At 49.3% G+C, this 69,973-nt stretch overlaps 2 protein-coding genes and 1 long non-coding RNA gene across 5 annotated transcripts; 1 reads left to right on the forward strand and 2 right to left on the reverse strand.

Annotated features, from left to right (window-relative positions):
- Window positions 1-8,732: 8,732 nt before the first annotated feature.
- Window positions 8,733-31,533, reverse strand: Cacng6 (calcium voltage-gated channel auxiliary subunit gamma 6). 3 transcript variants are annotated; one of them, XM_037202229.1, is made up of 5 exons: window positions 31,253-31,533; window positions 22,472-22,894; window positions 17,476-17,550; window positions 15,091-15,228; window positions 8,733-9,678 (listed from the first exon to the last, which is right to left on the reverse strand). In XM_037202229.1, the coding sequence occupies exons 2-5, from the start codon at window positions 22,800-22,802 to the stop codon at window positions 9,443-9,445; spliced, it is 780 nt and encodes a 259-aa protein (XP_037058124.1). In that variant the 5' UTR covers window positions 22,803-22,894; window positions 31,253-31,533; the 3' UTR covers window positions 8,733-9,442. The 3 variants fall into 3 exon arrangements, with proteins under 3 accessions (XP_037058124.1, XP_028717972.1, XP_037058125.1); XM_028862139.2 differs by lacking the exon at window positions 31,253-31,533 and having other exon boundaries at window positions 22,472-23,913; XM_037202230.1 differs by lacking the exons at window positions 15,091-15,228; window positions 31,253-31,533 and having other exon boundaries at window positions 22,472-23,913.
- Window positions 24,118-27,688, forward strand: LOC119087311. The gene is made up of 3 exons (XR_005090734.1): window positions 24,118-24,400; window positions 25,205-25,282; window positions 27,125-27,688. It is a non-coding gene; the product is annotated as an uncharacterized LOC119087311 (long non-coding RNA).
- A 450-nt stretch (window positions 31,534-31,983) lies between the features above and the next one.
- Cacng8 (calcium voltage-gated channel auxiliary subunit gamma 8) lies at window positions 31,984-57,345 on the reverse strand. The gene is made up of 5 exons (XM_028862128.2): window positions 56,646-57,345; window positions 54,224-54,684; window positions 36,885-36,968; window positions 35,930-36,070; window positions 31,984-33,404 (listed from the first exon to the last, which is right to left on the reverse strand). Exons 1-5 carry the CDS (start codon window positions 56,684-56,686, stop codon window positions 32,647-32,649), a joined length of 1,485 nt encoding a protein of 494 aa, XP_028717961.1. The 5' UTR covers window positions 56,687-57,345; the 3' UTR covers window positions 31,984-32,646.
- Window positions 57,346-69,973: the final 12,628 nt, after the last annotated feature.

Raw genomic sequence — 69,973 nt, forward strand, 5'->3', positions numbered from 1 at the left:
TGGTTTTATTTTTCGAGACAGGGTTTCTCTGTGTAGCCCTGGCTGTACTGGAACTCGCTCTGTAGACCAGGCTGGCCTCGAACTCATAAAGATCCGCCTGCCTTTGCCTCCCGAGTGCTGGGATTAAAGGCGTGAGCCACCACTGCCTGGAAAGGTAATATTTATTAAGGGTATATTATATGAGAAGCTTCTATTAAAAACTTTACTTACTAACCCTGCCAACAACCTTAGAAAGTAGATAATACTATTACCTAGCTTTAAGGATAACTGCACACAGAAGAGGAAACTGAGGCAGAGAGATTCAAGAACTTGTCCAAAACCAGGAAGTGAAGAGGTAGCTCTCACATGGGGTGAGGGCGGCTCCTCTTTTTTCCTCAGCATTATCTCCACTGCTTCTCCTTTTTGCTTTATCAAGGCCTCTGCTTTTCAAATGCTAGACTTCCCTTTTCCAATTCCCCTGATGGAGACGATGCCCAAGCCCAGGCATGAGCTTGCATGTCACAGAGACATCTCACAGGCCCTTAGATTCAGACCCACCAGAACTAACAAGGGCATTGGTGACCCCACACACAGAGGAAAAGGATATTCAACAATGCACCTGCTTGCAAACTCGGAGGAACAGAGGACACAGACGCCAAGGCAAGAGACTTCCTCAGATGGCTCAGTGGGTAAGGCATTTGCTACCAAAACATGAGGACCCGAGTTCAATCCCCAGATCCCACATAAAAACAATGCTGGGCAATGTTAGGGCATGGTACTGTATGCTTTTATTCCGGAGTGCTGGAGAGGCATGGACAGATGGGTCCCTGGTAGCTCTCAGGCTAGCCTACCTTGCCAAATTGGCAAGTTCTAGGTAAAGGTAAGAGAAGCAATGCTGGTAGGTGGTGGCCAACACCTTTAATCCCAGCACTGGGGAAGCAGAGGCAGGCCGATCTCTATGAGTTTGAGGCCAACCTGGTCTACAGAGCAAGTTCCAGGACAGCCAGGACTACATGGAGAAACCCTGTCTCAAAAAATAAAAACAAACAAACAAGTAACAAGCAAACAAAAACCAGAGAGCCAGTGATTAAAGTGCTAGCCACACAGGGTGACGAGCTGTGTTCAGTCCCTGGAATCCATGAGAAAAGTGGGTGTGGTTCCATGCACTGGGAATCTCAGCCCTCCTACTATGAGGAAGAGGTAGGAACTGGAGTTAAGGATGGTTGTGAGCCACTATGTGGATGCTGGAAATCCAACTGGAGTCCTCTGCAAGAGCAACAAGTGCCCTAAGCCACGGAGCCAAGGCTCCAGCCCCTTCTTTATCATTTCAAAACATCTGTACTCAGCAATTTGAAACAATGAGTTTTAACCAATCATGGTCATGCAAGTTAATGCAGGGATACATTGTTGTCAGTCACAGTCACCTAAGAGAATACAAGTTAACCCTGGGTGTGCTGGTTAGCTGTTTTGTTAAGTTCTTATTGTATGTGCATGACATTTTGCCGGTGTGTATGTCTGTCAGCATGTGCATGCAGTAACCATGGAGGCTAGAAGAAGGCATTGGATCCCCTGGACCTGGAGTTACAGATGGTTGTGAGCCACCATGTGGGGGCTGGGAACAAAGCCCGGTTCTCTGGGTGAGCAGTTAGTGCTCTTAACCACTGAGCCATCTCTCCAGCCCCCAAGCTGGCTAGTTTGTTTTTATTGCCAACTTGACACAACCCTAGTGTCACTGAGGAAGAGAGAGCGTCCACTGAAGAATTGCCTTAGTCAGATTGGCCCGAGGCCATGTCTTCAAGGAAATGTGGATTGACACGCGGAGGGTTCAGCCCCCTGTGGGCAATGTCATCCTGCGCAGGTAGTTCCCGGGGTTCATAAGAAGGAAGCAGGCCAGTGAGTCAATCAGTAAGCTGCATTCTCCGTGATTCTGTTCCAGAGGCCTGCCTTGAGTTTCTCCCCTGACTTCCTTCAGTGATGGGCTGTGATTCAGAAGGGAAGCGGAAATAAACCCTTTCCTCCCCAAGCGGCTTTTGGTCACAATGTTTATCACAGCAACAGAAGGCAAACTTGGATGCAAGGATACATTGTTAACAACTATTGTTCTACAAATTACTGCTTGGTCACAGTGCTCCACAGCGTATGGGTCCTTTGTCTTTGGGGGGTGTCTTAGGTAGGGTTTTATCGCTGGGAAGAGACACCTTGACAACAGCATCTCTTATAAATGGAAACATTTCATTGGGGCTGGATTACAGTTTTAGAGGTTTAGTCCGAAACTGTCACGGTGGGGAAGCATGGCAGCGTGCAGGCAGACGTGGTGCTGTAGAAGGAGGTGAGAGTTCTACATCTTGATCCACAGGCAGCAGGAAAAAGATGGAGACACACTGAGACCTCAAAGCCTACCCTCTAGTGACACACTTTCTCCAACCAAGCCACACCTACTCCAACAAGGCCACAGTTCCTAATAGTGCTACTCTCTATGGACCTATGTGTGTGTGGTGGGGGGCGTTTTATTCGAACCAGCACAGGGGTCTCACCCTGCTCCATATCTGAGAAATCCATGTGCCCTTCCATTACTGTCAACCTGGAACAGAAGCCTACGCGGTCCCTGGCGCTATGAAGCAGGCAGGTACTGTCACTTGGATCTTGACTAGCTCCAGAAGGCCACATGTCAAAGGCTGAGTCGCCAACCTGTGGTGCTGCTGGGAGAGAGTGGAACCAACCTTTCGGGGGCAAGGCCTAGAGGAAAGAAGTGAAATCACTGGGGGCAGGTACTTTAGGGGATATGGACCCACCTCTTGGCTTCCTGGCCCCCGGGGTGGGCAGCCCTCCTCTACCACCGCAGCAAACCCAGAGTCACAGGGCCAGCTGAGCATGCGCTGCAACTTGAAACTGTGAGCCACAGTAAATCTGTCCTTTGAGGTTTTGTAAGGGTTTCATTTCTTCTTCCTCTATCTATCTACCTATTTACCTATCTACCTATCTATCTACTTATCTGTCTGTCTGTCTGTCTAATCTGTCATCTCTCTATCTAATCTGTCATCTATCTAATCTATCTATCTATCTATCTATCATCTATTTTTATGGTTGGACCTGGAACCCCAGGTCTTACACAAGCTAGGTAAGCACTCGACCACTGAGCCATGCTCCCAGTCCCTCACCGGTGAATCCTAGGCAAGCTCTGCTGAGCCGCACACACCCTCCTCCTGGTGTATTCTAATAAGCTCACTAAGCTGCATGTTTCCTGGCACAAGGTCTTGCTGTGCAGCCCTGGAAGGCCCTCTTGCCTCAGCCTCCCATGTTCTGGGGTGACAGGCACCCACCACCACATTCGCTTTAAATTGACCATCTGTTGCCAACCGTCTTTTTGCAGGGACAAAAAGCTGACCGTGTCAGGGGAGGCGCGGTCGGGGAGGGCTGGAGGAAGGCTGCAGGCCCCTGTGGTTGTCGTATCTCAGTGCAGTTCCTTCCTTGCCTTGACCCCAGGTCGGAAGGAGATCTGGGGGGGCCTGGGGAGACGGCTCAGCGGGTAAGAGAATGCTTGCTGTGACTTATCGATTCTCAGCATCCATTCAAAAGCCGGAGGAGGCTGTGAGTATGAAAGGAAAAATGTCAGCTCAGGTCCCCCAAGATGAAGCTCTGCCCCGGAGAGACAGAGGGCAGAGAAGAGAGAGGCAGAGATAAAGATAAAGAAGCCGAGAGGAAGAAGGGGAAGGGAACCAGGAAGTGAGCAGGGATATTTGTCCCAGAGGGACAAAAGGCTGCCTCTGGATAGAAAAGGGACAGACATGGCCCATAGGAAACAGCAGTTTATAAAGGTACAAGAGGAAGCCCTGTGTTAGGATGAGATGTTCATTTTAATTGGGTATATTCACTAGGTGAGCCAAAGAGGGCCTTTTGATTGCTATTTCAATACTTTGATAGCTGGATCTTGATAGCCTCAGGAGGAGGAAGTGGCCAAATAAGGGACTGAACCTTGGGGGCTAGCTTTAGGGAGGTACAGTTTCCAGCCAGTCAGAGGGAATGGAGGAGAAGGGCAAGGCCTGCCGGAGTCACATGCTTGAGTGAGCTAGAGTCCCTTCCGGGTACCTCTAACCCTAGTGTTGGGGAGCAGAGAAACAGGGAAATTTGGGGTGCTTGCTGGTCATTCAGTCTGGACAAAATGGTAAGTTTTCAGTTCGATGAGAGACCTTGTCTTACAAAGAATAAGGCAAGGAGTGAGAAGACACCGGATGTCATCCCCTGGCTCAGGAATTCGCTCTAGGTGGAGATTCCACCAGACAGAACCGTTTCTCCCAATCAGAGGCCCTTCCAGCCTGCTAAGCCCCGCTGCTACACAGCACTCTGGGATCCGTCCGAGCTGGCGTGGCACAAAATCAAAGATAAAGAGAAGTGGTTGGTGATCTTTCTTAGCACTTATCTCAGCTTATAATTACACGGCCATTAGCATGATGATGGGATTAATATCTGTTTCCACGGGCAGACTGTCAGCTCTTCAGGGGTCGGTCTTCACTCTCTACTGCATGCCAGGCCCGAAGTGCCGCTTGATAAACAATAATAACTGCAAAGACAGATGCAGCTATGATCTGGTGCCAGGAGGCCTCCAAGCAGCTTTGCAGGGATTATTACCGCATTTACTCCTTGAAGTGGCCCGGGGAAGCCAGTGCTGTGCTGAGCCTGTGAGCTATCCTCACGATGATGTCATGAAGGCACACACGGAAGGCAAGTTCCTCCAGCTACATGGAGGAGCCACACTTTCAAACAGACTTCTAACGTCCTTTCTTTTCAAGGCATTCGTTTGGCTGGTTGGTTTTTATTTTTTATTTGTTTGGAGATAGGGTCGCACTATGTAGCCTTGGCTGGTCTAGAACTGTGTAGACCAGGCTGGCCTCAAACACACTGAGATCCACTTGCCTCTGCTTCTCAAGCGCTGGGATTAAAGTATGCATCGCTACACCTGGCCTCCTTTTATTAAGGGTTTTATTTCTATTTTTTTTATTTATGTATATATGTGTACGTACGTGTGTGTGTGTGTGTGTGTGTGTGTGTGTGTGTGTGTGTGTGTGTGTGTGTGTGTTGAAACACCAGATCCCTGGACCTGGAGTTACCTGGAGCTGTTCAAATTGGGTTCTGGGAACTGAACTCTGTTGCTCTAAAAAGGCTTTTATTATTTTATGTATACGAGTGTTTTGCCTGCATGTATGAATGTACACCATATGGGTACCTGGCACCAGTAGTCAAAGAGATTGAATCCTCTCGAGCTGAAGTTACAGATGGTGGTGAGCCACCCCGTGGGGGCTGGGATTCAAACCCAGGTCCTCTGCAAGAGTAGCCAGTGCTCTTAAACGGCAAGCCACCCCTCCAGCTGAGCCGTCACGTTAGCCCAGGCTTTCGCCTTTTACAATAAGCACACAGAGTGACGGGTTTCCTCGTCACATACATTTCCACACACCGTTCCGGCTGGCCAACCCCGCCTGGCACGTCTGTGGGTTCTATGGAATCTCGATCCTCAGACTTGTGCCGCAAGTGCTTACCTGCGGGACTGTTTCTCCCGATTTTTCATGATCCGTTTGTGATGGACGTGTGATGGATTCCAGTCCCCAGCTAGTGTGAACAGGGATGAACAAGGATGTGCCGGGACACGGGGTCCTTCGGTTGTATGCCCAAGGTGGTGCAGCTGGGTGGTTATAACGGAAGTTCTAGTTTCAGATTTTGGAGGGACCTCCACGCTGACTGCCACAGTGTCTGCTCAGGGAATAAAGGTTCACCGTGCCCCACATCCTCACCAGCATGTTGTCATGTCACAGTCACCACACCCTGGCTGTCCAGCCTCAGCATCCTCTGCCTGTGGCTGCTCCAGCATGTTTTTGACAGAATGCCTCAATTAGCTTTAGTTTGGTGTTTCCCCCATAATGAGATTTGTATTGTAAGAATCATCACAACTACTTACAAGTGTGTAGAACTACAGCATAGGGGCTTTATTTGCCTCTCAGGGAGGCAAATACCTGAGGGAGTTTTCGGCTATTATTTCTGAGACAGGGTATCATAAATAGCCGTGGCTGTCCTGGAACTCACAGAGGTCTGCCTGCCTCTGTCTCCTGAGCGCTGGGATTAAAGGCCACCCTCATTAGCAAGCCTGAGTTTTGAGTGCATCATTCTGACTTCTCGTATAAGTCTGTGCTTCGTAGCAAACAGGCGTGTGGTGTGAAAGGCCAGGGTTGGGATTCTGCCTTCTCCACCTAGTAGCGGTATAGCTCTGAGAAAGGCCACACTTAAGGTCTGTGGCCGGTTGCATTTCTCCTGAGCCATCAACAGCGGCATCGCAGACTCGCACCGTAATATATAACACACCTGGACCAGCGCCCGGCACACAGTGGTATGTGAGCAGGGCGAGAGTGCTCTTCATAAGAGATGAAGGCGGTCTTCTCGCTGAGAGACTCCGGATCTGACACAAGGCCCTCAGTTCCTGGTGGCTTTGGGAACATTTTGCAAGAGGGAGAAGAAAGACTTTTAAGAGCCGGAGGAGGATGGAGAGGGGTGTTGTGCAATGCTGTGCTCTGGACATGACGTGGCACTCATAAACTCACAGCAGCTGCAGTCACCTGCTCAAGATCAAGGCAAAGAGATCACTCAGCATTCCAGCAGGAAGCACTAACTGGCCTCAGTGGGTTACCAGAGAGAGAGGAAGAGGGGCGGGATGTGAAAGTGTATGCTTATGTGTCGGGGTGCCTTGTGGGAGTGAGAGGGGAGAATTGGGGATAGATATGACTGAGATGCTGACACATGTTGAATTGTTAGACAATAAAAGATACTTTTATGAAAAAAAAAGTAAAAAAAATTTATGTCTCCTCTGTGTCCCCAACAAGATAATTGCCTTTCATGAATCTCATACTGCCCAAACTCTACCCATCATTAGTCAACGACACCTTCATATAGTATGTGCATGCACTTGTGTGTGGAGGGAGTCGCGTGCGTGCATGTGTGCGCGCGCGCGTTTTTGTGTGTGTGTGTGTGTGTGTGTGTGTGTGTGTGTGTGTGTGTGTGTGTGTGTGTAGGCCAGATATCAACCTCAGCATTATTATTCAGGTGCTTCCCTTATGAGTTTTATAGACAGCACCCCTCACGTGAGGCTCATGGAGAGGCCAGGCTACCTAAAGAGCAAGACCTGAGGAGCCTTCTGGCTCTGCTTCCCCAGCTTTGGACCGCCATGCCCAGGTGTGCACGTGGGTTCCAGAGATCAAACTCTGCTCCTCAGGCTTGCATGGCAAACACTGTACTGAGCCACTTCCCCAGCCCCACCTCCACGTTTAATTACGGTTTATTTGTGTGCACGTCATGGTATACATGTGGAGGCCAGAGGGAAACTTTCTGAGGCTGGTCCTCTCCTTCCACCACGTGGGTCCCGGGGATCGAACTCGGGTCCTCAGCCTTGGCAGCAAGCACCTTCACCCTCTGAGCAGGCTCGAAGCCCCTTCTCTCCGCGTTTCTCAGCTCCTCTCCTAGAAGCACCCACATTCTCCGGTGCCAAAGTCTGGATTCACCTGCTGGGGATGTTGTCACAAATCATTGCCAGGTGCTTGGACAACAAACCTGTCGCCTTATGGTTCTGGATGTTTTAAGTATAGAATGCAGGTTGAGCATCCTGCTTCCTTCCTTCCGAGGCTTGAGGCAGGAATTCACCAAGGGACTTACAGATGGCTGTCTTCTTCCTGTGTCCCTCCACGCTGCCTTCCCTCTGTGAATGCCCGTCTCTGTGTCCCCCGTCTCTCTCCTGAATTAAGAGCCCACCCTGGTGACCTTGCTTTGATGTGATTATCTCTGTAAAGCCCTGCTCTCCAGAACCACACCTATGACCCCAGCGCTGAGGCAGGAGGATCTCTGCAAGTTTGCAGCCAGCCTTGCCTAATTAGTGGGTTTTAGACCAGCCAGGAGTTTAAAGCAAGATCCTGTCTCAGAACAAGCAAACAATAAACGCAGCTTCAGAGCTGGACACAGTAGTGGATGCCTGAAATCCCAGTGCTCAGGAGACTGAGGCAGGAATAGTGAGGGTTTGAGGCCAGCTTGGCCCACACAGTGAGATTGCCTCAAATTTTAAAAATAAAATAAAATAGAAGGGGGACTACTTGGGAACAGGTAGGAGTGGGGGGTGAGGGGGATGATGAAGTGGTCAAAATATGTTTGTACAGAATGTCATATGAGGGGTTGGAGAGATGTCTCGGCAGTTAAGAGAACTTGTTGCTCTTGCAGACGACACAGGTTTGAGTCCCAGTCACATGATGGTCCACTTCCAGGAGTTCTGATACCCTCTTCTGACTTCTGATGGCACCAAGGACACACAGGGCGCACAGACATGCAGGCAAAATACTCACACAGAAAACAAAAATTAATAAATCTAAAAAACGTCATATGAAACCCAGCATTTTGTACAGTGAATATGTACACATGCATGCACGCAAGCACACGTGCACACGCGCGCGCACACACACGAATGAACGCACACGTTAAACTATAACCAAACAAGGTTGCACTGAGGGTCCCCAGTATGTGTACCTTTGTGAGGGACAAGATTCAGACTGTGGCCATGTCTGTGTTCTGGTCTGTTGCCTTTTCCAAGTTCTTGTCTGCGTGTGTGGGCATGTGAACAAGTGACTCCAGGACAGATAGGAGCATGTGGCCAGTGAATGGAGAGGACAGCGGCTCCCTGCCCCACCCTAGAACGCATGAGTTCCACACAGACAGGCTCCAAACCAAAGCTGTCACATCTCCAAACCTTTAATCGCAAATCAGATCACAGTGAAGTCAGACCCGGGCTCTTCCCTGTCCCACCAGGTAGTCGAAGGAGTCTCTCCCTCAAGTGAATCAGCATAGACTTGGACAAGGAAGGCCCCCCAAGTCCTTCTGGGACCCCTGCCCTCCCACCAGCTCATACCCTTCTCCCCATCGGCTCCCTAGAAGGTTCCCCAGGGAGCCCGAATTTGCACACAGCCTCTTCACATCCGGCCCCAAGCAACAAAAAAAAAGTGTGTGTGTGTGTCTGGGGGGGGGGTATGTCAGAGTTCAGCATCAGGCGTCTTCCTCCGTAGCCTCCACCTTATTTTTGAAACAGTGTCTCTCACTGAACCTGGACCTCATTAACTGGCTGGCCAGTGAGCCCCGGGGTTCCCCAGTCTCTGTCTTCCACCCCAGAGATTACAGACATGTCCCGCTGATTTGGCTTTGAAAGTGGGTTCTGGGGCCCAAACTTAAGCCCTCCTGCTTGCTCAGCAAGCACTTAACCTACCGAGCCATCCCCCACACCCCCAAAACTGCTATTGACAGAGAGAAGATGAGGGACCGAGACGCTTTTGTGAAATGGGCCCCCAGAGTGGGAAGAACAGTTTCTCTAAAAGAGAGCTGGAAAGTCTTGAGGAGAAAGCTGGAAACCGAGGCAGGCATGACAGATGCCCACAGAAAGCAGGCCAGGGCTCTAGGTGGTTGGGCCACGCTTGGGGCACAGTGACCCCCAGGGCCAGGAAGGCAGGGTGAGCAGCAGGAAACAGATGCCCCCCAGCAGCAGGATGAGGCCAGCGCCCACGCCACAGCCCAGGGACCAGGAATACTCATAGGTCAGGCGTGGAGCTGGGGGAGTCTCAGGGCTGGCTCCCTGAAGCAGGGCTCTAACGGAATGCCGGAACACCTCCAGGCTGACAAAGAGCAGCAGGCCTGTAGGGGAAACACAGAGTGAGACTCAGGCTCAGTGGTTAAGAGCACCCACTGGTCTTCCAGAAGACCACGGGTTCAATTCCCAGCAACCACATGGTAGTTCACAGCTGAAACTCCAAGATCTGATGCCCTCACACAGATATACATGCAGGCAAAACACAAATGCACATAAACACAAACAAATAAACAAGAATAGACAGTGAGACTCTCAGCCCTGGCAAAACACCAGTGTACATAAATAAGTAAGTAGAGAGATAGAGAAATAGAAGAGAGTGAGACTCTTAGCCCTGGGACTCCAGTTTGGGGTTAAGATTGTCACCCCTTTGTTCCTTTACCAACCAAGGATCCTCTTACGATTTCCCTCGGCCACCCAACAGTCATCCTCTTTCCACCAATGGGGAACAGGAAATATTACATCTATGCTTAACATGCAGACATTTTTCTTGCACTCTCTCTGCCTCTGTCTGTCTGTCTGTCTGTCTGTCTGTCTGTCTCCTCTGTGTGTGTGTGTGTGTGTATGCATGCCGGCCCATGTGTGTATGCATGAAGAGGTCAATGCAAGGTACCTTCCTCAATTACTTTCCACTTTTTTTGAGGCACTGGGGATTGACCCTAGGGCCTTGTACTTGCTACACCCCCCAGCTCCCGCTTTATTTTTTAAAACATTTTAAATTACATTTTGGGGAGTGCGTGTGTGCACCGTGCCACATACATGGAGGTCAGAAGACAACCTGTAGGGATCAATTCCCTCCTTCCACCGCCTGGGACTTGGGGAGTGAACTCAGGTCATCGGGTTTGCTGTCAAGTCCCTACGCCTGCTGAGCCACCTCGCAGGCCCTACGCCTTAGTTTTTGAGACAGGGCCTCTCACTGGCCCAGTGCTCACTCATTTAGCTCGACTCACTGGCCAGCAAGTTCTCCTGTCTCTGTCACCCTGCTAGGATTATAGACTCATAAAGTATAGAGTATAAAAGCTGCCTTGCATTTAGTGGGTTCTGGAGACTAATCTCAGGTCGCCATGCTTACAACAGCAAGCACTTTATTGACTGAACCATTTCCCCAGCCTCCCATTGCTTCATTTTGAGACAAGGTCTCCTATCGCCCAAGCTGCCCTGGAAGTCATTATGTATACCAGGCTGACTTTGAAGTTACAGAAATCCTTCTCCATTTGTTCAAATAGTGGGATTACAGGCATTTCCTACTATGCCTGGCTTAATCACTTTTATTTGGGTTGGGAGGATCTCTATAGTGCTGGCTGTCCTGAAGCTAGATATGTTGACCATGTTGGCTTGGAACTCACAGAAATCCTCCTGCCTCTGCCTCCCAAGTGCCAGGATTAAAGACATGTGCCACCACACCTGGCAAGCATTTTTATATGTTTGGTTATTTTGCATGCATTTTTGTCTATGCACTATGTTCACGAAGTGCCCACAGAGGTATCGGATCCCCTGGAACTGGAAATACTGATGGTTGTGAGGAATCGAACCTCAGTCCTCTGGAAAAGCAGCCAGTGCTCTTAACTGGTGAGACGTTGCTCTAGCTGCAATCATTATTGTTTCTAAAGGAATTGTTTGTTTCTTGGTTTGAGATAGTCTTGCTATGTAGCTCAGGCTGTTCTCTAACTCACGATTTTCTTGCCTTAACCTCCTGAGTGTTAGGGTTATAGGTATGCACCACAACACCTAGCTAGCTTTTTTTTTTTATGGAATTTTTCTCCAATCTTTTGAAAGTCACTTCAGAGAAATCCGTAGACACTCCTGCCAAACAAAGAACACAAACTAGATACCACTGACCTGGTGGTTGCCATACTGCACCTTCCAAAACAAATACAGGTGAAGGAAAGAAGATTTCAGAGAGTGATACACGGTAGGGAGAAAAGAAAATTAAAGGTGTATTTATGCGTGTGTGTGTGTGTGTGTGTGTGTGTGTGTGTGTGTGTACTATGTGAGTGCAATACCCATAAAGGCCAGAAGAGGGCAGCAAGCCTCTGGAGTTGGAGTTACATGCAGCTATGATCTGCCTAACATGAGTGCAACCAGACTTGGATCCTGTGGAAGAACACCAATTGCTCTTAACCACTGAGCCATCTCTCCAGCATCTCCAATTTTTTTTAAGTATGGAGAGTCAGGAATGGTTGTGCATGCCTATAATCCCAGTACTCCGGACTACTACAAGTTCAAGGCCAGCCCAGGCTACATAATAAATTCCAGGCTAGTCATGGATACAGGAAAACAAATGCTGGAAAGGATATGGAGAAAAGGGAACCCATGTTCACGTTTGGTGTGAGTTTAAAATACTGTACCTGCTATGGAAATCAGTGTTCCTGGGTGATATAAAAAAGCAGGCTGAGCAAGCCAAAAGGAGCAAGACAGTAAGCAGCATCCTGCCATGGCCTCGGCTTCAGTTCCTGTCTCCAAGTTCCTGCCCTGCTTCAGTTCCTGCTCTGACTTTCCTCATTGATGAATTGTTACTTGAAAGCATAAGATGAAATAACCTTTTACTCATCAAGCTCTTTTTGATGATGGTGTTTTATCACAGCTATAGAAACCAGAAAGGTAGTGGTGCACACCCTTAATCCCAGCACTCAGGAGGCAGAGGCAGGTGGATCCTGAGGACAGCCTGGTCTACAGAGTGAGTTCCGGGACAGCCAGGGCTGCACAGAGAAACCCTGTCTCCAAAAAAAAAAAAAAAAGAAAGAAAGGAGGAGGAGGAGGGGAGGGAGGGAGGGAGGGAGGGAGGGAGGAAGGAAGGGAGCAGAACAGAAACCCTAACTAGGACAGTATCTATCACTCCTTCCATCATTATCACCATCATCACTAACAATGCAATGACACCACCACCTTCACAGCCACCACATACACATTAACATCCACCACCATCATCTCTAGAGTCACCACCGATGTCACCACTATCATCAATCACAGCCTATCAACACCATGATCTCCATCCCTACCCTCGCCCCACCATAATCACCGACATCACTATCTGCACTTTGACTGTCATCACTACCATCTCTATCACCACCATCAGCACCATCACATCATAGTCACCATCATCATCATCATCATCATCATCATCATTACCATCAATTACATTATAATCACCATCATGACCACCTATCACCACCATCATCACCATCAATCCCATCATAATCACCATCAATCCCACCATCATCACCATCAATCCCATCATAATCATACAAGTACTCACAACCATACAAAGAATAAAGAAATGAACTTGTATGCTTAGCCATTTTTCTAATCATTGCATCTGGCTCAACAAGGAAACTCTGGATAATAGGCGGACTCTCCCGATGACACCACACCTAGCATCTTAGGATTGGCATAAAACACATGGTCTCCAGTTAAGTATTCATTCTATCATACCAGCTCTAAGCCTACAAAGACCCCACAGAAGCAAAAGTCCCAAAATTCAACAACAAAATTGGATGAAAAAGACGCCAAGAAAGCTTAGCATCAAGCCTTACCTCTGGGTGGCTACCTGCACAAGACCTGCACAAGACTGGTTATCCATTACAGAAAGGGGAGATGTAGGTAGGTAGTGGTTTCTGGCCAAGGGGAAATATATTCCTCAGTGGTGTTGTAGCCACTGGTAACTTGAGTTTGGTCAAGTAAATAACTTTCTGTCCATGCAGGCAACCCTAATTAAATGCAGTTGGGCACCAAAAAAAGCCATGAAAGTTGAAGGGTGACTTGGAAGGAAGGGGGTTAGCAGGGAGGATGCATGGGGTGGGGATGTGAACAAAGTATATACGTGTTTGTGTGTGCATGAGTGTAAAACTGTGAACAAGATTTTTTTTAAAAAAAAGTCCCACCTCTGCCATTAGATGTATGGCTATGAGAAGTCACTTGACTGTTCTGAATTTCAGTGCTCTTATCAACAAAGTGAAGACCAGTATAGCCTTTGGGGCTGGAGAGGTGGCTTGGTGATTTAAGAGCACTTGCTGCTCATGCAGAGAACCCAGGTTGGGTTGCCAGCACTCACATGGCAGCTCACAACCATCTGTAATTCCAGTTCCGATGGATCCAATGCCCTTGTCCGGACTCCTCAGGCAGCAGGTACACATATGGTGAACAGACACGCATGAAGACAAGCATTCATACATATACAATAAAAATAATTAAATAAAAATAATAGCAGCCTTTAGCTAGTCCACTCGCTGTAATACTTTGGGATAGATGTGAACTAAACTGAAGTCTTTGTTATTACTGAGGTATACATTCCACAAAATGTGGCATTTTTTTGTCTGGATCTTCACCTATAAGAACACAACACATCAGGCTGAGAGATGGCTCAGTAGTTAAGAGCACTGGCTGTTCTTCCAAAGGACCTGAGTTCAATTCTCAGCGCCCACATGGTGGTTCATAACCATCTGTAATGGGATCTGATTGCCTCTTCTGGTGTGCATGAAGACAGAGCACTCATACACATAAAAATAAATAAATAAACCATTTAAATAAAAAATAACACAACACAGTCTCTGCAGACACCAAGTCCAAAACTCAAAGACTGTTTGGAAACCTTCTTCATGGCTTGAGACTCTCTCATCTTCAGACCTGCTCAGCTGTTAAGCTCCTTTGACTTCTCAGCATGCAATACTGCTCAGGGACCTGCCTCCACCTCCAAGAATACAACAGTGTTGGAGATCCCAGGCCAAATCTAAAAGAGTTGCTTGGAGAGAATTCAATTGTCATGCAACAGCAGGGTTTAGAATGTTCCTAGCTTTTAGATTTTACATAAACTCCTGGCATGCAACAGTGCCTGGAGATCAGCCCCATCCCCTTGACATCAAACAACCGTTGGAGACCCCATGTCCAAACCCAAAATAGTATTTGGAGACATTCCACTCCTCTGCAGACAACAGGATTTGGAATTCTTCCATCTTTGAACCTACTACAGCCCTTGAACAGACCCATCCTCTGCTCCCAGCATCGAGTAGTAAGTAGAGATTCCATTTTCAATGTACTTGGCACTCCCAGCTCCAAATGCAAAACAGCAGTTAAATCTAAATAAACCTTGCCAGCAAGAGTCCTTGGAATTCTTCCATCTTTGAGCCTACTGGAGCTCTTGGGTTTCTCCTCACTCCCGGCATGCAGCTGTGCTTAGAGATTCTACTTCCCAGCATGCAACATTGTGTGGAATTCCCACTGCTCAGCACTCAAATGTGAGCGAGATGCTAACTTCCAGCATGCTGCCGTTGGTAGAGATCCAACTACCCAGCATGCAACAGTGTGTAGAGATCCACCTCTTAGCATGCAATAGGATATAGAGTTCCCACCTCCCAGCATGCAACAGTATGTGGAATCCAACCTCCCAGCATGCAGCAGTGTGTAGAGACCTCACTCACTTCCCAGCATGCAATGTCCTTGGCCTCCACACACTCAGCCCTCACCTGAGAGGCCAAAGCAGACAGCTCCCAAGCGGAGCAGGAACTCTGCACCTTTACTGAGCACCATGATGACACAGAGGCAGCCCAAGGCCATGGCTGTCAGGCTCAGCACGGCTATCACAGCAGCTGCCAGGTTTACCTCTGCAAGGAGGGGCCAAGGAAGAGGCAGAGAACATGGGACCAGGAGAATGGACAGCACTCCTCCACAAGAACCAGAACCAGAAGGATGGAGGACTTCCAAGTCCTCCTGAGAGCTTGTTACCCGCACTGTTGAGTGAACGGAGGCTTGGATGGATCAGTTAGTTAACTTGGCTCAGGTTATAGAACAAAAAGGGGACAAGACCAGGTCAGGGATACTAAAATGACCATCTGCAGCTTATCCTTTGGTCATCACTGGGTTAAGAGATGATGAAGAGGAGGGAATAGGGTATGGAGATATTTTATTTGTGCACTCTGATAAAGCTTATCTAGAGATCAGAGGGTAAAGCCAGCCACTATATTAAACACAGAAGTCAGGCAGTAGTAGTACACGCCTTTAATCCTAGCATTCAGGAGGCAGAGATTCATCCAGACCTCTGTGAGTTCAAGGCCACACCGGGAACGGAGCCAGGCGTGGTGGCACATGTCTTTAGTCCCAGTACTAGTTAACCATAGAGGTCTGAGGTCTGTACAGACAGACAGGAAGTGACAGAGCTGGGCAGAAAGAAGTGATGTAGCTGGGCAGAGAGAGGAAGTGAGATGGTAGAGCACAGAAAGGTATATAGGCATGAGTACACAGGAAGTAGCTCTCTCTGGAGGTTGAGGAGTTGGTAAGGTGAGGTTGGCTGTGGCTTATCCTATTCCTATGATCTTTCAGTTTTCACCCCAATATCTAACTCTGTTTTTTTTTTAATTAATTAAACAGTTTAGCAATTCATCTTACAATAAGGTGTAGGGGACAGTGATAAAGGTGATTCGTTATCTTGCAACCATCCAGGTTGTTATTTTCCACAACTACTTCCCAGTGGGAAAATTCTGGTAAAGTCCTATGATCCCTCTCAGTCTTCGGCTCTGGAAAATCCAGGTTAGAAGTCACATCAAGTGCCCAGTGTGGTGCTCAGCATGTAGTAGGTGGTCCATATGAATGCATCAGGTTATTTTAACATCTCAGAGGTGAGCAGTGACTTGGCCCAGCTCACATGAGAAAAGAATGGAGCAGGTAAGGGGCTCTGGTATTGACCAGGACTCACAAGTTTAGCTGCATTAAATTCTTATTTAAAGCCGGGTGGTGGTGGTGGTGGCGGCGGCGGCGGCGGCGGCGGCGGCGGCGGCGGCGGCGGCGCACGCCTTTAATCCCAGCACTCAGGAGGCAGAGCCAGGCGGATCTCTGTGAGTTCAAGGCCAGCCTGGGCTACAGAGTGAGTTCCAGGAATGGCACAAAGCTACACAGAGACACCCCGTCTCAAAAAAAAAAAAAAAAAAAAAAAAAAACAGTAAGAGACATGAAATGATGCCAGTTCCTCTGTGGAGACACTGGGCCATTGGAGTGATGTTCACAAAGCCGTATTTAGAGTAAAAAGGACAAAGTCCTCAGAGTTGCACCGTTCGGTAGAGTAGTAGCTATCAGACACACATTCTATTTTAAGTTCACTTAAGTTAAAATTAAAAACACATTTTCCCCATCACACCAGCCACCTTCTGAGTACTCAGCAGCTCCATGTGGCTTGAGGCCCTCACATGGACCAGTGTACACATGCAACATTTCCATTGTTCACATACATTTCTGTAGATTCGGGGGTTTTTTAGGATTGGGCTAGTACCCCTGTCCTTTTGTGGGAAATGGATAATAATACACTCAACCATTTCTGATTTGTTTTCTCACCTGGATGATGAAGCTAAAGTCCCAGCCTTGCAGGGTTGTAGCAAGAACTAGAGTTTGTGCTAACACACTTGGGTGTTGGGATTAGCATGTAAAGTATCTTTAACATGCTTAAAACGCTCAATACAGAGAGGAAGTATGGTTTGCCCAAGCCACACAGTACAGGCAGAGTTAGTGATCAGAGTGCTGGACACGCACGAGCGCGCGCGGTCTGGTGATCATTGTCCTCACTTTTTTTTGAGACAGGGTTTCTCTGTGTAACAGCCCTGGCTGTTCTGGAACTCACTCTGTAGACCAGACTGGCCTCAAACTCACAGAGATCCGCCTGCCTCTGCCTCCCCAAGTACTGGGATCAAAGGCATGCGCCACCACCACCTGGCTGTTGTTCCCATCCTTAATGCACCATCACCCTCCTAATATGGGGCAGCCACCGGAGCTGAGCCCATGCTGAGCACAGCACTGTCACTCACTGCTTCAGAGCGGCCATCCTAGCCCCAGCCCTCCCTGGTCACCATGTGAGATGTCCTCACCTTTCTTGGTGGTTCGCTGGAAGATGCGTGCATTCTCCCCCGTAGTGAAGAATTTGAAGTAGGTGCAGTTTGCTTCTGCAGGGTGCAGGAAGGAAAAAAGGGAGGTGATGACGTGAAGTTTTGTGTAAGTTCAAGGCTGGACACTACCCAGGCACTACAGGGAACTACAAGTAGAATATTAGTATGACTAACACAGAGCAGAGAAAAATCAGGGTGGCGATACGGTCCAGCAAATAAAGGTGCTTGTTGCTAAGCCTGATGACCTGAGTTCAGTCCCTGGAATCCACATGATAGAAGGAGAGAGCTGACTCCTGTGTGTCACACACACACACACACACACACACACACACACACACACACACACGGTTGGGGGAGGGCAATAAATAAATAAATAAGTGCACCAGGATAGAAAATGACACTGAGAGGTAAATAGCTCTTGCCACATCACTGACGTCCAGGGACTAAGGTTTTAACCCCAAGCCCTGCAGTCTAAGCCTTTGGCACAAGTGAGCCGTTAACCTCCCTGGACCCTCAGATTCTTCCTCTTTAAATGGCTGACAGTCTCTCTCCTGGCTCCTTCATGTGAGTCCTAGGAGCAAGTGGATTGGAAATGAGTTATCATTTCATTCAACAAAGGACACCAAGACGCAGGTACCAGGAGGCTAAGAGACTCGGGAAAGGTTCCCCTCTCCGATGCTGCATCCACAAAGGGCTCCCGCAGATTAGCAAGTGGGGGAGAGAAGTAACCCCATTGAAACATGGGCAAAGGATATGAATAGTTATTCACGGGAGGGCAGGTCTGGATAGCTCACAAGTACATCAAGAGAGACTCTGCTGCAGCGGGAGTCGGAGAAACGCGACGTGAACCAGCAGGGAGGTACCACTTCACATCAATTAGTTGGGCAAATATTGAAAGGGCAGTATGAAGCATGGAGGGGAATCCGAGGAAGCAGCTGGGAGTGTAAACTGGCACTTGTGACGGGCTCTGACGTGCTCAGAAAACGAAGCGCAGGTATAGAGCAGGCAATAACCGTTCAGACAAGTAAGGGCTGTGGGCACGGCTGAGGAACAATAAACGTGTGTCACTTGCAGCTGGGGAGATGGCTCAGGGGTTAAAAGCATATGCCACCCCTGCTGAGGACCTGAGTTAGGGTCCTGGTACCCACATCAGGCCACTTACAACAGCAACTCCAGTACAAGAGAATCCAATGCCCTCTTCTGGACTCTGTGGACCTTTCTGGGACTTCACACACAGGTAGGGTACACATCATCCCCACATATCACATAATTCAAAAGTAAAATAAATCACAATAATGTCACATAGAAGTCATCCTAGTCTACATAAGTACACACTTCGATGTTCTCAAGATGAATTAGCTTAAACATGCATTTTTCAGAACACATCTCTAAGTGATACATGTTTGTGTGTCTTTGCCCTATGATACAATAATTTCATTTCTAGATATCCCAAAAAGGAAAAAATACCACGTATAGGAATACAGATACGGTTGTTCTCTGTGGCATCATTTACTAAGGTGTAGTAGGAAATAACCTAGTGTCCATCTCTTGAGCAATGGACAGTTGAGACAGATGCTCTCATGGACATTGTTGTAACATAGAGTCTCCATGAAATACGAAAACATAAAGCAAGTAGGAGAAATCTGGAAATCACAGCGTTGAGCAAGAAGACTTACATTGAAAACAATATAAAAATTGCATGATACCATTTCTTCAAATCGAAACACACACATATAAAAACTCAAACTCTACATATATTTTCAAGTCAAAACATGTGTGCATGGATGCAACGTCAAACACGTAAGAAAGAATTTTCTTTGAGACAGGGTCTCCCTGTGTAGCCCTGGCTATCCTGGAATTTGCTATGTAGACCAGGCTGGCCTCAAATTCACAGAGATCTTCCCGCCTCTGCTTTGAGTGCTGGAACAAAAGGTATGTACCACCATGCGAGCTTGGGAAATAAATTTTAAAATAGGCAGATGTGGTGCCAGACTGGGCTACGTGATACCTTGTCTTCAAAAAGAAAAAAAAAATTAAGGCATAGCATGAGAAGGACCCTGTGAAAGCAATCGTTTTTATGTAAACATTTTATGTAAACATATGTAAAATTCACTCAATGTCACTGTTAATCTAAATATGAGGAAACAGAATGTTCTAACTTGCTAAGACAGGGTTTCATGTCTCCTAAGCTGACCTTGAACCTGCTGCAAAGCTAAGGACGGCCTTGAACTTCTGACCCTCCTGCCTCCACCTCCCAAGTGCTCGCACTATAGGCGTGTGGCATACCTGACTTATGTGGTGCTGGGGATCAAACTCAGGGTTTTGTGCACACTAGGCAAGCACACAATATGCCACTTAAACTACATCTACTTCTCGCGTGTCTTCTACACTCTGGCCTACTCTCTTATTCTACCTATGGGGAAACTGAGACCCGGAAGAAGAGAAGGGAGGATGCAGCATCACAAGGGTCAGAGAACATTGAAAAGGGAGCCAGACAATTTGGAGAAGTGAAAATGGAACCTTATCATTTGAAGGGAAGCTATGAAGGGACACGGAGATAAATCACGTCAAGTGAGGGTCTGGGGCCTGCCCGATTTCAGCTCAGGGAAGAAGGGCTTGCGGTTTCCAGGCTGGAGCAGCTCCAAGTATAAGCCTGTCATCCTACAGCACCAAGAGGCAAAGGGCACTTCCTGTGAAAGGAAGATGCTCTTTGTAGCCACGGGTAGAGGATACATTCTACACCCATGAGAGAATGCAGAGTCCTTCTGGGGCTGGGTGTGGTGTCTGGCACCCCATTCGGCTGCTGATAACAGGACTCTGTGTCCAGGTCCCACAGAGGATAGGTCAAACTCGCTTGGGAAGCAACAGAGTGAGTCACTCTCTGATTGAACAGGGACATAATGGCTTTCTTTTAATTTTTAAATGAAATTATTTCTTTGAGACAGTGGAGTCCAAGAAAGGTCCTCTGATGAGGCAGAATTGTGGGAGGTTGGGAATGGCCTTGTAAGAAAGGTGAAGTCCTCTTACTTTGTTTTGTTTTTGACAAAAGGTGTTACGCAGCCTAGGCTGGCCTACAGCTCACTATACAGCCAGGCTGGCTTTGAACTCCTGATCTTCCTGCTTCTGCCTCCTGAGTGCTGGTGTGTGCCGCCATGCTCGGTGGTGAAGTCCTTTCTGACAAGCAGAAGGACTAGCGAGAGATGTGAAGGACCTCATCACACACAGTGAAGACGACAGTCTTCTCTGCCAAAGAGTGAAGGCCTCGGAGACCTTTTAAGCCCTAGTGACACACAGTAAGGCATCGCTCTTAGGAACAGAGACATCCGAGAATCAAACCCAACAGAACCAGCCTGAGGCACAGACTAGGCATGGAAAGTTCTTGCTCCTTATTCTCCCGCTCCCCCTCCCTGTAGAACAAGTATGGTGGTAATCCAGTAATCCATCACTGCTCTGTGCTCCAGTCCCTCACTGGGGGATCCTAGGCAGATGGTCTACCACTGAGCCACACTCCCAGCTCCTTAATGTGAGATTCTAGGCAGGGGCTCTACCTCTGAGCCACACACCCAGCCCCCACTGGGGGACTCTAGGCAAATGTTCTGCCACTGAGACATGCCCCCCAGCTCTCCTTTTGCTTTTTAAGAGAGGATCTCACAAAGTTGCCCAGGCTGACTTTCAACTCCCTCGGTATCCCAGGCTGCCCTTGTGCTCTCAATCCTCCTGCCTCAGCTTCCTGAGTACCTATGATTACAGAAGTGCACCACCAGGCCCAGCTAGCATCCCACATTCATTTTCATTATCCCATTTTGCAAAGGTTTGGGATCATCTTGACTGAGGTGCCGAGCAGTGAGAAACACCAGAAAAGAACTGTTTAAGATAGCTGATTAGGACAGGCAAGTAGTTCAAGCCACAGACAGAGGCTTCCCACTTCAAAGGCTTAGGGCATCCTATGTGGGTTCCATATCACATCTGGAAAAGGAGGAGTTGAGAAATGAAAGGAAATCCATTCAGAGCCCAGAAGGGGTGAAAGGTATTCCTTGAGGAGTCCTAAGACTTGAGGAGCAGCATGGCAGAGATCTCTTCAAACAAATGATACCCAAAGCGGTTTTTGGTGGCTGTCAAATATTACCCTTGAGTCAAAAGAGGTAAAATAAACACCTATCCAGTTCCCAGGGGGTATAGAATGTCCCACTTGTCTAAGAAAAGGACATAGCATGTTCTGTCAGAGGGTGAGAGGTACAGGATAGCCCTCTGGCACAGCTGAGAGCAAAGGAACCATGATGGGGGAAATGAAGGGTGTGGAGTGTCTGTAGAGCAAGGGGGACAGGGTTGGACAATGTCCGCTCTGACCACGTAGAGGTGAGAGGGACTGGAAATAAACATCTCCCAGGAGAGTCAGTGTGCACCCGGAATTGTGAGAGGCACCTGGGAAGAACTTCATTCGATTGTATCCACAAAGAGCGAATCAGCACAGATTTTTTTACTTCCGGGTGGGCGTAGGGTGGTCTGTCTCCACATAGGCTCACAGAGTGGGAATGTGGGATGTCTCCAGGCTTCTAGTGAAGGGCACAGGCTGTCTGTGGGTGCATGCCTGTCTGACGGGGAATGCAGGCAGTTCTAGGGGATACGGGTTGGCGGGGGTGGGTACAGGCTGTTCTGAGGGTACCAGCTGGGTCTGGAGGCACAGGCTGTCTCTTGGGGTACAGGCTGGTCTGGGGCACAGGCCATAGCTAAAAGACAAACTTTAAGAAACACGTTTCTTTAGGAGATACGCTGCTTAAGGACACGAGCTATGTCTGAGCTTCCCTTACCCACCCCTTTCTCTCCAGTTTCTGTGAGCACAGGCTGATCTGGGCACAAATTCTTTCTCAGGGAAAAGACACACCCCCACTCCCCTTCCCGGAACAAGGTTTTCCCAGATATAAGCTTCTTTCTCCCCGACTGTGGGACACAGGCCTGGGTTCAGGGCACTGCCTCTCACCTCCTGGTAGCTCAGCCGGGCCACAGGTCTCCCTGCCCGCGGGCACGTCAGCCTGCCACAGTCGCTTGACGCACACCTTCCACAGCCCCATATGGGCAGCCTCACAGACGGCGCTGCCGTTGGTCTTGTACGTATTGAGCTCCACCCAGAACTCGGTGCCCACGGACAGCACAGCCAGCGTGGCACCCACCGTGGCCAGCAGCAACACCAGCTTGATCTTGCCCTCGCGCTCCGGAGTCAAGCCGAGGTTCTGCTGTCCCTGGGCACGACGCCGTCCCACAGCGGCTCGACGGCGATCCTCCTCTTGCATAAAGAAGTTAGACCACATCATCTTGACGATGGGGCGGGCAGAGCTCAGGCGAGCTTCGAGGAGTCAGACAGATCTGTGCAGGGGTCCTTGAGGGGCAGGGAACAGGGCCTGGACTTTTGAAAGAAGTTGGGGGGGGGTGCTCAATGTCAACTAGATTGGGAATGAGCAAAAGCTGAACCCCAAATGCAAGAGCGGAGGCCTCTGCCTCTCGGGAGAGGAAAAATAAACAAAAACAAAGAAACTGTATTCTTGACCTAAGGATGCCTGGTAGATTTAAACAGACACCACCTGGGCTTGTGCACCTGAATTTGGCACAGGTGAGGCCTAGAGGAAAAGCCAGGCTCCTGTGAGGTTCACCTACCCTGGGGAGCTCCAGGGGGAAGAACTGCCCAGTCTGATAGGCTCTCTCCAGTAAGTCTCAGAATTCTCCCAGAGAGGGGAGCTGAGGTGCTTCGTGTGTTTGAGAGAAATGCTCTAGGGTTGTTGGGGCTCCGAGTTTGAAAAGGGAGGAAATCCCGACACCTTTAGACTATACAAGAGTTAGAACTGGGGTTTCCCAGGGACGATTAGATACCCCTCCAAATATCTGAGAGGCAAAGAGGATCCTCCAATATTCACAGCAGATCCGGGTGCCCTACTGGAATTCCGGGGAAAGGGGCGGGGGGTGAGTCAGGAACTACTCCGAAAAGAGCCCAGGTCCCCACAGTGGCTGAGAATCACGGTGGGGTCCAGAAAAAGAGGTTGGGGGACTCTCTGGCGGCGCAGCAGAAAGACCTGGGGTCCTGACAGGGCTCAGACCAAGGCACTGTGGTTGGTCCACACTGTGGCTCAGAAAACCAGAGCAAAGTACCCTGGGGGGGCGGGGGAACACAGGACCTGGGAAGGGACACAGTGAGTCTGTCTCCAGTCACTCGGCTCCCCCTCCCCCGGGCTCCCAGGGCCGGCCCGGCCGGGATCGCTCCAGACTCAGCTCGGGGTCCCGCGCTCCCCTCGGTCTTCCCACCCGGGTCTCCCGGGCACGGGCCCCTCGCGCTCTCCTGCCTCCGCGCCGCGCCGGCCCCAGCTCCGCGATGCCTCCGAAGCGTCCGACTTTGCTCGCCTCCGCCCGCTCGGCCCTCCGGACCCGCTGCGCTCGCTCCCGGCCTCGCCCCATCCGCCCACCCCCTCACCCCACCGGCTATTTCGGGCTCGACCCGTAAATAACACCCGCACCTGTCGCGGGCGCCTGTTGCCATAGGGATCCCGGGTATTTTAAGGGGACAAGGGGCGGGGGAGGGAGGCCTCTAGGAAGGAGGGGCTGGGGGCCGGGTCTTCAACAGGCAGAGCCTAGAGAGATTTGTTTCCCCGAGGGTCCGGAGGCGGGGCTGCAAAGTCCAAACTCTGAAATCTGGAAGCCAGAGAGCCAGGGAAGGACAGAGAACTTGTGTTTCAGTCCTGAGCTGGCTGGCCTGGAGACTAGCGGGGTTGCTTGGCTCTAATGGCCAGAGGCTAGGGAGAAGGACTGGAGGTGGGGGTGGGGGGGACCCCTGAGCTGAGGGAGGAGCGCTTGAGGATGGGCTTCTGGGTTTGAAGGAGGAGGGCTTGGTCTGAACTCTGGAGTCTGAGGGAGGAGGACTTAGGTATGTACTCCTGAGTTTCAGGGAGAAGAGCTGGACTCCTAGGTATGAGGGAGGAGGTCTTCAGTACAGGCTTCTGGTCCTAAGGGCAGGAGGGCTGGCTGAGCTGAGCGGAGGCTTAGCTTCTGAGACTGCTGAGGGAGGAGGGCTTGCATTTAGTTGAGTGATGGGCTTCTGGGTTGGAGGGAGGAGGGCTTGGCCTGAACTCTTGAGTTTGAGGGAGGAGGCTGGGGCCTGCACTTTTAGGTCTGAGGGAGGAGGCTGGGGCTGGACTCCTGGTCTGAGGGAGGAGGGCTAGGGCTGGACTCCTGGGTCTGAGGGAGGAGGCTGGGGCCTGACCATTGAGTCTGGACTGGGGGGTGGAGGGTGGAGGAAGTGGGAGATGGGGTGGGCTCCAGGGTCTGAGGAAGGAGGACTAGGACCTATATCCCTAGAGGAGTTGTCTGAACCTGCTCTCTAGGCCCGATAGAGGCCATCGTGGCCAGAATCCTGGTTATCAATGGATAGAGCAATCGCAGTGCTAAGAGTCCTCCGTCCCCCAGAAGGTAGAAAAGGCAGACCTCAGGGAATTGGGGGGGTTGGGACGCATGAAGCAGAGCAACTATCCTCATTGGATTTATTAGACTGGGTGCCCCTGGGGGACCTTCCATGCAGTTTCAGCTCCCCCAGGGTCAGAGACCCAGACAGGGACAGCCATGTGGTATGGCAGCAGGGCCTGATCCTTAACCCCTCACCCCCTCTCTCAGCCCTTCGGTGGACCACCCAGAAAGGTGGGACCCACCTTTTACCAACTCCTTCCTTCCCCAGGTGGGCCTGGGGCCGGGACCAGGCCCCTGGAACACCATGCCACCTCTGCTGTCCCTGCTCTGGAATGTATCCTTGGAGGTGAGTGTGTGTGTCTGGCTCTCCCCTTAGACTGGCCCAACCAGTCATGGTCCTCTCCAGTATCCACTGCAAGGTCAGGTGTAGAAGCAGCCTTGGACGCTTCAACTGGCTGATATGAAGGAAGTATGGCTGAATGAATATCCTAGTGCGATGAGATGGCATATATACACCTCCCTCTCCAGACTAGGAAAGATGTGACCTGCCTCTCTTCAGTGTCCATCTGTCTCTGCTCTACCCGGCTTAGCTACCCGTCTCCCCATTCCATGACAAAGTGGCTCTATAATGACAGGGCCAGGCATCTCCAAGTCCCCAGAAAACATTCCTGAGCACTGAGTTGTGTTTTCATTTCTGAATGAATGAAGGCAGGAAACTTCACTGGCTCTCTCGGGGCTGGATGGCCTCCAAGCCCCACAATGTCGACAGCAGGAGCTGGAAAGTGGACAGCAAACAGCCTCATTCTGGAAGTCCTCCGAGCCTTTCTTCCCTGCCTGCTCCTGAACTGGTCTCCCACCCCACCCACCCTCCCCACCCCCACCCCCGCCCCTTCTCCTGAGCCCTGGGTCTCCCCATCTTTCTCAGTCCCATCTGCTGCAGTGACTCAGAATTCGGGGTGTATTTTCTGTCTTCTTGCCTGTACATTTTCCTTATTTTTAAATTTAAGAATATGACCTTTATTTCGGGGTGGTGTGTCCTGGTGCGTGTGTGGAGGTCGGAGAGTAGCTTGTGGGGCTCACTTCTTTCCCTCTACCATGTGGGGCCAGGGCGAGGCTTAAACTCATGTGGTCAGACTTGCCAGCAAGTGTGCTACCTGCTCAGCCGTCTCACTGGCCCTCTTTAATATGTTTTTTTATTGTTCTAAGAAAACATTCCCGCTCTGAAAGCTTAGGCAGGCCTTGAACTGTGTCAGTCCCCTGCCTCAGCCCCTTTGTGCCTGGATTATAGGCATGCACCACTACATCCAGCTCTGTATCATTTTTATTCCAAGATAATAATTGCTTGGATTCTATTTCCCTCTTCTTTCCCCTCCCCGCTCCACCTCCCCCAATGCTGGATCAAGGCTTTCATCTCTGAAATCAGACAGAAGTCATCTCTTACTGAGCTTGTACCACTGTCCATTTTACAAACCTTCTAGTCTTCCACATCTTTTTCCAGCTCTCAGCAGCACTGGGCACAGATGGCTGACTTCTTGCTTCATAAAACATTATGTACTTTCCACCCTTCCTTCTTTCCCTTCTTCCTTTTGTGCTAGGGATTCAACCAAGGGCAAGTGCTCGAGCCCTGAGCCAGACCCCCAGCCCCTCACTGGGGGATTCTAGGCAGGAGCTCCACCACTGAGTCATGCCCCAGCCCCTCACTGCGGGACTCTAGGCAGGGGCTCTACCACTGAGCCACACCCCCAGCCCCTCACTGGGGGATTCTAGGCAGGAGCTCCACCACTGAGTCAGCCCAGCCCTCACTGCGACTCTACCACTGAGTCACACCCCAGCCCCTCACTGGGGGATTCTAGGCAGGGGCTCTACCACTGAGCCACACCCCAGGCCCTCACTGGGGGATTCTAGGCAGGGGCTCTACCACTGAGCCACACCCCAGCCCCTCACTGGGGGATTCTAGGCAGGTGATCTACCCTTGAGCCACACTTCTTTTGCCCTGTGAGAGGGTCTGGTCTGCCTTTCTGTTTACCCCCCCCCCCCCCCCGTCACTTCCTCTCATAGAGATGACTTAGGTGTTCCCAAGTTTCTAGACCAGAGTCATGACTCTATCCACATTCCCTTTCCAAGTTATCCCATTCTGTGGCATTAAATGGCTTCTGTGTGCTGACATTACTAAAACTTGCATTCCCAGCCCTGACCTCTGCACCAATCTCATCTTTAACCAACTGGCTACCTGATACCCTGACTTGGATTTCCAGAGGCATCACCAGATGGGCACGTCCAAAAGAGAACCTCTGATTCCTCTCACCTAAAGCCTGTCCAATATACAGCGGTGCGACTTCAGCTCAGATTCCTCTCTTCTTTTCACCGTAGCTTCACGATGTCGCCCTGCCCCCAGGCCTAGCTCACCATCGCTGTGGACACACTCGGGAAAATTCCATGCCCATAGTGCTGACTTCCCCTTTTGATTTGGTTGTTGTTGTTGATAGAGTCCCACGTAGCTCAAGCTGGCCTTGAACTCCTGATCCTCCTACCTCCGTCTCCCAAAGGTTTACAGGCCTGAGCCACCATGCCTTTTATACAGGGGTGGGGATGCAACGAAGGGTCTCCTGCATACTGGGGAAGTGCTGAGCTACATCCTCAGGACCCCCAGTTTTGTTTGCAAGACAGAGTCTCATGGAGCCAACCTTGAACTCCTCCCGAGTGCAGTGCCGGAGTACAGGCATGCTCCCACCCCCACCCAGCCCTCCTTCTGACTGTGAAATCACTCCAGCACAGTAACAGGATTCTGTTATTGTTTTGTTTAAATGAAACTAGGACTCCCCCCCCTCCCCCACCCACAGGCCTGTGCTTAAAGCTCTCCAGGTGTTTCCCATCAGAGTGTTTTTGGGGGTGGGGGTGGGGGTGGGGGATGGAGGGGCAGGACTACCAGGACTCATCAGTCTTTTGTCCTGCGCTGTGGAATTTGTGTGCAACTTGTTCATCCCTGTTCACACCCACCATCTCAAACGGTGTATCTGTCACATTCGGTTACTGTATCCTCTGTAGCTTCGGTTGCGAAAGTCTCAATGTGCAGCTCACCATTCCTACTTCAGCTTCTGGGGAGCTGAGGTTTTTAGGTATGCACTAGCATTCCTAGCTCCTGCTTTTCTTTCTTTATTTAAAAAACATCTCATGTATCCCAGGCTAGCTCAAATTCCTTTTGTGGCCCCAAATGGCCTTGAACATCTGATCCCCCCCGCCTCCATCTCCCGACTCCTGGGTTTCCACATGTGCCGGCATCACCACACAGTTGATGAAGTACTGGGGATTGAACTCAGGACCCTGTGAATTCTCAACACACTTGCCACCCTCTGAGCCACACCCCCAGCCTCCTGCTTAGCCTTAATTAATGGACCTTAGTATTTACTGCTTGCCCCCCTCGGAGAGGTCCCAAAACAGCAGACCCTTGTCTACTCACCACTTGCTATAGTTTGAGTGTGAACTATCCAACAGGGGGTATTAAGAATTCGGTTTTAGATTGTTGGGCTTTGGGGAAGTGACTGGATCCTGAAGGCTTGGTCAATGGGTTAATCCCTTCGTGGGTACAAATGGTGGCTTTATCAGGAGGTAGTGGTGAAAGCAGAGGGTGGGACAAGTTAAGGAAGTTATTTGGTGTGCCTTAGGAGGCCATTCTTGTCTCTGCTGCCTGTCTACCATGGGGTAAGGGGTCTCTTCAGATGATCTAGGACAGATTGCTGGCTCCGCCTCATACCAGTGATTGACTCTAGCTTCTCACACATGCTAGGCTCTACCACTGAGCCACACCCCAGCTCCTCACTGAGGGATTCTAGGCAGGTGCTCTACCACTGAGCCGCACCCCAGCCCCTCACTGGGGGATTCTAGGCAGGGGCTCTACCACTGAGCCACATCTCAGCCCCTCACTGGGGGATTCTAGGCAGGGTCTCCACCACTGAGCCCCTCCCCCAGCCCCTCATTGGGGCTCTACCACTGGACTGCATCATCAACCTTCTCTTTGCTTTTTGTTTGGAAACAAGGTCTCACCAAGCTGGCCCTGAACTAACTCAGTATGTCAAGCAGGCGATCCTCCTTCCTCAGCTTCCTGAGGTCTACACCACCAGGGCTAGCATACAGAGTATTTCTCTTTTTCTAATTGAATGTGCATGTATGCATGTCCTGTGTGCATGAGAGGGGGGAGAGGGGGGAAAGAGAGGAGAGAACTCACATGCATTTGTCTGAGGCGGTATATCCATGAAGACCAGAAGAGGGTGTTGGATACCCTGGGTCTGGAGTTATAAGCCACTTGATGTGGATGCTGGGATCTGAACTCTGGTCCTCAGCTGACAGAGCTGTAAGCATTCTTAACCACTGAACCACCTCCCCAGCCCAGTATTCCTCTGATGTTGAAATAAAAGATAGGCAGTGTATGGCGGCACACCTTTAATCCTGGCACTCAGGAGCTAGAGGCAGGCCTCTGTGGGTTCCAGGCCAGCCTGATCTACAGTGATACCCTGTTCAAATAAAAATCAATTTCTTAAAAGATAGCCTGTTCATCTATGTCTGGTGGACTTCTTACCTGCCTCTGCCAGGATTTGGTTTTCTGTTCCTGTTTTTTGTCTTTGCAACTTCTTACCTTTGGTTGTCAAGCTTTCATGACCCTCCCTTCTCAGGATCTCCTTTTTTGTCTTTGCCATCTGTCTCCGCCCTCCCTCCTCACCTATCCCTCACTGCATGCCTTCTCCACCAACTCCCTACCTCCCTTGTGACCTTTGGACTACAGATCCCATCATGCCTCAGGACAGTTGTGTCCTCCACGTTTGTCTCTTTCACCTCACCTCTCACTATGCCCAGTCTCTTTACCAGTCACCCTCCCTACACCAGCACCGCACCTCCACCCCTAGTGCCACTCAATTTTATTCCTTTCCCCATTTCCCAGCATCCCTTCCTGAACTGCCCTCTCAGACTTCCTCCCAGGTCCCTGAGTCAGCCTCCCCACCTTTGAGTTCCATCTGAGCCCGGGAGCAAATTTCTGCCCACCTTCCCCCTCCCCCTTTTGGGGGGGGAAGTGTTGAACACGGGCTGGCCTCAGTCTCTCTATATAGCTGAGGATGTCTTTAATTTCTGATCCTCCAGCTTACACCTCCCAAATGCAGGAATTACAAGCACTCCTTACCATACCTAGTTTATATGATGCTGAGGATGGAACCCAGGGCGTCGTGAATGCTCTGAAGGACTCTCCCACTAAGCTACATTCCCAGCTCTTCCTTTACATTTTCTGGAGTCAGCTTCTTAGCCTGGGGGCAGCCTGGAATTTACAGTCCTCCTGCCCCTGCCTCAGAAGTACTAAAATGCCGGGTGTGTGCCATTCATGAGGACTCCCCGAAGCAGATTTCTCCTACCCAGGCCCTACGCTCCCTTCCTCAGTCTACCCCTCCTGTTCTCCCACACTGCCACTTATTGGTACCATTAATAACCACTTTCCCCTCATGCCCTCTGTGCCTGTTTTTCCTTCAGCTTGGAAACCCACTGAGGCAGGGCAAAAAGAAGAGCATGCTTAATCCCCAGCATCCCTACGTACAGGGCCAGTGTGCAGACCTCAGGGATTATTTGCTGAGCAAATGAAACCAGTGAGAACCTCCCTCTGCCTGCTGAGTGACGGCCAGTTCCCTCCGCTTGTGTCTACCCCAGAATCCCAACCCAGTTCAGTCCTGCTGTCCTTCTCTCTCAGTCTCCTTAGAAGCCCAGGACCCTCAGCCTGGAATTCCGGTCACTGTTAAGACTCTGGTGTGTAGGTCCTCCACTACCTCACCTCCCAGGTTTGCCACTGGACTTCGCCATCCCAGAGTCGTCCTTGTCCCGCCCTCGCCCCCACCTCCCGCACATCATGCTGTTTCGCTTCCGTGGGGTTCTTGCCCAAGTTGCCTTCATCTCCATCAGCACATATCAGACACCTGCTGGTCCTTTAAATGCAGACATCACATACTCTCGGATGTTCTGTTCCCCCTGCACATATGTGGCAGTGGGTCACTCTGTCCCGTGTTCTCGGGTGACCACCGTGACCCTGATATGGCACTCAATGGCCTTCCTGGATCGCATGTTTTTTACACTGAAAGCAGAACAGTGATCTGTCACCCCCTCCCAGATCTCAACTCACACAGCACAGAATGGTAGCAGCTCAGAGTTAGTAGGTGAGTGGTTGAATGAATGAATGGAAAATGACCCCAGCCTCCCTGGCCTCCTGAACATCAAACGCCGAGATCCAGCGTTTGTAGCAGAGTATTCTGCCTCCCACAAGGAGCCTTTGCCTCTTAACTCTTACCTCTGAGTCTTTGTGCTCCATTCCTGCTGAAAGCCACTTTATGGCCCTCGTGTTGCCCTTATAATAAGTCACTTAGGAGTCCTGAACCAGTTTGTCTGCAGACTCTGTCTTCGCTCAACCACAGCTGGCTCACTACCCTTCGGTCCACCCTGGAAGCTGCTTCCTGTCCCTGTTAAATTCTCTGCCTGGGTCACCTCACCCCAGGTCTGACTAGCTAGTGCCACTCTTTGTCAATATACTTGGCTGAGTTAATTACCCTAGCTTGGAGCACTCTGCAGCATCTCATATTCACCCCCACCCCACCCCACCCCACCCCACCCAAACCCGGGGTGTGCCTTTTGAAAACTACAGGAGTCTCATAGTCCAGGCTGGCCTCAGTCTCAGCACGCAGTCCGGGGTGGCCTTGAACACCCGACCCTCCAGCTTTCATCTTCCATTTCCCAAGGGCTGGAATTACAGGTGTGCACCACTACACCCAGTTGATGCAATGCTAGGGATGTAACCCAGGGCTTGTGTTATGAAAGCACTCTATGGACTGAGAGCTACAGCCCCAGCGGGCCTCTACATTTCTGCGTCTCGTTTTACTGGGTAGGTACATGATTCTGTGATTAACGGCCGTCTCATGTACAAGATGTAAACTCTGTGAGGACACCAGGGACCCTATTTTCTTCCCTCTTGAGTACAATGCCTAGCGGTTACGCGCGCGCGCACACACATAAAATTTCCAGGAATGGATGAATGGATGCGCCTGCGTTTATGTCCCCTCCTCCCTAGCACCGCCTTCTGTACCCATCACCTGGTACATAGTAGGTGCTTAATAAGCCCTTGTCGAAAGATGAATGAAAAAGTGAACTAAATGTCAGCGCGTCCCTCCCTTGGCCTTTGCCTTCTGCTGGCCTGTCTCTTTATACAGAACATGTGTATATATAGTTGTAGATGTAACTCTATATTCATGTGTTATGAGCCCCTCTCCAGGAGTTGGGCTGGGCTGGGCTGGGAGTCCCTCCCTTCCCTCCCCCCGCCCCGCCCCCACATGCACACAGCAAAACATTTAAAAAGAAAACATCTCAAAACTGCAAAAAACACCACGGCCCTCCCTCCCTCCCTTGAAATGCCCCCCACACAAAAATAAAACACAGCGCTCCCACGCCAGAGCCCCTTCTCCCGTCCCATACCCCTCCCCAAGGGTCCCTGCTTCGGAGCGTGACCGGGCTTCCCACGCCCGGGGGTAGAGGGTGCGGAGGGGCGCGGGGAGGGGCGAGAAGGCCCAGCGGTGTCCAGCGCGCTCGCGGGGATAGGGCTGGGGGGCACCCCGATCCGGCGGCCTCGTTGCACGCGCGCCCGCGCACGCGCCCCGGACGCGCCCCCCCGGCTCCCCGCGAGGGCGCGCGCCCCTACACAGGCGTGGTTTTCCTGTTGAGCGTGTTGGTGTTGGACGCGGCGGCCTCTTTGGACAGGGTCCCAGGCGCGGGCGCTGCAGGAGCGGGCGGCGCGGGCGCGGGCGCAGCGGGAGGTCCGGTGACCGTGACCGTGACGCCAGACGCCGCCTCCTTGGGGAAGGCGTTGTGCAGCGTGAGGAAACCGGCTGCGCCCCCGCGGTCCCGCTCGGCGCCCGCCCCGCCGCCCCCCGTGCCTCCGGCCGCCCCGCCGTAGGCGCCCACGCCGCCGCCGCCGCCTGCCCCGGCGCCCGCCAGCCCCGCGGCCACGCTGCCCTTGGACGGGTCGCGGCTGAGCGTGTACATGGAGATGTCCGTGGAGGCGAAGCCCGGGCCGCCGGGGCCGCCGGGAGACGCGTCCCGCGACGGCGACGCCTCGCTGGAGCCTCGGGAGCTGGAGCGGGAGCGGCGGCGGTAGCGGAAGCGGTAACTGGGCAGACGGAGGATGGCCGAGGGGCCGCTCCCGCCACTGCCGCCCGCGCCGCCGCCGGCCTTGAGCAGGTCCGAGCGAGATTGGCAGTGCGCCTCGCGGCTGCGCTCGATGTAGATGTTGACGGCCAGCACGCCGATCACCTCGGCCAGGATGAAGGACAGCCCGCCGAAGTAGAAGGACCAGCCGTACGAGTAGTGGTTTTTCTTCTCCTCGTCCCTCTTGGGGCCCGGCTCGCCCGCGTTGGCCGATATGTACACGATCACCCCGATGATGTTGCTCAGGCCTGGATGGAGACGGTCATGTGGGAGCCTCGAGGCCGCTGTCGCCAGGGCCTACGGTCCCCTGGCTGTCTTAAGACCCCTGGAATCTAAACCGTGTCCTCCCCTGGGCCAGGCTCCATCCCAGGAGCCTAAGCCCAGAGACCCATTAGGCTAAAAACTATTCTAGGAGTCTAAGCCGGGTTCCCAATTGGTTAAACTACACCTCAGGAGTCTTAAGTCCTGCCCACCTGGTCTGAGCCCCACTCCATTGGCCTAAACCCCACTCAGGAGTCTAAACCCGCCCTTGTTCCCACTGGGTTAAATTCTACTCCAGCAGTCTTAGCCCTGCTAGCTAAACTCCACCCAAGAACTTAAGCTCCACCCATACTGGACTAAATCCCACCCAAAGAGCCTAAGCCTCACTGCCACTGGTCAGAACTTCACCCCCAAGAAGTTTAAGTACCATTCCAGTGGGCTAACTCCACCTCAAGAATCTAAGCCCGCCTCCAGTAGTCAAAACTCCACCAGAGGAGTTCAAGCTCTGTTCCCATTGGCCTAAGCCGTCTTCAGGAATCTGAGTCCCACCGTCATTGGTCTAAACCCCTACTTCAGAAATCTAATCAAGCCCAGCTCCACAGGTCTTACCTACATGGGTCTAAATTGCACCCCTATGTGGCCAAGGCCTTGCCAACAAGAAGACTCAGACCTTACTTCGGAGAGTCCTGACAATGGCTGAGAATAAACCATTTCTGTCCTAATGATCTTGATTCCTCCGACATCTTAGGTTAATCACCCCCACGGAGTCCAGGTTCTGCCCCTTCTTATCTAGCCTCATGGCTCTAAACTCCGCCCTAGCACATCTAAGCCCAACACTGACTGGTCTCAAATCCACCTTTGGTGATGTAGTCCCAGGCTTGGTTTGCAGGTCCTGTCCAAAGTGTAAACCCGTGTTTTCCGAAGCTTCCTCCCTCTGCTCCTTTTTGCTGCTAAGGATGTAATCCCACTTTAAATCTCTAGGCTCCGCCCACTGCTGACCTAACCCTCCCTGCACTATAGAGCGCTGGCCTAGGTAATGAGTCTAGTCCGCCTTGGCAGCCTCACGTTTGCTCTTATTAGAATAAATCTCCCTTCTGCTCCCGGCCCAACCTCCAGTTTCTAATCCCCAGGCCCTCCGCCACACACCTCTCCCGACCTAACCAGCTCCTCCCTGGGCAGGTCTAGACCACCCCTCTCCACAACACATACTCTGCCTATTAAATATGTTAAACTTCCTTCTAGGATTGTAAGCCCTGCCCTTATTAATCCAGTCTCCACCGTGGTGTGTGTGTGTGGGGGGAGCTAAATCCTGTTACCCATTGGTCTAAACCATCCTGGGGATCTAAAGCAAGCCCCATTCCCACTGGCCTAAACTACATCCCTGTGTAGAAGAAGGGGGCTTTTTCTGCATTCTACCCCACTCTCCAGCCCTAATATTACCCTTAACAAGTGGGTCTGAGCTCTGCTCCTTAGGATTCATTATGCTGGTGTCTGCTACCCTAGGCCAGTTTTATTTGGGGTGGGGGATGTCTTTATTTTGATATTTTTTCACAAAGCCTAGGCAGTCCTCAAACTCTTCATGTAGCCAAGGATGACCTTGAACTTCTGATCCTCCTGGATTACAGGCAGGCATTACACATGGGGCTGTATGTGGCTGGGGATGGGATCCAGGGCTTTGTGCACACTATCGACCCAGTCACATGCACAACCCAAGGTCCTAGCTCTTGCGGTAACCAACCCACATTCTGGCCTTGGTCTAGCTTCTTTCTTGCATAACCTCTCTCCTTTTGAATTTCCAGAAAATGGCCTTCCTCCTCAAATAGGCAAAGCCTAGCCTTTCCCACCTTCAGTTTCATTTTTCCTAGGCCTAGAGCAGTAGTTCTCCATCTTCCTAATGCTGCAACCCTTTAATATAGTTTCTCATGCTGTGGTGACCCACCACCCCACCCCACCCACCACCCACCCCCTGCCATGCGGCGCCATAAAATTATTTTTACTGCTACTTTATAACTGTAATTTTGCTACTGTTATGAATCATAATGCAGGATATCTGATATATGACCCCTAAGAAAGCATCATTCAACCTCTCAAAGGGGTCTCTACTCACAGAGAGGCCTAAAGGTTTTTCTTAGGACCAGCCCCTTTTTAGTATCCACCCAGGTCAATGTCTTCTTCTTCAGTCCCTGTCTTCCTAAGGCCACCTCCCTATCGTTAGACTCCAAGTGTCTCAGGTCCCCGCCTACATCCCAGACGGCTCCCTTAGTTCTCTAGGACAGCTAGGGAAACTCCCCTCCTTGCCTCCCACTTTACCCACAGACACTAGTCTGTGCAAACTAAACCTAAACCTACCTTACCCAGCTGGAGGTGGTGCAGCAAGGGAGAAGCCTAGGAAAGCTCCGGTCCCCAGGGGGCGCTTGGGGCAGGCTGGCTCTTCAGTCGCATGCGCCCATGCACACGCAGACACCCACGCGCGTCCGTGGGTAGCCCGCCGCCCCTTCCCTCTGCCTCTCACCTGCTGCCACAAACAGGATCCCCGCGCCCAGGATGATGTTCCTTTTGGATTTGTAGACTCGGGAGGCAGCCACGCACACGCCCCCGAGCAGCAGCAGGATGGCGCTCAGGATCGGAAAGATGCTGGAGGCCCGGACCACTCCTGAGGGAACGGAAGAATAGAGGAGGAAGGAGAGGAGAGAGCGAGGGCGGTCAGGCGGGCCACTGCGCCCCGGGCCCACCGCGCCTCCTGCCTGCTTTCCCTCTTTGCTTAGTTAAATTTAGTTCACTAATTTTGCCTCTCTGGTTCTTTTCTTTTTTGTCTCATTTTCCCTCCTGTTTTTAAAGTTTCTTTCTTTGCGCCCCCCCCCCCCGCCATCTCCTCTCCCTTCTCTCTGCACCTATATCACGTTTCTCTTTCCCACTCTTTTTCTGTCTTCATCCCTCTCTTGCCTGTATCTCCATATTTCATCCCTCTCTCCCTCGCTGTGTGTACATCCTTCTCTATCTCCGCCCCCCCTTTTTTTTCTCCCTTTCCACTCGTTCTTTCCCACTCGTTCCTAAAACCTTGGACAACCAGATTCTGTTATTTCTGAGCTTGGTTAAAGCAGCCAATCATAATTAAGGCTTTGCTACGTTCTCGGGATAACAGCCCAATCGCAGCATGGGCTTCCCCAGCGGAGTAGTCAGTCCCGGCCACAGATTGCCGGACCAGAGCAGCAGCCAATCTACAACCCTTTACTATATAAAGTTGCCCGGCCATAGACATCGAACCGACCAATCATCACCCAGGATCCCCCGCTGGGCCTGCCCCTCTGGTCCTGAGCATCTGGACCTGGATTGGCTGGGAAACTAATACAGGAGTGAGGTCCAAGCTCCGCCCAGTCCCCCTCCTCCGCCCCTCTCCTTCCAAGTACTCGCACCATCCTTCCTCATCCCACCTGGATCCTCGGACACCCCACCCCACCCCCACGTACGGAGCAGGTACTCCGCGCTGTCGTGGTCGTAGTCCGTGTCCTCCGGGAAGTGGTTGATCTTCACGCAGACACCTCTTTTCAACCCTGGAGAAGGGGTGGGGACGGTGGGATCTTCAGAGGGTGGTACGGGCAACCCCAATATTTCTGAGAAGACCCTCCCCTACTCAGACGCACACCCCCAGACCCCAATTCCTATCCCCGCTCTCTCTGGGCTGATTAAGAGGTGGAAATCTTACTCCCCAACTGGTGTCAGGGCAAACTTTGCACCTCTCAGATCTGTTTCCCACCTGTATTAAGAATATTTTTTTAATGACCAGAAAGGAGGGCGGGGTAGGAAGAGGAAAAGGCAGGTGTGGTGGCACACGCCTGTAATCTCAGCACAACGCGGAAGTAGGAGCAGGAGGATGGGAGGATCGTGGTCACTCGACTACACGGAGAGTTCTGAGGCCAGCCTGGGATACTTAAGATCCTGCAGGGAGGGAAGGGGTGGAGAGAGAAGAGGAGATAGGAGGAAAGGGGAGGGAGAACGGAACTACCCTCAGAGGCTGACATCCTTCCAAGTATTCAATACTAGAGATTTTGCTCTCAATTCATGTGGCTTCCCATTTCCCCTTCAAGGAAGTCGTCGCCGCCATGTCGAGGCACCCTTGTACCTAATCTTGTTGAAAAGGCTGAAAATGCGTGGAAAAACCAGGGACTCCTAAAACACTGCAGTTCCTGAGAACCGTCCATCCGTGTTGCAGCCTCACCACTTCCTCTCTCCGACCCTCACCCTCCCACCCAGCTAGAACTTATCTATTTCATCCTTTGGAACAGGTTTTGTTTTACTGCCTGCGGTATATAGCCTGAGAAAACAAATGGCATAAATACATTCATTCTCAACTCCAACCTCCCTCCAACCTGCTGGGCTTTGCAGATGTAATAGTTGTTCTGCAGAAACAGTTCAGGGATACACACACACACACACACACACACACACACACACACACACACACACACACAAGATGGACCTTCCAGAGCTAACAGTTCCCTGGGCTGTCCCTTGTAGTGCATGCATCAGGTAGACTTTTTGATATTCTTTATCCTCTGCAAGCTGAGAGTTCCTAAAAGGTGGGGTGGGGAGATAACTAAGATATGACTTCTTGTATCCCTAACATTGCATGGCACAGAGCCTGGCTCCCAGGATGCCTCAAAGAAGGGATGGATGATGGGTGGATGGATGGATGGATGGATGGATGATGGAATGGATAATGAATGACTATAAAGACAGCAGAAAGAGGTTGGAACAAGTCAGGCATAGGAATGCAGGGGAAGAACTAGGAATAAAGCAGGGAAATGGAAAGAATGAGTCTGAGGCAGTGAGTAATGCTGTGAAGGCCCAAATGTGTAAGTGCTTCCTGTGTTGATGAAGACACTTGATGCACAGTGAAAGAGAGCTTTAGGGGCTGGAGAGGTGGCTCAGTGGGTAAAGCACTTGCTGAGCAAGCGTGAGTACCTGAATTCAAATCTCCAGTGCCACTTAAAAAACCAGACATGGGTGCTGGCGGTGGTGGCGCACGCCTTAAATCCCAGCACTCGGGAAGCAGAGGCAGGCAGATCTCTGTGAGTTCGAAGTCAGCCTGGGCTAAAGAGTGAGTTCAAGGAAAGTTGCCAAAGCTACACAGAGAAACCCTGTCTCAAGAAAGAAAGAAAGAAAGAAAGAAAGAGAGAGAGAGAGAGAGAGAGAGAGAGAGAGAGAGAGAGAGAGAGAAAGAAAGAAAGAAAGAAAGAAAGAAAGAAAGAAAGAAAGAAAGAAAGAAAGAAAGAAAGAAAGAAAGAAAGAAAGAAAACAGACATGGTCACATGCGTCTGTTACTCCAGTGCTGGGGGGAAGGGGTCAGACACAGGGGGATCACCAGGACTTGCTGCCTGCCAATCTAGCTTCAGGTTCGGTGAGAGATCCTGTATGGAGGAGGTAAGGCAGAGAGTGGATACAGCAGAACATCTGATGTCCTCTTCTGGCTTCTGTGTGCATGCGTGTGCATGTACACACACACACACACACACACACACACACACACACACACACACACATGCATACACCACACACACAAAAAGAAATAATGGAGCTTGCAAGGTGGCTTAGTGAGCAACCTAAGTTAGATCCCTGAGACTCATATCGCAAATAGAGAGGACATGTCTGTGCCTCCCCCATTACCTAATTAAATTAATTATAATTAAAAATAAGAAGATAAGGTTGGCATCATGTTCAGACCAAATGGTTGGTGCTAAGAATCCCATTTGGGGAGCAGAGAACCCAGGCTGAGTTCCCAAAACTTGAATCCCACCTAACAGTTATCCCTAACTCTAGTCCCAGGAGATCCAATGCCCTCTTCTGATTTCTGTGAGCACCAGGCATGTACACAGTGCACATGCATACACAGAAAATAAAAATAAGTATTTTTTTTAAATCCTACAGTTTTCTGTTGGACTGTACCATCCTTGTTCTGACACCTTGTTAACCTATGTACTAACTGTTTCTGTGCCTTCACATATAAAGATCCAAAGAATAAGATCTAATTCATTGTGTTGATGTGAAAAGAGGATCCAGATAAAGAGATTTAACACACTTGGCCTGGGACATAAGTGAATGTTCTGTTGACCTATTGTAACCTGTGCTGGTCAGTTTTGTGTCAATTTGGCACAAGCTGAAGTCATTTGGGAAGAGGGAACCTTAGTTGAGAAAGTGCTCCCACCAGATTTGCCTGTGGGAAATCCTGTGGTACATTTTCCTGACTAATGGTTGGTGTGGGATAGCCCAGTTCACTGTTGGTGGTGCCACCCCAGGGCTGGTTGTCCTGGGTGCTATAAGAAAACAGGCTAGCCGAATGGTGGTGGCACACGCCTTTAATCCCAGCACTCAGGAGGCAGAGGCAGGTGGATCTCTGTGAGTTCAAGGCCAGCCTGGTCTACAGAGTGAGTTCCAGGACTTTCAGGGCTAAACATAGTGATCCTGTCTCAAAAAAAAACAATAAACAAAACAAAAAAGAGGGGAAAAAAACAAGACAAGTTATGAGGAGCAAGCCAGTAAGTACCCCTCTTCCATGGTGTCTGTTTCAGTTCCTGCCTCCAGGTTCCTGCCTTGAGTTCCTGCCCTGACTTTCCCTTCATGGTGGACTGTAAGCTGTAGGATAAAATAAAACTTTTCCTCCCCGAGTTGCTTTTGGTCATGGTGTCTTATCACAGCAATAGAAACCCTGGACAGTATCCATTGCCCAGATGTGGAAGATAAGACACAGAAAGGCTCAGCAAATCAGCACTGATGGCTGAAGGAAGCAGAACCCACACCAAAGTGTTCGGACACTCACCACTGGAGTGCCAGCATCTGGCCTGTCCATCAATGCATTTCCATCTTCTCAAACACTGTCTTATCCATAGTAAATGCTTAATAAATACTTGCAATGAGGACTGGGTATGTAGCCCCAAACGATAGAGTGCTTGCCCAAGATGCACAAGGCCAGAGGTTCTACCCCAGCACAGCATAAACTGGGTATTGTGGTGTACACACGCCTGTAATCCTCGCACCAGGAAAGAGAGAGGCAGGAAATTCAGAAGTTCAAAGTTGTCCTTGGTTACATAGCAAGGTAGAGATTGGCCTGTGTTACAAGACAGGAAAAAGGTGGGGGGTGGGAGGAATGAATTTGTAATGAAAGACTGAGTGAAAGGGCCAAGATGAAAATAAAAAGGTGTTTGGGGGCCAGCAAGTAGGCTTGGTGGATAAAGGAGCTTGCCACCAAGACTGGTGATCTGAGTTCCATCCCCAAGTCTCCCGTGGTGGAAGGAGAAAAACAACTCCCAACGTTATCCTCTAAAATTCAGATGTTCACTATGGTGCACATTCTCAAAGGTGAGCACACAGGCATGCACACACACAATTGATAGATAGATAGATAGATAGATAGATAGATAGATAGATAGATATGTAATTCAAAAATTCTTTAAAAGATGTCAGAGACCAGAGAGATGGCTCAACAGTTAGAGCATGTCAGATTTTTGCATCCAACATCCACATCTAGTAGCTCACAACCACCTGTAACTCCAGTTGCAGGGGAATCTGACGCCCTCTTCTGGCCTCGGTGAGCACTGCACTCACATGCACATACACAAGACACACCTAAATTTAAAAAAACATATCCAAAACTGGGCGGTGCTGGCCCATCCCTTTAATCCCAGCACTTGGGAAACAGAGGCAAGCAGATCTCTGTGAATTCAAGGCCAGCCTGGTCTACAGAGAGAGTCCCAGGACAGCCAAGATGGTTACACAGAGAAACCCTGTCTTGTAAAACACACACACACAAACACAAAAAAAAAAAAAAAAAAAAAAAACATATACTCATTGTCACTAATCGTTAGGGAAACAGACAACTGTAATGAGGTACTGTCTTCTGGTTTTGGTTTGGTTTGGTTTGATGGAGAAAGGTCTCGCTGTGTAGCAGGGCTGGTCTCAAACTCGTCATCTCCTCTCCTCAGCCTCCTGAGTGCTGGGATGGTAAGTGTGCAGTGCCACGCTCAGCCCAAGAGACCATCTTGTCATCTGGGATGGCAGAGGGCAGAACATCAGATAACGAGTGCTGGCAAAATGTGGAGAAACTGGAAAACCGTGCGCACCATTGGCAGGAATAAAGTGTAGTGCAGCCACTGTGGGACACAGCATGGTGAAGAGGGTCCTCAAAGAGAGAGGACTCGGGGGTTAAGAGCACGTGCTGCTCTTACAAGTGACCTGAATTCAGTTCCCAACACCAACATGGCAGTTCACAACCGTCCCTAACTCCAATTCCAGTGGATCCCATGCCCTCTTCCCATGCCCTCTTCTGACGGCTGAGGGCACACATAATGCTACATGACCCAGCAACTCCACCTCTGGATTTCAACCTGAAAGAACTGAACACAGCAATGTAAAGGGGAATTAATGCACTCATGTTCTTAGCACAATTCATGTAATCTCAGCACCTAGGAGGTGGATGCAGGAAGATCAGGGATTCAGGGTCATCCTAGACTACATTTTGAGTCAAGGCCAGTCTGGACTACATAGTATCTTCTTAAAAAGTGAGAACAACCCAAATTCTCTTCTAAGATGAATGCACAAGACAAAGCAAATACGATGTATACAATGGAGTATTACTCAGCCCTTAAAAAGGAATTGTACTGATGATGAAGCTCAGTGCCTAGAGTATTGGTCTAGCACACCAGAGGACCTGGTTTTGATTCCCCAGAACCTCCTAAAGCAGGATGATGATGACACACAAGCCTGTCATCCTGGGAGGAGCACCATGAGTTCAAGGTCATCTCAGCCAGCTCCTGACTCATCTGCGCTACCCAAGACTGTTTTCAGATCCACTCCAAGCTGGGCATGGTGGTGCACACCTTCCTAGTACTCAGGGAGGTAGAAGTGGGAGGATCTGTACAAATGTGAGGCCATCCTCATCTACATAGTGAGTTCCAGGATAGCAAATTTCATTCTAAAAACAAAATCGTGACATGAATTAAACCATCACTGTGTATCGTTGGTATTTGCTAATTTAAAAAATAAAAGTTTTTAAATGGAATTATGAAACTCACTATAATATAGCTGAACTTCGAGGCCATGATGCTATGTGAAATAAGTCAGCAACACAGACAAAAACTGTATGATTTGGCTGTTGAGATGGCTCAACCTGTAAGCCACCAAGCCTTAGGATCTGAGTTCAATCCCTGGGACCCACAAGGTAAAAGGAGGAAAAAATGACTCCAGAAAGTTGTCCTCCTGCTTCGTGCCCATGCATTGGTACAGGCATACTCACCCACCCACATATACATAAACACTAAGAATAAATTTAAAGCCAGGCAGTGGTGGCACACACCTTTAACCCCAGTATTCAGGAGGCAGAGGCAGGTGGATCTCTGAGTTCGAGGCCAGCCTGGTCTACAGAATGAGTTCCAGGAAAGCCAAGACCATACAGAGAAACCTTTTCTCAAAAAAAAAAAAAAAAAAAAAAAAAAAAAAAAAAAAAAAATCATAAAAAAAGAAAAAGAGGAATAAATTTAAAGTGTAATAAAAATTTACTTGTGACACCTGGGGAAATCAAACTCACAAATACAGGAAGTAGAATAGTGGTGACCAAGGGGAGGGGGAGTGGAGAAAGGTTTGATGGATGTTTTTGCAAGGTTCTGAGGTGTTGTGGAGATCAGTTATAGAACAACGTGAATGCACTCAGCATTACTGAACTGTGTGCTTAACAGTGAGTACGATTGCACTAGGGATGTAACTCAGTGGGTAGAGCGCCAGTCTGGCGTACCAAAGGACTGGGGCTCGACTCCCCAGGAATCAGGAAGATGGGGCATTCAAGGTCATCCACAGCCTCAACCTGCTCCGGGCCCACCAGGCTGTGTGAGACCCTGTCTTGACGCAAGGCAAAGCAAAACATCACCGTAACGGAAAACGAGACCACTGCTCTCTCTGAACAGAGAGGATGCGCGATGTAAACCTGCCAGCCTGATTTGATGCCCAGAACCTGTATAAAAAGCCAGATGCAATGGCACACATTTGTAATCCCCACACTATGGTGAGATAGGAGATGGAAACAGGGAAACCGCCCACAAGTTCACTGGCCAGTTAGCCTAGACTATGCACTGTGGCAGAAACAAGAAAGACGCAGCATCAGTGAGGTAGGGAAGAACCAATTCCTGAAGCTTGCTCTCTGCCCTCCACACATGCATCACACATGCCTCCAGTATGGAAGCAAGCAAGAACACACACACACACACACACACACACACACACACACACACACACACACACAAGTAAGTAAACTTTTTTGAGATGGGGCCTCAACTGTGTAGCCCTGGTTTTCCTGGAACCCAATGTGTAGACAAGGCTGGTCTTGAACCCACAGAGATCTGCCTGCTTTTGCCTCCTGAGTGCTGGGATTAAAGGCACATACCACTACATCCTTAAATAAATATTTTTGAATTAGTAAGATGATAAATTTATAACATGTATACTTTGCCACTATTTAGAAAGAAGAAAAAAATGTCTTCTGAATGTAAATTCTCTCTTCCTCCCCCCCACTGTATGTGTGTGTGTGTGTGTGTGTGAAGGTCAGAGGTCAACTTTGGGTGTCTTCCTCAATCACTCGTCACCTCATTCTTTAAGACAGGGTCTCTCCCTGCACCTGGAACTCATCAATTCAGCTAGCTAACAAACCCTAGACCCTCCTATCTCTGCCTCCCCAGTGCTGGGATTATAGTCCTATGTCCATGGGTGCCAGGGATCTGAACCCAGGTCCCAGCGCATGTGTGGCAAGCACTTAAACAATTGAGCCATCTCGCCAGCCCCTAAATAATAAATCCTCTCCATCAGCACACCCACGGTGGTGTGATGGGTTAAGATGATGGTCTCAGGTTTCCACCTCAGAATGGCAAGGGTCATGTATGTCTGGTCACCAAAACACACTAAAAACGCTGGACACATAGTTCAGTTGGCAGGCTGCTCAGCTGACTTGGACAAAGCCCTGGGTTCCATCACCAGCACTGTATAAACCAAGCATGTTAACACACACCAGCACTCAGGAAGCACAGAAGAACCATCAAGAGCTCAACCCATCCTCTGCTACACACCAAGTTCCAGGCCAGCCTGGGATACTGCGGTGGTACTAATGATCGACTGGGCACCTAGGAGGCGAGCCTCTGGGCAAAGCTGCGAGAGGGTGTCTAGGTTAGGGTTAGCCTCCAAGAATATCTGTGAGGAATTTCTGAATTAAATTGATGTAGGAAGACCTATCTAATTGTCGGGGGACCACTAACTTCCTGAGCAAGGGATCCTGAACTATATAAAGTGGAGAAGGTAGGACAGCGAGATGGCTTGGCAGGTAAAGGTACCTTCTGTCAAGCCTGATGACCTGGTTTCGATACCAGGAATCCACGTGGTGGATGGAGAGAACTGATTCTGACCACAGGTCATCCTCTGACCTCCACACATGCTCCATGGTGTAAATTCCCCTCCACCCAAATGTAAATAAATAAACAGACAGACAGACATATGTAATTGGAAAGATGGCGCTGAACACTAGCATGCATGTGTTAATCCATTGCTTTCCGCTCTGACTTTGGCTGTGATGGGATTAGCGGCCTTCCTGCTTTAATGATGATGATGATGATGATGATGGACTGTAGCCAGGAATTGAGACAAACGAATAAACTTTGCACCCCTTAAGTTGATTTTGTTGAGTATTTTGTCACAGCAAATGGGAAACAAAACCAATATACACATGAGGTTCCGCCTCAAAACAGGGGGTGGTGGGATGGGTTGTGAACAAGGCGGCTTGGTGTAAAGGCACTTACCACCAAACCTATCGATATGAATTTGATACCCGGGTCTCACACGGTAGGAGAGAACTGGCTCCTACAAGTCGTCCTGACCCTCACACTCATGCAGGCACACACAAAGGCAAACAAGAGAAAAACTAAAGAATCTAACACACTGTCAGTAACAATGCCCTCTCGGCTAACCACGTACCTGTCACTGCTGAGCATTTGACAAGGGGTTGTTAACTTACTCAATACTCTGCACGGCCCTCTAAAGTATAGACAGGCTCACCGCTTTATAAACGAGGAAACAGAGGCACAGGGTGCTGAAGGAGCTGCCCACCCCACACAGATGCAGCATCCTGGGGAGAAGGTTCAATCAGCCAGGTTTTGGAGGTCACAGAGCTCGGGCTCTGAGCCAACTTCTCTGGACTCCCATCCCAGACCTGCCGAGTCCCAGCAAAGCAGCTCTTAGGAAACAGAATGCCCCTGAGCCTCAGTCTCCTCACTGAGAAATCAAGATGATACTGTGGCTTTATAGGGTTCTGGTGAGGTTCCAGAGAAGTGAAACACAGATCATGGGATGGTTACAGCATGTACCAATTTGTAGGACCTGAGCCCGGCAGGCAAGGAACTAGCACTTTTTAAAGATTTTTATTTATTTATTTGTTGGTTGGTTGGTTGGTTGGTTTTGGTAGGTGTTGGTTTTTGTTGTTGTTTGTTTGTTTGTTTGTTTGTTTGTTTGTTTTGGACAGGGTCTTTCTACAAAGCCCTGACTGTCTTCAAACTCACTGTGTAGACCAGGCTGTCTTCGAACTCACAGAGATCCACCTGCCTCTGTCTCTGTTTCTCAAGGTCTGGGATTAAAGGCGTTTGCCACCACACCCGGCCCAGATGTATTTTATTTTTAATTGGGGATTGGTAGGTATGTGCACATGAGTACCCCTGAAGGCCAGAATGTGCCCCTGAAGGCCAGAAGAGGGTTTTGGATCTCTCTTACACTGGAGTTACAGTCAGTCATGAGCCACCTGACAGGGATTCTGAGAACTGAACTCTGGTCTCCTGGAAGAGTAGCAAGTGCTCTTAACTGCTGAGCCATCTTTCGAACCCTGGGCTAGATAGGAGCTTTTTATGCACAGGGATGTCCCTGAGTCTCTACATCTCCTTCTTTGTGCCCAGGACCTGCCTAACACACAAGGATGTAATGGTTAAGGGGCAGCACATGGCCGTGGACAGGACACGTGAAAACAGTCCAGCACACTGCGTCCTTCACATCCCTCACACTGTGGGTGCCCCAGCCTGAGTCACTTTCCTTTCTCAGGCCTCCAGCTTGCTGTTCTGACAAACAGGAGCCATAATAATACCTTCCCTGTGGCACAATTGCAAAGACTCAATGAGATAATAAGGCAGGCAAAGTGCTGAACGCAGGGATTTGCAGAGTCAGCAGCAATAAATAGGGCCGTGGGTCCAGACTGTTGAATCCCCAGAGAGGATCTGGGAGTGTAGCTGGGAGTTCTCAGAAAGGGGCTGGAACACAGCTGTCCAGTGTGGGTACCACCACCCCAATGCAGCAATAGACGTGGGTTATGAGGGGGAAATCCACTGGACTTCATAAAAAGAGGATGTGAGAGGAGCAAGGAGAGGGAGGGGCAATGTTTCACATGGATTACATGGGATATTTTGGTCACACTTGCTTAAATATTAAGTTCACCTGTTTCGGGATTTTACTGCTGGGAATCGAGCCCAAGTGAAATACCAGGGAGCCCCACTAGCGGATTCTAGGCAAGCACCCTACCACAAAGCCCCACTCTGAGCCTCTCACTGGTAGATTCTAGGCAAGCGCTTTACCATTGAACCACACCACCAGGCCCCTCACTAGTGAATTCTAGGCAAGGGCTCTACCACTGAGCCACCCCACCCCACTCAGCCACCAACCCCTGACTGGTGGGTTCTATGCAGGCGATTTACTACTGGGCTTTGCCCTGAAGCCCTCACAGGGGTGGGAAGGTCTAGGCAGTTGCTCTCCACTGAGGCACACCCAGCACTACCTGTTCCTTTTTGTTGGTTCTAAGGCATCTATTAGAAAAAAATTAATTCTATATACCTATTATATTATGGTTCTGTTGGGCAGTGCTGACTGCTTAGGGAGGAAGGATTCTGGATTTAATCCCTTGAAATAAGAAGAAAACAGTAATAAGTAAACCATAGTACCTGGGTATGCAGCACCCGATAGCCTACTAAGCACTTCACTCATACCAAAGCAGACTCTCCCTAATCTTGTGAATAAGATATTATTATGGAGGGGCTGGAGAGATGGGTCAGTGGTCAAGAGCACTGGCTGCTCTTCCAGAGGTCCTGAGTTCAATTCCCAGCAACCACGCAGTGGCTCTCAACTATCTATAATAGGATCTGACTCCCTCTTCTGGCATGCAGGGATACATGCAGAGCACTCAAACATAAAATATAAATAATAAAAAAGATTTTTTAAAAGACATAACTATGATCTTCCTTTTGCAATAACGGAAATGAAACTGCGAAAGTTGAAATATACAAACGGCCCAAGGTCACACTGCTCTCAGTGGCAGACGAAAAGCAAGCCCCCTCTGTCTTATTTTAGAGTTTGTGCCTCAAGACAAAAATTCTATAACATTTCAGATACCACAAAGGAAGATGAGACTGAGTCCCAGAATTCCCAGTCCCGCTCAAGGTCCACCTTCTACACACTTGAATACCCAGTGGGCTGGAAACTGGTAATTTTGTTGCTTTGTTCTGGACCTAAATTTCAATCCAGCTGCTACAATGTGTTAACTGTGTGACTCTGGGCGAGACGCGGTGCTTCTCTGAGCCAATGCTTTCTCTAGGGGGTAACGACAGTAGCTCTTTAGCGGGGTTATTTGAGTGACACATGAATGGCAGGTACAGTAACAGTCAAGTCAGCCTTCACAAGCTAGCTCCATGACACACTAACCTCCTTTGGCTGACAGCATACCCACTTCCCCAGTTTAAACTCAACATCTGATCCTTTCTCATCTCTCCTGCCATGCATTTCTGCAGCTCCCTCATACTTTAACCCTTTGTGAGAGCTGGTTTTATTTGTCAGCTGGATACAACCTAGAGTCACCTGAGAGTCACAACGAGGGGTTGTTTGGTTAGATAAGGTTGGTGCTTGGGCATGTCTGTGGAGAATCGTCTTGATTGATTTAACTGAGGTGGCAAGATGTGCCCACTGTGGGTGGTTCCATTCCCTGGGCTTGAGGTCCTGGGTTGTATGAGAGAAAACTGAGCACTGCTATGCAAGCAAGCAGCATGCATGCATTCATTTCTCTCAGCTCTTTACTGTGGATGTAATGGGAAGAGCTATTAGATTTCCCCACAACAATCCACTGTATCCTAGTCCAAGTGTGGGAGAGCCGACCTTGAGGGTATGAAAAGCAGAACTGGCCCTGCCCCTTGCTCATCCCTGCAAGGGGTGAACCAGCCTGGTGTAATGCTGAAGAGCTCCCCCCGGTGGTAAGGAGCGGGTGGAGCTGGCAGGCTGACCAACCCTGCAACCACTCAGGCCCGGAACCAGGGTTATGAGTTGGCCCACCCCAACACCCAGCCCATCGATGATCTGTGGGAGCAAGTAAAGGGACTGGTCCTATAGATCCAAAGCTGCAGGATCTCCACAACACAGGACAACAACAGGATACACAAGAGGAGTCCCAGGGAGAGCCCAGGGTTGATGTGTAGCAGAAACCAGAGGCCTCCAAACAGACCAATCAGTCTTTGCAATGAACACTTGCATGTAAAGATAGGTGGACTAAAGGGTTTACTGTGTGACTCACTGCGTCACACTCCAGCTTCCATAACGAGATTTTTCCCTTTTTCTTTTCTTCCCTCCCCCCTCCCTTAAATTTTATTTTATTGTTGGGGGGAGGTTGCAAGGGCAAAGGGTGGATACAAAGGGATGGGGAAAGGAATGGAATGGAGATGCATGATGTGAAAGACACAAAGAATAAATAAAAAGAAAGTTTTTAAAAAAAGATGAAAAGGTCTCTTTTTCCTTTAAGTTATTTTTTGACAGAGTATTTTATCATAACAACAGAAATGAAATTAGAACACCTTTTGACTGTCTTTTTCCCCCCCTTTTGAGACAAGGTCTTGCTACGTAGTGTAGGCCCATCTGGAGCATGGATCCTCCCTTGGAGATCCTGCCCCCAAGTGCTAGGATCGTAGGAGGGGACCATCCGGCCTGGCTTCAAATGGTTTCTGTCTGATTTTTCTTGGGCAGTTTGAATGTCATTCTAAGGAACGCTACTTCCATTGAGACGGCCCCTCGCTAGAGGCTAGGCTGGCCAGCAAGTCCCAGCGATGCTCCTGTCTCCACCTTCCCAATGCTGGCATGACAAGCATTTGCCACCCTGTCTGGCTTTGTTATCTGGGTTCTGGGAATGGAACTCAGGTCCTTGTGTTTGCGAAGCAAGCGCTTTATGAACTCGGTCGTTTGCTGTATTTCTTCTTCTTCTCTTAGGTGACTCTGGTCCACTCATGCACTGATGGTCAACCCATTGGCATCTCCAGCCAGGCTGCTTCCCTGACCCCAGCCTCCCAGACCACATTTCTAACAGGCTGAAACAAGAGGAGGGAAGGACCACAAACAGACCAAACCTAACTGAGAAATGGCTTCTTCAGTTTGTAAAGGATGGAGAAAAGAAGAGTGGTTTCCTGGCATCTGAAAGCAGCATGAAATTCTGCCAGACTTTTGACACAGACCTTTTATTATATCTACTTGGGAGACTGAGGCGCGAGGATTGCAAGTTCAAGGCCAGCCTGGGAAACTTAGTCTCAAAATAAAAAGAAAGCTGAGGATATAGCTGAGGGATAAAGCACCTTCCTAGTGTGCATGAGGCCCTGGGTTCAATCTACTGGGTGAAAAGCTAGGTATGGTGATTCATACCTGTGGTCTCAGTACTTAGGCTGCTGAGGCAGGAGGACCACTGTGATTGAAGGCTAGCCTAAACTGCATTGCATAGTCCTGTCTCAAAAACAAAAAATGGTAAGCTAGGTGTGGGGACTCATGGTGGAATCCCAGCACTTAGGAGACAGAGACAAGAGGATCTTGTCTGGGCCAATGAAATGGCTCAACGGGTCAAGGTGCTTGCTGTCAGATCTGATGACCGGAGTTCTACCCTGGAACTCACATGGTAGGAAGAGAAGAGGAAATTAGCTGTCACGAGTTAGATGCTGACTTCAACCTATGTGGCCATGGTATGCATGTATCACACACACACACACACACACACACAACACACACACACACACTAAAATAATTAATTAATTAATTAAAAATAAAATTAAAAGAGACTGCATAGATTTCATATTTAAAAAACAAAGTCCAGCCTTGGCTACAAAGCAAGTTAGAAGCCAGCCCAGGCTATATGAGAACCTACCTCAAAAAGCCCAACCAAAACACACAGAAAGAAGAGACGGAGATGGAGGAGCGGGGAGAAGGAAGGAAGGAAAGAAGAAGGGGGCGAAAAGAGGAATAGCAAAGCCGAGGGCGTGAGACTCAAACGCCGGTGACCGTGAATGACGCTCAGCTGGACGGCAGCCACACTCAGGTGTAGCACGGGTGTTTTCACTAGCAGGGGCAACACCGACCATGTGCTCCACAAAAATCCTGAAACAATTACCGTTCTGCATGCCGTAAGTCCTTCACAAATGCCGCCTCTCCCATCACAGGTATTGTTTCCTGGCAAACATTCTAAATCTGAAAATGCTCACAATTGAGCCGGTGATATCCCTCCTTAATTATGAGAGAAATAAGAGAAAACATAGGAATTTGAACAAAATGCCCGCTCTTCCATCTCATGAGCAGATCTCCCTCATTGCCAAGGGCTCTGGTCAAAGCTTCATCATCACATGGGATTTCTCACCTGAGGTGTTGTATTTTTTTTTTTTTTTTAGTTCCCCAGGGGAATGTAGATAATGTATGGAGACAATTTACAATTTTGGTTGTCACAACTGTTGCGGGGTGGGCGGGACTAGACAGAGAATAGAGAAGCAGATCAACATCCTACGGTGCACAGCTCAGCCCCCGCCACACAGAATTCTCAGTTCCAAAATGTCACCAGGGCTGAGGTTCAGAAACCCCACCTCCAAGACACCCCTCATCATGTCTCTCTCTCTCTCAGATCCCACAGTTGCTCCGTCAGCAATGCCTTCCAATGGGGAACTTTGGAATATACTGTGAATTCAAACCACAGCTCCCACATTCTCCCTTTCCAGCCTTCCCTTAGCCATTTCTCAACGCAGCAGCAAGAGCCATCCTGTTAGAACTTAAGCCAACTCCCATGGCTTCCCTACTCCAGAGCAGTCAATGGCTCCCACCACCAAGCAAAAGCTGGATCTTCTGTGGGGTACACATGAATCTGTGGCATCAAGAGCCTGTTGTCTCCTGACCGTACATTCCCCTCTCTCCTTCCCTTGTGTCCCAGCCATGCTGGCCTCCCATTGGCAGCCAAACGCAGATTCATGATCACCTCAGGGCCTTTGCAGCTACTGTTTCCACAGCCCATACACCCATGTGTCTCCAACCTCACTTCTTTCAGGCCACCAACCAATGTCAACTGCTATGTGAAATGCCTCCCAGCCTTCTTGATTAACTCACATGTATAGCCCTGATATCTCCCTCTCTCCATTTCTGCTTTTTCTCTATTTATTTCCATTCATCTTTCTCTCTCCCTGCAGAGCAGAAGATATTTAGAGTCAGAGATTTGTATGTGTCTTGGCCCCTTATTGCTCTTGAGTCAACAAGGAGAACCTGGGGACCATGGAGATGGCTCAGTGGGCAGAGATGCTCGCTTCCAAGCCTGACAACCTAAATTCAGTTCCATGAACTTATGTGGTGGAGGGAGAGAAATGACTCCCACAAATTCTCCTCTGATATCTACCTGCACACTGTGATACACATTCAGCCCATTCTGACACATACACACAAAATTAAAAGGTACAGAGCCTGCTACACAGTTTAAAGCCAATAAAAAACTGATGGACAGATGGATAAATACATGGATAAACGAGTGAGAGAATGAATGGATGGATGGAATGGATGGATGGATGGATGGATGGATGGATGGATGCATGGATGCATGGATGGATGATGGATGGCACACATTGTCATGGAGGGTTCCTGTGCAAACTCCCATAGTTGGCTCTGTACTTCATGCCTGGTCAGACCAAAAGAGTGGACACGGGTGACATGTCCCCCTGGTAGGGGTGGGGAGTAACAGAGAAGAGGAAAGACATGGAATGACAGTGAGCAGAGGTGACTATGACAGCTGACTGACTTTGTAACCAGATCTGAAAAAGTGTCTGCTACTCATATCGGGCCAGCAGGGGTCAGTTCTGATCACCGGCCCTGGGGATCAGATCTTCTGTGATAGCTCGCTGGAAGCCAGAAGGCAGACCTTTAGGGAGCAGTCTCGCTGCTTTGAAATGTTGGTGACTGACTTTAGTTTCGCAGTGTGGAACATTCCACAGACTCATCTTCAAAGCCCACCCATTCTTCACTTGAGGTGAGTGATTCCACAGGAGAGAGGCGTCAGGGGCAACAGGGGAAAAAAGTGTAAAAACTTCGCTATTGGCGGTAAAGCAGGAGCTTCCAGGTTGCTGGTCTACTCCTCGATGCCACAGATGAGAGCGCAGAGGCTCGGAAAGGTGGAAGGATAGGGGTCACATGGTAAGGCACCCAGAGTCCTGCTTCCCAGCCCAACACCTCTACACGAATGAAAGACACACCCGAAATGTGCGTGAAAGAATTACTGGCATGGAGGGCGGGCTAGAGAAGGAGCTGAAGAGAAAGAGAGCGTGTGTCCTGGACAAGAGGGGCCGGGCAAGGAGTTATGTTTGAGCCTGAAAGTAGCACAGAGAAAACACTTGGAGGGAGAGTGGAGAGCAGCAAGGAGCCTGCTGAGGAAGGCATGGGCCATGAGGATGAGGTAGAACTGTCCAAAAGAGAACTAGAAAGACCGGAATGTGAGCTTGGGAGAAGTCCTGTGGGGGAGAGGAGCTAAGGGCTGCAGATGAGGAGAGGAAGACCTCCAAGAAGGAGGAGAGTGAGGAAGAGGGGACCAGGGGCGGTCAGAAGGCATAGCTCTGTTTCAGTTCTGGGAACCCACAGAGCCAACAGGAGAGCCAAGACACGGAGAAAGGGCAAGAATGGCCAGGGCTGGTGAGACAGCTCGTGGGTGAAGGTGCTTGCTGCCGGGTGGGACAACCTGAGTCCCCTCCCTGGGACCCACACAAAGGAAGGAGATTATTAACTCCTTCACGTTGCCTTTTGACTTCCATATTCACACTGGAACTTGTACACACTAGATAAACATAGGTGACAAACAGGCAGACAGACAGACAGACAGACAGACAGACAGATAGATAGATAGATAGATAGATAGATAGATAGATAGATAGGATAAGAAATATTTAAGGGAGCTGAAGAAGTGACTTAGCAGTGGAGAGTACTCCCTGCTCTTCCAAGAGACCAGAGTCCAGTTCCCAGCACCCATATCACGCAGCTTACAACTTTTTAATAACTTCTAGCTCCAGGGGATCAGAGGCCCTGTTCAGGCCCACATGGGTACTTGAACACATGCACTCAAGCAAAACACGGACACACACAAATACATATATGGTAATTCCACCTGGCTCACAAACATCTGTAACTCTAGTTCCAGAGCATCCGACACCCTCTTCTGACCTCAAAGGTCACCGAGCATGCACGTGGCACATAGTTGAAACTGCAGGCACAGCATCCACACACATCATCAAGTAACATATAAAATAAAAATAAAAAAGAGAAGGCCAGAAGAGGGTCGGGAGGGAGGACCGAGGAATGCGTGGAATCATAGCACCTCCAGCAGGGAAGCACACACCCCCAGAGACCTTGGGATGGAGACTCAGAACACACTAGCCGTCAATTTGCTGGAGGCACAGGCTTCAGCAAGGTGGCCAGCCAGGGCCTTCCTGCACCCTACCTTCCAAGCAGCATATCCGCCAGAGACCTGAGTGTGTGAGGCCCCCAGGGTCCTTCTTCTCCGAGGAGCCGCTGCCCCCACGGTGGGGCGGTCCGTCATCACCCGCGGTGAGGTTGGTGGTGTTGCAGATGAGCGCTCGTGTGTAGAGCCAGTAGTCAGTGCTGATGGCGATGGTCATGAGTCCAAAGGCTGCGAAGGCGCCCACGGTGGTCAGCAGTACCTGAACGCCCTTTTCGCACCACAAACCCCTCTCTTCATTCCAGCGTTTCAGTGACTCCAGTTTGACCACGGGCAGCCGGGGGGCCGTGGGCCACCACCGGGGCAGCGGAGGTGGGGCCGTGCCTGCGGCTGGGGGGGTCACAACACAGGCAGAAGCGGGGGCCTCGAGGGGCCAGAGGGGCCAGGGGGCAGCGAGCAGGCGGCTGCGGATGCGGAGGTCAGAGTGAAGCCATGGTCTCCAGCTGGTGGGGGCAAGAGAGAGGGAGTTAATTCTGTGAGACGGCCTCTTTTCTCCCAAAACGGCTTTCCTGCTAGATTCTACTGAAAGATTGTCCCTCATCAATCCATATACTCAGAGGTCAGGACCCAGCACCCTCCATTCCTCTGTTGTGATCACCATTGTCCTCTTGGGAAGCCAACTCTGGATTCAAACACCACTGTTATCTCCTCCTAAGAAGGCCCCTGCCTCTGCTCACTCCTTAGTTTCCCTGGCCCCGTTACCAGCCTTCTCACATACAGTAACACACACACACACACACACACACACACACACACACACACACACACACACACTATAGGACCACTGCTTAGGAAAAGCCTGTAGGTCTCCAATTTTGCCTCTGGTATCTCTCCAATTCAGGAGCCACAGTATCAGCTGGGGATGTAGCTGGTAGGAGCTGGCCTAACATGAATAAAGCCCTGGGTTTGATCCCAACCAGAATATAAATGGGACATGGTGGTGTATGTCTAGAATCCCAGGACTCAAGAGGTAAAGCTAGGAAGATCAATTCAAGGACATCCTTGGCTACATAGCAAGTTGAAGACCAGCCTAGACTACTGGACACCCCCATCTAAAGAAAAACAAACAAAAATTGCCCACTAATTCCACGTTTTGGTTTTTTTTATATCCTCCTTGACAGAATACCTCCCTCCCCAAAAGTTTCTGGTTTTGCACCTGGCATATCTCCTATAATTTCCTCTACTTAGGAAAAATAAATCCCCCAATCTCTCCAAAAAACAAACAAAAAACCTTCCCAAGTGAGCCTCACTATTCACAGGAGTCCTAAGACTTCCCCCATTTCCTCTAGCTAGGCCCCTGTGTCTCAGGATTGGCCTTACCACCTTGGACACATCTTTAAAGTGCGAGAGGATGAAATAAAAATTCTGATGCAGGACTCCTACCCGAGAAATCCCAATTTAATGGGGCTGAGCAGCAGTCAATCACCTGGGGTGTTTAAAAAGCTCCCTGGGGAGTTTCCAAATCCCCTAGGTTTTGGAAGACATATGGATGTCCTGTCTCTGTCATGTAGGCTCTCACAGTCCCTCCTGCACCCTCGTGCCTCATTCACCCACCGCCCTTCCAACCCCAGCGCCCTGCTATGTTTCTGACTCAAAGAAAACTCCGCACTCAGTCTTGCTTAAAAGTATTTGGAGCCTGGCCTCTGTTCTCCCTACAACTCACACAAACTCATCCTTCCGTTGCTTTCTCCCCTCCATTAAGAAAAATTTGCTCTGTGAGCTTCACAAGGTTTCCTACTACAGCCATGGCTTCCTCCAGACCCCGATTTCCTCCCATTCAGAAATGTTCTAATATCTAACCTGTCCAAAAATATGATCACCCTCCCCTGTTCTGCCCAGCATGCCTTGGCTCTTGCCCTCGGCACAGACAACTCACCACAGCCTCAGTAGTCTACACTGCAAGGGATCCCCTCAATTCTAGATCTTCTCGGGTGATTCTGAACCCACACTCTCTTCGACATATTAGAAGTTGTCATCCCCAACTTTCTTTTTAACATCATAGAGAATCCCCTTCTCTTTTGCCCACCTCCTCCACACACCACAGCTTCCAGCTTCTATTTCACGAAGGAAAATCCCCTCCGCAGGCCCAGCCGGCAGACTTCTCTGGAATATCCCCAGTCCTTTCCCATAACAGTTTCACCTGTGTAGGAACTTAGTCCCAATCATCTCCCAAACACACACACACACACACACACACACACACACACACACACCACAAAAAAAGAAAGAAAGCTACAGAACTACAACTCCGTTATGGATAACTCGTTCCCTGTCCATTCATTTCTATCTTCTATAAGATCCCGACCATCCGTGCCTCTTCCTGGCTGCCTCTTCCTGGCTGTGTTTCCCTCACCTGTTTCAACCTCTTCCTCTGACTTCTTTCCCAAATCCCCCCCACACACACCCCGTAAGAAGGAGTCCGGAAGCTCTGAGGATGAGAGGCATCAACTAGAAACCCCGGGTCCCAGTACAGGGTGACCTTGGCCTCCCAGTTTCCTCTCTGGCTCCACCGCCCCCACCAGCTGGCCCTGGACCGGGTCTGCTCCCAGGAGGGGCTGTAGAGAAAGGTTGTCTATGGGGGGTGTCTCCATGGCAACAGGGCCTAGTGCCCCACACGTGTGCTCCTGCCTACACACACACACACACACACACACACACACACACACACACACACACACAGCCCCTTCCTGGGCCCATTCCCAGCTTTCCCATTTTCAAGGCTGGCCCCTGACCGGGACTGAGTTTCCTTCCCTCCTTCTGCCTCTAGACATGACTGTACCCCTCACCACTACCACAGCAACCACCTCCACTGTTTTAACAAATTGCTGCTTCCACGGACATGAGCTCTGACCCCAACATGTACCTTCTTCCCAAGCCTCGTGGGCCCTACAACCTGGGATAGGAGGAAAAGGGACCAGGAGGGACTTTCTCCATCATAAAGATTTTAAGAGCTTTTCATTTTTGTCAATTTGAGAGACAATCTGTTTGGCTTTGGGGACTCTTCATTGAGTCCATCTGCAAAGGAGAAAGGAATAGAGGACCCCCCAATTCTAAATCTTCTGGATAGAAGAGGGTCACAGTCCTTCGTTTGAGAGACTGGATTTTTTTTTTTCCTCAGAATCAGGGGGATTCACGGAACCTTAAATCTACACCCACCCACCTCCGATTAATAAAAAGATCTCTCACCTCAGTTAATGATAGGTCAACTCTCCGATGCACTGGGGAGGGACGTCCAGCCCCTGCTGCCAGCACCCCTCCCCCCAGAAACACCTCTGGGCTTCCCAATTCTCGCTGCTCCCCCCTCCCCCAGCAGCAAGGGACCCAGGCGTCCGACCTGGTTGAGAGGGGATGGAGATGAGGAGGCGTATGAAGAATGGGGGTGTAGAGTGAGGGGGAGGGGAGCTGGGGGCTAGCTCGGAGCTTGGGCCGTCAGGATGAGAGGGTCGGGCTTTAAAAAAAAAAAAAAGGTGAGGAGACAATTTGGTTCTCGTGTCGCTGGGTAAAGTGCGGAGCTGGAAGAGAGAAGGAGGGAGGAGGGAGGGAGGGGGAGGGGAGCTGCTGAGGGATGGGGGAGCCTCCGAGAGGAGAGGGATGAGGGGGGGAAGGGAAGCGGTTGGGGAGCGGGGTCTGAGTGGCAGAAGGAAGCTGAGGAAGAAGAGAGATAGATCCAGAGAGGGAGGGAAACGGAGAGAGACAAGGAGATCGGAAAGAGAGAGAGAGACCCAGAGACTGAGAACAGAGGTGGGGGAGGGAAGAATTTGGGGGAGGCAGTGACTGGTAGCAGAAGGAAGTTGAGGAGACACACACAGAGAGAAATATCCAGAGAGAGAAGGAGACAGAAGCAGGAAGAGAGGCAGAGAGAGAACAGCAAGAGACGAGGGAGAAATAGAGGGGTAGGGGGAGGCTGGGGGAGGGTGTGGGGAGGACAGAAGAGGGGGTCCGGGTCTGGGCAACAGAAGGGGATACGAGTAAGAGATAGTCATCCAGAGAAGGGGGAGGAGAGACAGATGGGAAGAGAGAGACTGAGAGGATGGGAAGGGAAAGAAATAGAGGAAGGGGTGAGGAAGAAATTGGGGATGGGGGCCAGGGAGAGAGTGAGGAGGGAGAGAAAGACAGAGACACAGGCAGAGAGAGAGAGACAGAGACAGGGAGAGACAGAGAGATTGATTCTGGGAAAGGGGACCAGCTCAGATGCACTGAGGAAGGCAAAGACAGAGGGCACCTCTGCCCCCTCCCACCCGCACCCCCATGCCCCTGGTCCTTACCCCCACCCCCATTTCAAAGCCACCACCCCCACCCCCACCAGCCTCCATCTCTTCAGCATGGCTTGCCGCCGCCACCGCCTCTTCCTGTTGTCATAGCAACAGGATCCAGGCGCCCAGCCAAGGTTGGCAGCGGCGGCCGGAAATGAGGGGAGGGCCTTTTTAAAAAGACCCCAGGAATGCTCTCCCCTCTTTCCCCCCCAAAAAAAAAATCAAGGAAAGCTCAACTTCTCAGGGTCTTTTTTTCTCTTTCCCCAAGTAGCGGGGCCAAAGATTTCTTCTACATGAACTATAATTCATTTACAAGCATAGCAAGCATTTTGAGTTTTACCAACAATTTTCTTTTTCTTGGTATCCTCTGCTTCTACCGTAGTTTAACCCCGATGGAAAAGGAGGATGCCGTTCGGTTCCCATCAAGACAAGAATCGGGTTGGGGAGCAAAGCGGAGAGATAAATGTATCTAGGACGGTGCTGGAGAGCTAGGCAACAGTTGTGAACTTAGCTGTCACTTCTAGAGCTAACCAGTGAGTATGGGATGGGCCAATCTGAGGTAGAAAATAGATAATTATAACTTTGGCCTTGGTGCTGATTTTGGAGAACGCCATTTGCTTCTGGGTGACCTTGGGCCAAACAAACACTTCCTGTCCTAAACTCAGCCATTCTGAGGACCGAAGTTACCTTCAGGTAAAAGGAGAACAACCTGAAAAGTCGCTTTACACGTTTTTTAAGACTGGTGCAAATTAAGCTAAATGTGGTGGTGCACATCTGGGATCCCAGGGAGGTAGAGACAGGAGGATCAGGAGTTCAAGGTTGTCCTTGGCTGCATAGGGAGTCTGAGGTCAGCCTGAGCAGCATGGTAGGGGCGAACCACAAACATCTTAAGAGCTGGCCAAGGTTTGTTTCTGTCTTGAGCTAGATAGTTTACAAACCACTTTATCTCGTGAAATTCTGACAGAATCTTTGGGAAGTGGGCAAGCTAGGATTCTGAGATGTGAGGCCATCCGTTCAAGATCACGCAGGGGATACAGGCAGAGCTGGGATAAGGCAGCCTTTTTGTGGAGAGAGGCCAGCAATGGGTAAGTTTCAGAAACTTTTTTTTTAATGTGAGTGTGAGTGTGATGTGTATGTGCGTGAGGAAAGGTGTGTGCCAAGGCTTGCATGAGAAGGTCAGAGGGCAACTTGCAAGAGTTGATTCTCTCCTTCCACCCTATGGGTCCTGAACACGAAACTAAGGCGGTCAGGCTGGCTTGGCAAGTGCTTAGATGGGCCAAACCATCTCCACCCTGGGGGCTAACAGAGGACAACCTATGTTCCCTTCTATGTCGTTTACCTGATGTATTTTGTATCTCTGAGTACCCAGTTTCTCAAAAATTCCACTAGTCTTTTTTCTTTCTTCTGTTTTTGTCTTGTTTGGTTGTTTCTCTTCAGTTTTTTGAGACAGCGTCTCAGTTTGTAGGACAGGCTGGCCTGGGACTCACTCTATAGCCTAGACTGGGCTCAAACTCCAGGCAATCCTCCTGTTTCAGTTTCGACAGGTATCATCAGGACACCAGCTTTCCTTGGTGCTGCTTTAGATATCTCAGTTCATTTCATTCCCACCATGCCCCCTGAGGGACTGAAGTTCTGAAAAATATCCTTACACTCCTGGTTTAGAAGCAAATAAAAATAACCCCTCAGGGAAAGAAGGGACCTGGAATCTACTTGTCAGTTCTGGGCATATTTTTTTCAGCATCTTTTGCCAAGGAGAAGGATAAAACAGATGCAACAATGACAACCAATATAAATTGAACGTTTAATTTGCAGGCTCAGTACTTTGCAGGCATTGGCTCAGTCTTTTCAAGAAGCAATTCAGAGGTTACCCCCATTCTGTTTTATTTCATTATTTTTTTTATTTCATTATTTATTTGTTTGCCTGGTTTTGCATGTGTATACATTTGTGTGTGTGTGTGTGTGTGTGTGTGTGTGTGTGTGTGTGTGTGTGTAACAGAGATCAATGTTGGATATCTTCCTCAATTTCTCTCCATCATATTTTTTGAGGCAGGGTCTCTCACTGGCTTGGAGCTTGAGAATTCTGTTAGACTGGCTGGCCAGCAGACCCCCGGCATCTTCCTGTCTCCTCCTCCCTAGAACTGAAATTATAGGCATACCCTGCCACACTTGGGAATCTGAACTCGGGTCCTCATACTTTTGCTGCAAGCTTTTTTCTGGCTGTGACACCTCCACAACTTCCAGTTATTTCATTTTTCTTTTTAAGACAGGTTCTTATGTGTCCTAGGCTGGTCAGAAATTCACTCTGCAGCCAAAGATGACCTTGAACTTGTCTTTATCTCCTGAACTTTGGGATTATGGGTGTACAACACCATACCTAGTTTTTTTGTTTTGTTTTGGTTTGGTTTGGTTTTTCGAGACAGGGTTTCTCTGTGTAGTTTTGGTGCCTGTTCTGGATCTCGCTCTGTAGACCAGGCTGACCTCGAACTCACAGAGCAGCCTGCCTCTGCTTCCTGAGTGCTGGGATTAAAGGCATGTGCCACCACCGCCTAGCTCCATACCCAATTTTTAATTGTTTAATTTATTATATTTTATTTATTTTCTGTGTGATTTCAGGGGGTGGGAGGAATATGCATGGCATGATGTTTATGTGCACACCAGAAGACAGACAATAGACATTGGTTCTCTCCACCAGTAGATCCCAGCAATTGAACTTAGATATCAGGCCAGATGGCAAGCATCTTTTACCCAATGAGTCATATAGCCAGTCCTTTTTTTTTGTTGTTGTTGTTGTTGAGAAAAGGTCTTATTATGTAGACCAAATGAGCTTTAAACTTATGTCAGCCTTCCATTCTAGGTCTCCCAAGTACTGGGATTACAGTCATGTATCACCATATCTAGCTTAGCTCCCATTTTATAGATGTAAAGACTGAGGGTGAGAAAGAGAAGCACATTCCATAGCTTGAGCATGATGTCAGCTGACATCAAAGTTGGATTTCAGATAATGAAAAATAAAGCCAAGGTTTCCCAGCCTTGGTACGAATGACATCCAGATCAGGTGCTGCTTCATTATGGGGTGAATTGTACCTTGTGGGAGACTGAGCAGTAACCCTTGCTGGCACCCACTGAAAGCCAGGATCTGCACCCTCTCTCCAGTTATGACAACCAAAGTCTTCAGACACTGTCCCAAGTCCCTTGAGAGACAAAAATCACCCACAATAGAGACACACTAGCATAAAATAATTAGCCACTGGGGCCTAATTACCAACTTTATTTTTATTTTAAATTAAAATCAATCTCCTACACAAATCAATATTGCTAGTAACTACTTCTTAAAGGAAAAAAAAAACAAATAGTACATGAGGGATTTTAAGAAAAATAATTCAGCCAATTGTATCCCAAATTCTGTTCCTTATGGAAAGGGCTGTTAGTGGGATTTTGTTGCTGTTGTTGCTTTAGAGTTATGTGTTTTATTATACATATCAGTGTTTGGCTTGCATTGATGTATGTGCACCACATGTGTGCCTCATGCGGGAAGAGGTCAGAAGAGGAAGTCTGACCACCTGGAATTGGAGGTACAGATGATTGTGAGTCACTATGTGGGTGCCGGGAATTGAACCTGGATTTTCTGCAGGAGTCACAATCACTCTAAACCACTGAGCCATCTCCATGGTCTGTGTGTGTGTGTGTGTGTGTGTGTGTGTGTGTGTGTGTGTGTGTGTTTGTACACGCATGCACTCACTCATGAAACACATGCCATTGCAAGTGTGGATGTCAAAAGAGGGCATCAGATGTTGTCCATCACTATCTATTCCTTTGAAGCAGGGTCTCTCCCTGTACCTGGACATGGGGCTTACCTCTTCTCCGGAAGCAAGCAAGCTTTAGAGACCCTCCCCCTCCAGTCTCTACCCATCTTGAAGCTGAGGTAACAGAAGTTTACAAGACACCCAACTTGTTGAGTAGGAGCTGAACTATGATGGTCATGTTTGTTCAGGGAGCATTCTTAAGTACAGAGCCAACTCTCTGACCTTGTAAATGTTTTAAACTATGTCTTCTCTTGGGGCCTGGTGTGGTAGCACTCACCTTTCATCTCAGCACCCAAGAGGCAGAAGCAGAAAGGACATGTGTGAGGTCCAGGCCAGCCAAGAGTACATAGTGAGACCCTGTTTCGAAGGGGAAAAAAAAAAGTATTTCTTTTCTGACTTTTCTTGACATTTCTAAATAATAATTATCTTTGAATATGTCTACATGATGTATTATCTATTGTCTTTTGTTTCTCTGATAGAAAATGATTTTACTCACATGGAACTCACTTTTTTCTCCCTTCCTTCACGTATAAATAGTTTTACATTGCTGGTTAATTTTTATATTTAAATGATACATAATTAGAATACTTATTGTTCTGGTGACTAAAGAGAACACATTTCATATTTATTTACTTTAATCTGCTTATGTATTTAAAGAAGCTGGTTTTTTTTTTTTTGGTTTGGTTTGGTTTTCAAAGATGGTCTCACATAGCCTAGGCTTCCCTTGATCATTCTCTGTAGGCAAGGCTAGTCTTGAACTTGTGATTCTCTTGCCTCCGCCTCTCAAATGTTGGGATTACCAGTGTACACTACCATACCTGGTTTATACAATGCTGTGGACTGAATTCACCATTTTGTGCACACACTATACAAATACCCTACCTACTAAGCCCCATCCCCTGTCCCTCTAATATCCTTTAAAAAGCACACGATCAGGGCCAGAGAGACGGGTTCCCAGGTAGACACATTTGCCATGAAAGCCTGACGGCCTCAGTTCAACTCTCAGAAGCCACATGAAAAGCCAGATGTTGTGCACGGCTCATATCTGTAATCCCAGCACCCCTGAGGTGAAACAGGAGAATTTCTCAGAAGTTTGGAGACCAGCTGGAATAGACAAGCAAAGAGACCCTGCCTCGACAAGGTGGGTGAGCCATCAAAATGGCTCAGCTTGTAAAAGCTTTTGCTGTACAAGCTAACAACCTGAGTTCAAGTCCTAGGACCCACAGTAAAGGGAAAGAAACAACTCAGAGCTGTCCCCTGACCCCCACATGCACACCCACATTCAGACACACATAAAAAAAGACTAATAAATTTACAGGGGAAAAAATAGAAGAGAACTGACTCTCAAAAATGTGTTATTTAACCTCTACATGCACGCTGAGGTACATGTGTACCTGCACACACACACACACACACACACACACACATTGTGCTATAGAGAGAGCCATGATACAGAGAATTTTGATTGGCAGCAAGAAAACAAGCAACTTCTTCTGGTTACAGGGCAGTGAATTCTGTACAGCTTTCAGGAGTTTGGTGATCTCTCCCAGCCCAAGCTCCAGATAAGAACAAGCCAATCCATGGTCTCAGGTCTGAGAGACCCTGGCCGGATCACCATGTCTTGCTGGACCCTGATCTGCAGCAGCTGTGGGGTTCTCGGTGTGTGTTGTTTGAAGCTCTAGGCCTCCTGCTCTTGGACGGATGACTAATGCACCCTGTCAAGCCTCACACTGGGAAGGTCACACAAGCTGTTCTGTCACTGTCACTTCAGTGCTTCCTTGAAGCCTTCTGTTCCAACAGCCGGGCCACATGTAGGTCTATCTGGCCTCCTGGGAAGATGCCCTTTTCTTTCCGGTCCCTTCCTCCTGCCCTGCTCTTCCTTAGACGGCCACCAGCCCACACTACTAGCCCTCACACATCTTCTCCTTACTCACCTCCCCAAAGACTGTGCAGCACCACTGCTGGCCCTGTCCTTCTTCCTCTTAAATTTCTCCATGGCTCCCTGTCATCCTCAGGAGAATACGCAGGCCCCTTAACTGAGCCTTCATGGCAAAAACATCAGCCTCAAGGCAGGACATCCTCTCTGCTGTATCCTTAGGATGCAGTCGCTCTCCTACCCTGCTCAGCCGACAAGGCTTCCTTCCGTCCACACTTTTTGATGTTGTTTAATTTTTCAAGCAGGAATTGATTAATGGCATGTGTGCTGCGTGTGCATGTCCTGTTGCAAGGGTGGAGGTCAGAGGACAACGTTCAGGAGTCAGTGTTCTCCACCACGTGGGTTCCAAGGAGCAAACTCAGATAGGCAGTTTTGGTGGTAAGTGCCTTTTCACACTGGGCCATCTCATCGGCCTTCCATCACTCTTTTAAAAATGATTATTTTTTTTAAATGATATGGAGGTGTGTCTGGAGGTGGTGTATGTGCACTTGCTTCTGGGTGCGGTTTCCTGTAGAGGCCAGAAGGTGGCCTTTGATCTCCTGGAGCTGGAGCTAAACCTGGAGGTTGAACCAAACTCAGGAAGCACAGAAAGCGCTCATAACCAGTGAATTGTCTCTCTATCCTCTTTTCCATCCACTCTTAAAAGATTAAACCTCAATGGGGCATGGTGGTACATGCCTTTAATCCCATCACTTAGTGGGCAGAGGCAGGTGGATCTCTGTGTTCAAGGCCAACCTGGTCTACAGAACTAGTTCTGGGGTGGCCAGGGCTGCACAGAGAAACTCTTGTCTCAAAAAAATCAAAACAAAACAAAGAAAGAAAGATTCACTGCTAGGTGGTGGTGATGCAAGCTTTTAGTCCTAGCACTCAGGAGGCAGAGGCAGGCGGATCTTGGGGAGTTCAAGGCCAGCCTGGTCTACAAAGCAAGATCCAGAACAGGCACCAAAACTATATAGAGAAACCCTGACTTGAAAAAAAAAAAAAAAAAAAAAAGATTCACCCTTATCCTTGCTGTGATGGTACACACCTTTATGTATACTATTCTTTTAGTCATATATATATACATTTGTGTTTTTGATGGTTCAGTCTTACTGGAGTTGCAGACATGTGAGTGCATGGGGTGCTGGAATTGAACGGGTCTCTGAAGATCAGCACTCTTATCTGAGATTCTCCAGCCGATGGTAAACTTTAGTCCAGATTGTTGGAGGCATGTGTATGAGGAATTTAAAGTTAGCTGCATAGCAAATTTAAAGTCAGCCTGGGCCATATAAGCCCATGGTGTCTCAGAAAGAAACAGGAGTTGGAGAAACTTCTCAATGGTTAACAGCACTTATGGTACCAGCATAGTGGTTCACGCCTTTAATCCCAGCACTGGAGAGACATAGACAGGTGGACCTCGGGGAATTCCAGGTCTACAGAGCAAGTTTGAGGACAGCCAGGGCTACAGAGAAACCGTGCCCTGGGGGGAAAAAAGAAAGAAAAAAAAGAGCACTTATTGCTTTAGTGATGGACATGGATCCAATTCCCAGCACCCACATGGTGTTTCACAACCATCTGTAATTCCAGTTCTAAGAGATTTGGTGCTGTCTTCTGACCTCCGTGACCACAAAGCACAGACAGATGTGGTACACAGATATACATACATGTAGGCAAAATACTCATACATAAAATAATTAAGTCTAACTTTCATTTTTTATATATAACTTATTTTATTTCATGTGCATTGGTGTAAAGGTGTCAGATCCCCTGGAATTGGAATTACAGACAGGTATGAGCTGTCATGTGGGTGCTGGGAATTGAACCTGGGTCCTCTGAAAGGGCAGCCAGTGCTCTTGAACACTGAGCCATCTCCCCAGCCTCCTCACTTTAGAATTTTAAACCAACAAGAACTGGTGAGATGGCTTAGCCAGTAGAAGCAATTGTCACCTGATGATACAATGCTGGAAACCTGAATTGGACCCCCAGAACCCATGGAAAGGTGGAAGGAGAAAACTGAGTCCATAAAGTTGTCCTTTGACCTTCAAATATGTGCTTTGGCACATGCATCCCCCTCACACACACACACACACATCTCTCTCTCACACACACAATAATAATAAGTAGTTCAGACGGGCAGTGGTGGCGCACGCCTTTAATCCCAGCACTTGGGAGGCAGAGACAGGCGGATCTTTGTGAGTTCGAGGCCAGCCTGGTCTACAGAGTGAGATCTAGGAAAGGCACAAAGCTACACAGAGAAACCCTGTCTCAAAAAAAAAAACAACAAAAAAAAAAAAATAATAATAATAATAACAACAACAATAATAATAAGTAGTAGTAGTTCAATTGATTAGAGTACTGGTCTAGCATGGATGCAGCCCTGGGTTCAGTTCCCAACACTGCATAAAATTGGGTGTGGTAGTGACTGCCTGAAATCCCAGGAGTCTAGAGACAGTCAGGAGGGTCAAGAATTCAAGGTCGTTCTTGACTCCATATGAGTTCAAGACCAGTCCGGGCTGCATGAGTCCTTGTCTTAAGAAGAAAATGAGGTCTAGTGAGATAGCTTAGCAGAGGAATATTCTTACTGCCAAGCCTGACAACCTACGTTCAGTCCCCAAGGATGCACACAGTGGAAGTAGAGAACTGACTCTTACAAGTTGTCCTCTGACCTCCACAGCCATGCTGTGGCACATGCACCTCCCCAAAAATCTGTGAATAAGACGGGTGGCGGTGGTGACGCACATCTTTAATCCCAGCCCTCAGGAGGCAAGAGGCAGGCGGATCTCTGTGAGTTCGAGGCCAGCCTGGTCTACGGAGTGAGTTCCAGGACAGGCAAGGCTACACAGAGAAACCCTGTCTCAAAAAACCCAATAATAATAATAATAATAAATTATGAATACATAAATATATCTTTTAATATAAAAAAGAGATTCACCTTCAATGCTCTTCCTCCCAGGAAGCCTTCCTGACCACTGCAGCCTGTATCCAGGCTGTTGGTTTCCAACTTGCCCTGTACTGCCTCCATCAGCACCCAGGTACCCCACCTAGTGGTTGGTGTGTGGAGTCCATCCTGCCTGTCGGTGCAGGAGCTGATCAAAGACCGGAATAGGTCTGACTCACGTCGGGCCCACCCCCACAGGCAGTCGATGGGAGGCCTCTGTCCAGGGCTCCTGGCTGGGTGGGGAAGGGAAGGGATGGATGGAGTCTGAGAGTGAGTGGGTCTGTCCTCTGTAGTCCCTACCCGGAAGCATCAGTTCTATCCCCCCTCACCCCAAGCCTCCGGGCCCTTGCATCCTCTCCAGGTGTTTGTCATCAGGCACAGCTGGGGCCTTTGTGTTTCTGGAGAGGAACAGAGAGTGTCGGCTCCGCTCTCCTTCCCACCGCTTCGCATCGGGGAAAGGATGATAATCAGCGCTTCGAGAATGTCCTCATTTGGGGTGAAGTGGAAATGTCCCAGCTCTGGGGAGTCAGGTGGTCTGTGTCTCACAGGCTGTTTTTCCTGGTCTCCGCCCAAGGCACCTAGAGCCAGTGCCTCATCTTCTACCCACTGGGCCTCTTGATCCGTATCAGGGAAAGGTCTCCCGAGTGCGCCCCCTCTGAATGGGGCATTCTACAACCGAGTTTCCAAACAGCATACCCGGAGAGTCTTGGGAGAGCTGTGACGATCAATGTTCACAAAGCTCCTGAAATTATGTACAGAATTTTGTGAGTATATGTATTCCCCCAATGTACCGGAGGTTTGTAGCTTTTATCTGATTCTCAGAGGGATCTCTAATGTCTGCATTAATTAAAAAAAAAAAAAGCAGAGGTTGGGGATGTGTGGCTCAGTTGGTAGAAAGTGGCTGCCTAGCATGGATGAAGCCCTGGGTTCAATCCCCAGCACAGCATAAACCAGGCAATGGAGGTGCCCCCTCAACCATAATCCTAGTACTTTGTGGGTAAATGCAGGAGTGTTAGAAGTTCAAGGTCACCTTTCCAATACGAAGTGAGTTGGGGCTAGTTTAGGCTGTGTGAGTCCTGTTTAAAAAAAAAAGATAGATAGAAGATAGATAGATAGATAGATAGATGATAAATAGATAGATGATAGATAGATAGATAGACAGACAGATGGACAGATGAGGTAGGTAGATTGAAGAACAAATGATAGATATGGCAATAGGAAAGAATGGAAAAGACAGAGGGACAATATAGGTGAATAGGTAATGCCTGGAGCAGTAACTGGAACTTCACTACAATCAGATCTTAGACCAGAAGAATCTTTGCTATGGATGGTGGGCAATGCCTACCCACACCTTTGCAGAATCCTTACAGATGCCAGTCTGCCCTCTTAACTTGTACAGAAATCACTTATTTTTTTTACCCTGGAGGCAAAATCATCCCAGGTGAGAGCCACTAGCCTAAAAGAAGAAACTGCTAATGGTCACGTCATCTGGGGATGAGGTTGAAACTAAAAGAATAAAAATAGGAAAGTCGTTTTGTTTATCTTACTTTTCTATTCCTATTTTATTTCCTTTATTTTCTGATACCAGAGGTCAAACCCAGAACCTTGTGCATGCTGGGCGGTTGTTCTACCACTGGGTCATATCCCGAGCCTCTGGCATATATCAGGCAAGGTGCTCTGCCCTCTAATCCACCGTCAGGACATCCCTCACTAGCAGATTCTAGGCACTCCACCTCTGAGCTGAGAATCTAGCCCAACTATTTTCTTATAGCCTTCTCTGCTCCTGAAACCCTGTCTAAAAAAGAAAGAAAGAAAGAAAGAGAGAGAGAGAGAGAGAGAGAGAGAGAGAGAGAAAGAGAGAGAGAGAGAGAGAGAGAGAGAGAAAGAAAGAAAGAAAGAAAGAAAGAAAGAAAGAAAGAAAGAAAGAAAGAAAGGAAGGAAGGAAGGAAGGAAGGAAGGAAGGAAGGAAGGAAGGAAGGAAGAAAGAAAGAAAGAAAGAAAAAGGAAGAAAAAAGTTACTTTTTATTTAGATGTATGCCTGTGTCTGCATAGATTAAGTGCATTGCCCTCAGAGGCCAGAAGAGGGCGCCAGTTCCCCTGGAGTTGAAGTTACAGGCAGTTGTGAGCCACCCAACTCAGTCTTCTGAAAGAGCAGTATGCACTCTTAACCTCTGAGCTCTCTCCAGTCCTAAAAACTTAAGGGGGGGGGGAAGCATTTTTAAATATTTATTTTTACTTAATGTACATGTGTGAGCATATGTCCACATTTAATTTAATTTATATGCCAGTGCCTATGGAGGCCAGAAGAGGGTGTCAAGTCCCTCAGAGGGCTTGTGAGCAGCTCAACATGGGTGCTGAGATTGGAACTCTGGTCCCCATGACTGAACAGTATGCAATGACTGAACAGTACGCATTCTTAACCACAGAGCCATTTTTTTTCTGGTCCCAGAAAACTCCCCCCTACCCACACCCCACACCCCACCCCACCCCAACCCCATGTGTGTGTGTGTGTGTGTGTGTGTGTGTGTGTGTGTGTGTGTGTGTGTCAGAGGATCGTTTCAGGTGTCCTTCCTCAGTCACTGTCCATCTATTTTTACTTTTTAGATATAGTTATTTTATATGTATGAGTGCTTTGCCCACCTGTATATATTTACACCATGGCTTGCCTGGTGCCCTCAGAAGTTAGAAGAAGGTGCCAGATCCCCTGGCACTGGAGTTACAGATGTTTATGAGCCACTGTGTAAGTGCTAGGAAGCAAACCTTGGTCTTTCGCAAGAGCAGCGGGTACTCTTAACTGCTGAACTGTCTCTCCGATCTCAGGAT

The sequence above is a fragment of the Peromyscus leucopus genome, chromosome 1 (assembly GCF_004664715.2).
Source record: "Peromyscus leucopus breed LL Stock chromosome 1, UCI_PerLeu_2.1, whole genome shotgun sequence".
NCBI classification, from domain to species: domain Eukaryota; kingdom Metazoa; phylum Chordata; class Mammalia; order Rodentia; family Cricetidae; genus Peromyscus; species Peromyscus leucopus.

Bases quoted from the DNA above. Each gene is read 5' to 3' on its own strand.
- Cacng6 (XM_037202229.1), bottom strand. From the start codon at position 22,802: ATGATGTGGTCTAACTTCTTTATGCAAGAGGAGGATCGCCGTCGAGCC. The intron at 17,551-22,471 runs GTGAGAGGCAGT...TGCACCCTGCAG, and splicing joins CCCGGCTGAGCTACCAGGAG to AAGCAAACTGCACCTACTTC. The intron at 9,679-15,090 runs GTGAGGGCTGAG...TTTCCCCTACAG, and splicing joins TGTCTGCTTTGGCCTCTCAG to GCCTGCTGCTCTTTGTCAGC.
- Cacng8 (XM_028862128.2), bottom strand. From the start codon at position 56,686: ATGCCTCTCATCCTCAGAGCTTCCGGACTCCTTCTTACGGG. The intron at 36,969-54,223 runs GTAGGGTGCAGG...CCCCTTCTCCAG, and splicing joins GCGGATATGCTGCTTGGAAG to GGTTGAAAAGAGGTGTCTGC. The intron at 33,405-35,929 runs GTGAGAGGCAGA...GTCTCCATCCAG, and splicing joins GATCCTGTTTGTGGCAGCAG to GCCTGAGCAACATCATCGGG.